Genomic DNA, 72,089 nt, shown 5'->3' on the forward strand with positions numbered 1-72,089 from the left:
CCACAGGTTTCCAATCTCCCTGTGATTCCCCTGCAGGAAGATTCCACCAGGGATGACTATCACAGAGCAAACAGGATCCAAAGAATCCTGTTCTCTATGTGACAAGCAGCATAAGAAGGGGAGGTGGTCCGGAACTGAGAGAGGCAAAAGCAAACACACACATGCAGGACACCTGGGGGGGGGCTTCACTGAGAACACTAAGACAGCATGAAGGGAAGTAATAAGACTGTACTTTTATTGAATGCTGTGTGTTTTGATACTGAAATATTAAATATCTATGCTTTTGTTCCTAAACAAATGATGCTCCAAGAGATAAGGAAGTACATGATAAGACAGGGGAAAATTTTGAAGATTTGGTGTTCCTCCTGAAATTACGAGATTTTGCTAGCAGAGCTGACATCAAAGGATTGTCCTTTCACTTCTGAAGTGTGAACACCAGGTTCCTCCATCCTAGGAGATATTACATAATTATTCCGAAAACAAATGAACACAAAGCATGGGAAAATAGCACAAAGAATCAGAATAATCATTATATACTGATTAGTTGAATCATTACTCTTCTTGACTTTCCCTACTTTTGGAGGTGGAGTGCCACTGTCAACACTACCTCCACTGCCCTTTGTAAGGCACTGTGGTGGACACCACCCAGGGTTGCAGTGGCAGTGGTGTAAATTGTTGCAGACCCCTTTCATGTTGCATGTCTCTGGTGAACAATCACTTACCCAAATTGACTTATTGACACACTTCCTATCAATGTACACATGCTCTGGACCACAGTCTGTGCCATCTTTCACGTGGCCAATGTCAAGTATTGTCATCCCCAAATGATAGTCAGTTCCTCAACAGGTGACAGCATTGAGGTGAGCCCAGTGAACAGTGGAATGTCCTTCCAAAGTAGGAATAGATTTTACATTCTCACACTGTACTCTCCCACAGAGGATGTCTGAGTCGTTACATCTTAGGTATGTACTGCTGAATATACCACAGTTGCCAAAACAGTCTCCTTGGGTGTTGATTTCCCTGTAGCATCTGTGAACTGCACTCCTGGCTTCTTTGCCAAAGATCTGCTGGCACTGTTCATCTCGCTTATTACATCTCTTTTCATAGCAATTGCCACCATCTTTACAGGAGCTCCCATGAAGCAAATAAACATCATTAGGGCACTCATGTGAATGTCCATCACACCATTCTGGAAGATCACATTCATTGTCAGGTTCTCTGCACACTGTGCCTGATGGCATGATCTGGCAACCTTTGCAGTAAAGCCCAGAAGCACAGGAAGCCCTACCTTGGAGCATGCAGCCCTCCACACAACACTGATCATCTCTACATGTCTCCTAGGGTCCACAATCGCACTGCTCTCCATCGTCAATCACACCATTCCCACAAAACTTTAATCTGTACTCGCCAACTGGCTTCTTTTCCTTGCACATGCACTTGGCAGTCACATAGGTTGTCCAAAATGCAGCATAAATGCAGTTACTGAATTTGTGGATGCCATACCCTGCAGACATTAAACATGGTTGATGTCCACATGTACATGGGCTCTCATCATGCTTCCTTCCAAAATTATGACCAATCTCATGTGCTGTAATATGTCCAAAACGAGGAATATCAGATCCTAGAAGATCTCCACAATTATAAGATGGTACACAAACAGTTCCAACATAGGCTAAACCAAGAAACATACCAAAATGATGTTTCACAAAAAGATGTGCAATATCTTTTTGAATGTGGTTATTAAGGCTGATCCTCCACTGAAAGAAACAATTAATAAATGGGACCTCTTCAAACTTAGATTCTTCTGTAAGGCAAAGGACACAGTCGACAAGACCAAACGGCAGCCCACAGACTGGGAAAAGATTTTCACCAACCCTATATCCGACAAAGGGCTGATCTCCAAAATACACAAAGAACTCAAGAAACTAGTCAACAAAACACCAAATAACCCTATTAAAAAATGGGGTACAGAACTGAAGAAAGAATTCTCAGTGGAGGAAATCAAAAAGGCTGAAAGACACTTAAGAAAATGCTCCACATCCTTAGCTATCAGGGAAATGCAAATCAAAACAACTTTGAGATACCATCTTACCCCTGCCAGAATGGCTAAAATTAGAAACACCAGTGATGACTTATGTTGGAGAGGATGTGAAGAAAGTGGAACACTCCTCCACTGCTGGTGGGAGTGCAAACTCATACAGCCATTTTGGAAATCAGTATGGCGGTTCCTCAGGAAAATGGGAATTAGTTTACCACAGGACCCAGCAATCCCACTCTTAGGCATATACCCAAAGGATTCACATCCATGCAACAAAGACATCTGTTCAACTATGTTCATAGCAGCACTATTTGTAATAGCAAGAACCTGGAAGCAACCTAGATGCCCCTCAATTGAAGAATGGTTAATGAAGATGTGGCACATCTACACAATGGAATACTACTCTGCAGAAAAAAATAATGGTATCTTGAAATTCGCAGGCAAGTGGATGGCACTTGAAGAAACCATCTTGAATGAGGTAACCCAGTCACAAAAAGAGGAACACAGTATGTACTCACTCATATATGGATTTTAGACCTAGATCAAATGATCACCAGCCTATAATTCACATCACCAGACGAACTAGGATACAAGGTGTATTCTAAGAGATTCATATAAAGTCCCTCACAGAACTGGGAAGGGACAAGTCCCCCAGAGCTCAGGTGAAGTGGGGGAGGACAGCGAATGGAGAGAGAAGTAGGAGAAAATGAGGGAGGAAAGGAAAACATGTGCGACCAGGAAGATTGAGCCTGGTTAGGAATAGAAGATAGGAAAGAGAGAGAGAGAGAGAGGAGAGAGAGAAACATAAAAGAGGGAGCCAATATTGGTTTGAAGATAAAATTGAACACAAAGAAAGGTCTATAGAACTACAAGACTGCTCCCAACTAACAGTCTCAGCTTCCGTGGAAAGGCTGTCATAAATGCCCTTCCCGGAGAGTGAGATCAACAACTAACTTCTCCATGGAGCCCTCAACTAATTCCTGTTGAAAATAGGAGCAAACACCCATACATAAACACTGAGTCAAACTAGAACCCAGAAGCAGATGGAGAGGACAAGACCACACGGCAGAAGCACATAGAGATAGCTTACCAGAACAAGGAGGAGCTAACGGCCACTATAGCTGGGAAGCCAGCATGGGACTGACTCAGGCCCCCCTGAATATGGGTCTCAGCCAGAAGGACTGAGCAGTCTAAGGGACCTCAGACAGAGGAGCCAGGATGTATCCCTGGTGCACAAAAGGTCTTTGCGAACATATCCCCCATGGAGGGATAACTGCCTTAATCTGGAGACAGGAGAGAAGCCCTAGTCCCTACTTTACATGACCTGTCAGATCTACATGACCCCAACTGGTTGGCATTCAGCTACACATGTAATTGTGGTGGGGGATGGGAGGGGAGGGTGTTTAGAGTGCATGTGAGAGGGCAGAGAGGGTAAAAGGGAGGGAAGGAGGGAGGGAGGGCTAGGAGGGAGGGAGGGAGGGAGGGAGGGAGGGAGAGGGAACTGGGATCAATGTAAAACAATAAATTAAATTAAAAAAATGCTTTCACTCCAAAATTTAAGTTGAAGGACAAGTTACTGGGGAAAATGATTTCTATTTTTATTTCCACAGAAAATGAAAAGATGTGGATTCCTTCCAGACTAATGTGGTTTGATCACGCCAGACTGCCTGAAACAGAGTACAAGCTAATCCTACATTCAAAACAGCTGGACAAAACAGCCCTACAGACTATAGCCAGGATATCTGAATCTTCTTCGAATCCCCCAAGACAGTGCCCCTTACCAGCAGGAAGTAGCTTGGAAAGAACGACACCCAAATTCCCAAATATTGTGTATAAATGTTTGTTTTCATTTAATTGGACTTTGTTATATAAAATTAAATTTAAAAAAAAGGCTGATCCTCTTCCAATGGCAAAAATCCCTCAGAAGATTTTTTTTTATAGTACTCACTTTCACTTGGTTTACTGTATTCCACATCTCAACTCCAAATAAAACTACCTCAGTATTCAGTGTAATAAAAATATCTCATTTATTACCCCAACAATGAGGAATACTTCCACTAACACATATGACAGATTGCTATTCAGATATCAAATTCACTCATGGTCTACAACCAATGACAGGTTAAGAAAATGCTTGTGGGTCCACCAGCCCTCATAACTACTTTGCATAAGTGTGGTGTTATCATTCCCTTAAAGCTTCATTTGCCAGGCTATTTCCTCTTCTGTTAATGCACATCTCATAGAGAGTAATTGTGTTTCTTAGTGTCTATCTTGTGAACCAAATATTCGAAAGTGGAAGAAAGGTTCTTGGAACTGATTTCATATACTGTGTCATTTATCTGTAATGTTCCTTGAACACTTCCAAAGCAGGTGGTAAAAGTAAATACGGAATCTGGGTCTCCATCCATATAGCCATGGTAGTAGCAATCCTTCTGGACAAAAGGCTGGTCCTTTTGTAGAGCACCTTGGTCAGTGTAGGTGAATACAGAGAGGTGTCTAGACATGAAAAATTTCTTGGCTTTCATGTAGAGAATATGTCTCTGGTCCCCAAAGTATAGGCTATAGGTCAGCCATCCCATAGCTCTCATTGTTCTATTGCTTGTGACCTGTAAGGGTATCACTACTTCTGGGAGGCTGGTGTGTTGAGCATGCCCAGTCAATGGCCATGTTGAAAGAATGATCAACATCTCCAGCCAGAGGTGCAGATAACTTATCCTGGTGTGTACCACAACCTTACCAATAAGCCAGACATCCAAGGAGGATGCCCTTTGTCTTGGTTTTATGTAGTACTGACTCTTAATGGTTTGTCTTCTGGCTGAGTTGATGCATTAGAGCAGAAAGACTAAAAGTAATAAGAAAAAGAATGCAGACATAGGAGTATAAGATTAGGTATTGTTTGAGGCATGATTCCACATAGTACCTTTGATTTGCTGTTCAATTTTATTGAAGTACAATCTATAGGTGAAAGAATTATAATTTACCAGTGTTGTTACTCTGAATCCAGATAAAGAACTCATGGATTTAACATGTTGTTTTTTTTTTAAGTATATGATTTCACATACCTATAGTAAACATTTAGTAAAACATATTACTACACAGTAGTGGTATATATCATATTTCAATGAGGCAATATTGATGTCTATATATCAACTTTGAATAGCGACAAAGGTATTTTTACATATCCAACAATGAATTTTTGAGTAAATTTACTTAGGAGAGATCTGTAAACACTGTTCACATTACTTTTTAATTATCACTTTATTACATACATTGAGATAGACTCATCTCTATACAGTAAATCCTTTACTTTATATGTCTTACTTCACTTTAATGAACTTGAAAAATGTCAAAGCCTCACTGTTCAAAAGCCACAATTTCAGAGTTCCTAAATCCTGGTTGGGAAGCTATTGGGATCTATTTACTAGATGGAACTGATATAACTTTCTACTAGTGTTCTATGCTTGTTTTCATAGGTTAGTGCTGCTGTCAGCCTTAGAGAAGCTCCTTTTAACATCTTGTTCTTGGAAACATGGTATTTAGACAAGATGGTCTGACCTTAGCTGAAGGCTGGATTCGTTGGGAAATGTACTTTAAACATGTCCCATGCTTCTTTAATAATTTGCACTTGTTTCTACATTGTTCCTTAATTTTCTCTATTTTTAAAATCAAAACATAGGATCACAGATAAAAGTTGACATTTTTACATGTTTTATTGTTGTATTTAAATAAATTATTAACTTGTAAAAATCAAGAAGTTTTTATTGAATTCTTTTCTATTCAACATTGGAGTTTTATCAATTATTTTACTGAATCTTTGTTTTGCCATTAAATATACATATATGGGATCTTGTTTTCTGTTTAGTGCCTACATGACTTGGATAAAGTAAAATTAGAGGCTTTGCAAACAAGAAGAGGTAGTTTAGTGTATCAGATGCTGATGGAGCAAGCATGAGGATTGAGTTTGGGTTACCAAAACTTGTGTTTACTCATCAGGTTTGGTGATATCTTTCTATAAACCCAACACTGGAAAATGAGGCAGAAGATGAGTGAACAGAAACGGAGAGATTTCTGGGGTTTTTTTGTTCACCTAGTCTAGCTATATTATTAAGCTCTATAAGCATTGAAAGATCCTGTCTTGACTTCAAACATCTACCTGTGTCTTCTTCACATGTGCTTCTATGTGCACTCACATACACATTCACAAGTGAACACAGGTGTACAACATGTACACCTCCCACCCCCTCACACACAACCCTCCCACACACACAATAAGCTTATTGCGGAAAATGCTTAGAGAACATAGCAGAAAAGAGAAATAGAGAAGAAATTTTGGAGAACAAAGTTGTTCTCACAAAATTGTGAGAAACATCCCAATACTAAGCATTTGTTTTTTTTATGTCTTTGTGGTTTGTTATTGTTGTTGTTGTTGTTTTTAATATAGGATTTCAGTATATGACTTTGAATTTGATTTCATGATCCTTTATCCCGAGGATTTCCACGAGTGGTAGGATTCCAGACATGAAGCATCACATTAGTTTCCATACTTTTCTAGAAAGACCTTTAGAATTTCAAATATTAGTTTTGGTTCTTATGATAAATATTGATTTCGTAGTGATGTAATACTCTTGATAATTAACATATATAAATTTATTCTTAAAATGTCATGTAATCTTTTCAAAGGAAAACACATTAATACAATCTGGATTTGTACTTTCTACAATATTTTATACAATGACTCAACATGCCTGAGTGACTGTAACATGTTCATTTATAAAAAATACATAGTGCCATATAGTACAGAAACCTTAAATTTGTCTTTCAAAATCTTTTGTCCATTGTCTCCTTTCCAGAACTTCACCAAATTCATCAATCTCTGTACTGTACTTACTACCTAACATTTTTTCTCTTGTAGTGTCTAGTTCATTGTTATTCAAGACAATAATAACCACACATTCAAAATGTTTAGAATGCCCAATCAAATAGGCAGAGCAGAACAGGGAAAGTTGGTTATAATCCTTCACATATGGACAAGATTTGAAATAATGAATAAGAATCATGTGTGTATATGTGTGTGGATTTGTAGTCTAATTATTTGTGCTTCTATCCTTTAAATTCTTGAATGACTTACTAGCAAGTGAAGTGACAATGTCCATGATCTTTTCTAATGATAGCTTTTCCAATGATAGCTTGCTTCACGTCTCAGTTACAATACAGATTATTTTTGAGACCTTACTTGACAAAGAGAATATTTGTCTCCACCTCCCTTTGTCTCTCATAGGGTTGAGTTCTAGATTGAACTGCCTAGCAACAAGAACATTTCAGCTTACAGAACAGTTAATGCACATGTCATGGGGATTGATTGTGTCTTCTCACGGTCTATCTTGTGAACCAAATGTTAAGAAAGATTCTTGGGCTTGACTTCATATGCTGCCCCGTTTATCTGTAATGTTCCTTGAAAGCCCCCCAAACAGGTGTTAAGAACAACCATGGATTCTGGGTACCAATCATATAACCGTGGCAGGAACAATTGTTCTGGACAAAAGTCTAGTCCTTGTGTAGAGCACCTTAGTCAGTGTGGCCAAATATAGAGAGGGGTCTTCATGTAGACAAAAAGTCTCTGGACCCCCAAAGTACAGGTTATAAGTCAGCCAGTCTGTAGCCCACATTCTTCCACTGTTGTCTGTGATGGTCAAGGGTATAATCACTACTGGGAGACTGACATGTTGAGTACCATCAGTCAAAAACCATGCCCAAAGGAAAAGGAACACCACGAAGCATGCCTGCAGAGGATGATTCTCACAGACACTTGGGCCTCACCCATAGCAACCACATGTTATAAAGAATCATGGGAAGATGGGAGGTGGCACCTCTGCCTGTGTATTCTCTTTGTCTTTGTTTCCTGCAGAGCCAGTCTCTCCTTTGGTAGAACTGATACTTAATAGCAACAGAAATAAAAACGCTCATCCTAGACACATGGGAGAGGGCCTGGGTCCTGTTCCAAATGATATGACAGACTTTGAAGATTCCCCCCATGGAAGGCCTCACTCTCCCTGGGGAGCAGAAAGGGGATAGGATGGGGGTTGGGAGGGGGACAGGGGAGGAAGGGAGGGTGAGGGAACTGGGATTGACATGTAAACCAAGACTGTTACAAATTAAAATAAAAAAATTAAAAAAAGAAATGTTAAAAAGGAACCCCCCCCCCAAAAAAAAAAAAAAAAAAAAAAAAAAAAAAAAAAAACTAGGGAAAGGCAGGCACAGGGAGAGTAGCTTAATTCCATGCCAGCCAAGGGTAAAGACAAAGAACAGTTTTCAGGCTAAAATGCTCTAGCATTTGGCTCAAGGTGTGACTCCAAACAGTCATTTGATTTCCTCTTTAACATTGGTAAGGTACAGTCACACTGTTGTGTGAAAGAATCACACTTTGCCGAAGTTGATGATGCCTGAAAGTAGAGTATGTTAAACACACACACACGGATTTGTCGTGTTTTTCTAAAAATACACACATGTGTACGTGTTTCTACAACACATATTTTTAAAGAGTGCTAATGTATGGCGACCATATATTTTATTTGGCAATGTTATATGGCAATGCTAATTTATACATTTCTAGTAATGCATTGTAGAGTCACCTTGTTTAAGAGAAATATGTGAACAACACATTATTTATTCATTCTGGCAGTACTGAGTGTCTATTTACATATAGTAAGTAATTACTTTTCCTGTCTTGTTAGATTCTGTGAACTTCCAAAATGTTAAAGCACTAGTGGCCAAATGTCTGTGGCTTTTATAGGAGATCATATGTCCTAATGGGAAGTAACAGCTGTTGTATTGCTAAGTGGTTCTGCCAGATTGGATCCCTACCAGACTGCCTTCTAAATACTTGTGGTTTTGCCTATAGACCAGTGAAGCTGCCAGCTCTGGACAGAGACTCATATGTGTTTAGTTGTTCGGCAGTTATTTCAGAGATTCAAAGTGCTAAGAATATTAAAATATTGAAAGCTAATTCCTAAATTGGACATCATTTCTGTCTTCTCCAGGGCTCATATGACATTTCTGGGAAAGAGGATAATTGCTAGAAGAAGAGGTGGAGTGTTGTTGCAAGTTTTCTTTTGGGCATAATATAGCTGTTTTCCCGGCAGCCCACAAACTGGGAAAAGATTTTCACCAATTCTATATTCGACAAAGGGCTGATCTCCAAAATATACAAAGAACTCAAGAAACTAGTCAACAAAACACCAAATAACCCTATTAAAAAATGGGGTACAGAACTGAAGAAAGAATTCTCAATAGAGGAAATCAAAAAGGCTGAATGACACTTAAGAAAGTGCTCCACATCCTTAGCTATCAGGGAAATGCAAATCAAAACAACTTTGAGATACCATCTTACCCCTGCCAGAATGGCTAAAATTAGAAACACCAGTGATGACTTATGTTGGAGAGGATGTGGAGAAAGTGGAACACTCCTCCACTGCTGGTGGGAGTGCAAACTCAGACAGCCATTTTGGAGATCAGTATGGCGGTTCCTCAGGAAAATGGGAATTAGTTTACCACAGGACCCAGCAATCCCACTCTTAGGCATATACCCAAAGGATTCACATCCATGCAACAAAGACATCTGTTCAACTATGTTCATAGCAGCACTATTTGTAATAACAAGAACCTGGAAGCAACCTAGATGCCCCTCAATTGAAGAATGGTTAATGAAGATGTGGCACATCTACACAATGGAATACTACTCTGCAGAAAAAATTAGTGGTATCTTGAAATTCGCAGGCAAGTGGATGGTACTTGAAGAAACCATCCTGAATGAGGTAACCCAGTCACAAAAAGAGGAACTCAGTATGTACTCACTCATATATGGATTTTAGACCTAGATCAAAGGATCACCAGCCTATAATTCATGCCACCAGAGGAACTAGGATACAAGGTGTATTCTAAGGGATTCATATAAAGCCCCTCACAGAACCGGGAAGGGACATGTCCCCCAGAGCACAGGGGAAGTGGGGGGGCAGTGAATGGAGAGAGAAGTAGAAGAAAACGAGGGGGAGGAAAGGAAAACATGTGCAACGAGGAAGATTGAGCCTGGTTAGGAATAGAAGACAGGAGAGAGAGAGAGAGAGAGAGAGAGAGAGAGAGAGAGAGAGAGAGAGAGAGAGAGAGAGAGAGAAACATAAAAGAGGGAGCCAATATTGGTTTGAAGATAAAACTGAACACAAAGAAAGGTCTAGAGAACTACAAGACTGCTGCCTACTAACAATTTGAGCTTCCGTTGAAAGGCTACCATAAATGCCCTTCCCGGATAGTGAGATCAACAACTAACTTATCCATGGAGCCCTCAACTAATGCCTGTTGGAAACAGGAGTAAACACCCATACATAAACACTGAGTCGAAGTAGAACCCAGATGCAGATGGAGAGGACATGATCAGGCAGCAGAAACACATAGAGACAGCTTACCTGAGGGGCCACCAGACTGATAGCTGGGAAGCCAGCATGGGACTGACTCAGGCCCCCATGAATATGGGTCTCAGCTAGAAGGACTGAGCAGTCTAAGGGACCTCAGACAGTGGAGCCAGGATGTATCCCTGGTGCACAAAAGGACCTTGCGAACACATTCCCCATGGAGGGATAACTGCCTTATCCTAGAGACAGGAGAGAAGCCCTAGTCCCTACTTCACATGACCTGTCAGAGCTACATGACCCCAACTGGATGGCATTCCCCTACATATGGAATTGGGGTGGTGGGATGGGAGTGGAGGGTGCATGTGAGAGGGCAGAGAGGGTAAGAGGGAGGGAGGTAGGGAAAGAGGGAGGGACAGGGAACTGGGATCGACATGTAAAATAATAAATAAAAAAAAATGTTTTGACTCCAAAATTTAAGTTGAAGGACAAGTTACTGGGGAAAATGATTTCTATTTTTGTTTCCACAGAAAATGAAAAGATGTGGATTCCTTCCAGACTAATGTGGTTTGATCAAGCCAGGCTGCCTGAAACAGAGTACCAGGTGATCATACATTCAAAACAGCTGGACAAAGCAGCCTTACAGTCTACAGCCAGGATTTCTGCATCTTCTTAGAACCCCACATGATAGTGCCCCTTACCAGCAGGAAGTAGTTTGGAAAGAATGATGCCCAAATTCCCAAATATTGTCTATAAATGTTTGTTTTCAGTTAAATGGACTTGGTTATATAAAATAAATAAATAAATAAAAATTTTATCTAATAAAAAACTGAATATATATATATATACATATATATATATACATATGCATATATATATATGTATATATATATATATATGTTTTCCAAGGCTGCTGCTCTCTGGAGGGTTCATGAGTGGAGTATGTATTAAACTCTGGCTCTTGCTGTTTTAAGGCTTCTGGGGTGTCCTCAATATAAAGAAAGTCTCCCTAGTCAAGTTGGTGAGATGGATTAGCAGGCAAGGGTGCTTGGGACCAAGGCTGATAATATGAGTTCAACCTCCAGGACTTACATAGTAGATGGAGAGAACAGACCCCTACAGGTGGTCCTTTAATCTCCATATTCCCGCCATAGTATTCATGTGCATGCTCACATGCAGACATGCCACACACACAAACACACACACAGACACACAGACACACAGACACACACACACACACACACACACACACTTTTAAAGAGTAAAATAAGAACATTGGTCAGTTGGCAGTAAAAAAGATACTTTATGGCTAACAGCTACCTGTGCCAAACTGACAGGTTAAAGGGAAGAGACTGCAGAACAGCTCCCATTCTTAGCAGCTCCAGTCACTCACAGTAGGCACTGAAAGGGAGAGCACAGTGTGGAACTAACCATTTTAATAGCATTTATAGTTCTTATCAGCGGCTTACTCCTATTCTAGCACCCTGGGCAATGGTGGGTGTATCTGACATTCACTAATGCAATAATTCTTTCCATGAGAATCAATTATGTTTCCTTTGTTTGTACTTCATGGAGAACCCCTTTTTGTTTCTGAATTTTGTAAATATTCATATGTCAACAGTGTACATTCCAGAAGAGCAACCTCTCACCGAGTTTTCAACATCTCCATCTGCCGCACAGACCTGTCATTTGGTCACACTTTGATCTTCTTGCCAATTCCAAATCACTAACATAACTGATTACTTTTCAGAATATTACACATATTTATCCTATTTCTCTCATTAATCTCCCAACTCATTCCCACACAAGGGTCAAAAATTGGATGTCTACTACATTCTTCTCCATCGATGACTTTATTCATGTATTTGTTGTGTGCAACAAACATGTCAGCAACCTGCACAGCACTTGCTGTTTGTTTTACCTATTACAATTCATCTCATTTTTAATGACCTGTAAACACCAACCCATACTTTGCACTGTATCATATCATTTGCAATCGCTGTCAGCTTTTTTAATATTAAATACTTAATCTTAACTTTTATTCTACATTAAACTTACTCATCAAATTTAAGGCAGATTCACATGACTTTTCTTTCTATATTTCCCTACCTCTCAAATTCCCAATGTTGTATTTGTTGTTCTATACATAGCTCTAAATCTTGTCAATTCAACCACTGTCGATTAACCAACATGATCAACTGAGTCTACATTAATGTTTTGATCTTCTTAGTGCTTCTTGTCAGCATTGCTTAGAAAATAGATCACAATATATTTAGGAGGATGAGTGTATTGGAAAACTCAATACCTACAGCCTAACACCTAAGGCAAATGCTAAAGTCATGGAGACATTTTTATTTCAGACATGATTAATGATTTTAATAATGCTCACTATGTTCCTCAAATCATTTCTTTCCGATTTCCAAAATATCCTCACCAAGACACAGGACCCTCAGGTGAGAATTGACATTGGGTATCCTTTTATGGATTGTTTTTGTTTTTGAACTTCAATAAATGTGTTTGACATTCCAGTTGCCACTGAGTTAGATTCATCCCATCCTTCCCACTGACCAAGTATTTGCAAAAGTGAGCTCTCAGCACTTTCTTCCTGATCTGAAAGCAGTCAAGGTTGCATAACAACAGAAACAGAATAAAAATCCCACCCAACACAGGTAGACTAGAGGTTTATTTCAAACATGCAATGACCAACCTAACTCTGGATGTCCAGGTCCCCATGCAAAAACACAACATAAAATTTACCCCTGTAACCAGATCATTATTCCTATAGTAATGCTGTCCTGCCAGAAAAATTTTCGTGAATTGTGAGAAATATAACTTTAAGGAACAATTATAAACATGCTCAAATAGCTCAAGGAGTTTCAAAAGGAAACATAAACACTTGAATATACAAAGACTAAACAAGCAGTAAAGTCTAAGGAAATAAAAAAAGAAAAGAAACCTTAAGAAACAAACAACAAAAAATAATTTAGAATATGAAAATTGAGTTCAACAAAGAGACTGGATTACTGAAGAAAACAATCTAAAATAAAGATGAAAAGGGGGAAAAATGATAACTCAGTAACAAAACTCAGGAGAAGCCTTATCAGTACAATCAATCATGTAGAAGACAATATTAGGGCTTGAAGACAACTGAACCAGTCAATCAATGAAAGTAGAAAGTTTAAATAATAACCTAGGTATGCAGGTGCTTTTGAACACCATGAAAAGAGCAAAGGAGAAGAATTTCACATCAAAGTTGAACAACAGCTGTTCAATAAGACCATAGAAGAAAATTTCCCAAAGCTAAGGAAGGAGATGCCCATTCAGGTATATAATACAGAACACCAAATAGACAGAACCAAGAAATAAACTCCCCAGGTTATATAGTTAAAACATTTTATGCACAGAACAAAGAGGCTGTGTTTCAAGCTTCAAGAGAGAGATCACCAGTGAGACATAAAGCAAACCCATTTAGACCAGTACCTGAGTTTTCCATGCATAATTTAAACACCAAGAGTATTTGGAGCAACTCTTGTGTCCTGAAAGACAACAGATGTCAACCCAGAATAATTTACCCAACAAAAATATCTGCTGTCATTGAAGAAGAAATAAAAGCTTTCGATGAAGCATTTAAAACAATAGCTTAGAAGCCGGGCGGTAGTGGTGCATACCTTTAGTTCCAGCACTCAGGAAGCAGAGATAGTCAGATCTCTGTGAGTTCGAGGCCAGCCTGGTTCCAGGACAGAATCCAAAACAATACAGAGAAACCCTGCCTTAAAAAAAAAACAAAACAAAACAAAACAAAAAGCAATAGCTTAGTTGGAATTGCCCTGACATGAGTTAATATTATGACTCCTGGAATACATAGAATATCAAACACAAAGCCAATCCCGATATGTGGGATACCTCCCTATGATTTCTTGGTCAGAGGCTTTAAGTGACCCTCAAATAATAAGGCAAATGTTGCAACTTGTTTTTCTAGTCTTTATTTGTCTGGGTTTTGTTTTCTTTCTTTCTTTCTTTTTAGTATTTATTTTATTTTTTTATTTTACATATTGATCCCAGTTCTCTCTCTATCTCTCTCTCTCTCTCTCTCTCCTTCCCTCCCTCTCCCCCTCACATGCACCCTGACCACCATCCCATCCCATTCCCCCTCCCCACTCACATGTAGGGTGATGTCATCGAGGAGGGGGTCATCTAAATCTGTCAAGTCATTTGAAGTAGGGACTAGGACTTCTCTCCTGTCTCTAGGTTAAGGGAGCATCACTCCATGGGTGGTGCAAGGTCCTTTTGTGCACCAGGAATACATCTTGGTTCCACTGTCTGAGGTCCCTTAGACTGCTCAGGCCTTCTATCTGAGACCCATGTTCAGGGGGTCCGAGTCAGTCCCATGCTGGATTCCCAGCTATCAGTCTGGGGGCCCATTAGCTCCTCCTTGTTCAAGTAAGCTGTCTCTATGTGTTTCTGCTGTGAAGATGTGGCACATTTATACAATGGAATACTACTCTGTGGTAAAAAAAAAAAAAAACAAAAACAAAAAAAACAAAAAACAATGGAATCTTGAAATTCGCAGGCAAGTGGATGGAACTTGAAGAAACCATCCTGAATGAGGTAACCCAGTCACAAAAAGAGGAACATGGTATGTACTCGCTCATATATGGATTTTAGATCTAGAGCAAAGGATCACCAGACTATAATTCACACCGCCAGAGGAACTAGGATACAACGTGGATTCTAAGAGATTCATATAAGGTCCTTCACAGAGGGGGAAGGGACAAGTTCTCCAGAGCACATGGGGAGTTGGGGGGGGGGTCAGTGAGTGGAGAGGGAACTGGGAGAAAGAGAAGGGGAGGAGAGGAAAGCACATGGAACTAGGGAAACTGAGTCAGAGGAAGAATAAAAGTCAGAAAAGATAGAGGGAGAGAGAAACAGAGAGAGAGAGAGAGAGAGAGAGAGAGAGAGAGAGAGAGAGAGAGAGAGAGAGAGAGAGAGAGGGAGAGAACATAAAAGAGGAAGCCATTATAGTATTGAAGAGAAAACTGAACCTAAAGAAATGTCCAGAGACCTACAAGACTGACTCCAACTAACAAGTTGAATAACAGTGGAAAGGCTACCATAAATGCCCTTCCCTGTTAATAATGACTAACTTATCCAACATCATGGAGCCCTCATCTAGTACCTATTGGAAACAGAAGCAAACACCCACAACTAAACACTGAGCCAAACTAAAACCCAGATGCAGGGAGTCTGGGTTTCCTTTTAAGTATGTTTTTTCATTGAAATATAATTATGTTTCTTTCCCCCTCCCTTTCCTTTCTCCTGCACCTACCCCCTCCAGATAATGATCTTTGAATTACTCATATGTTCCCCATTCTCTATGCTCCTTGTGAGAATGTTGTCAACAGCCTATCTTCCAGTTAAATATCTGTTAATCCTAAGCTACCCAATGATGTGGGATACTGTTCTTGTTCACTGTAAAGATTTGTCACTCATATTGGTTTATTAAAATGCTGATTGGCCAGTAGCCAGGCAGAAAATACAGGCGGGGTTACCAGACTAGGAGAATTCTGGGAAAAGGAAAGGCAGAGACATAGTCACAGCCAGACAGAGGAAGCCAGAGGAGAATGCCCTCACTGAGAAAACGTACTAAGTCACATGGCTAAACACAGATGAAAATTATGGGTTAATTTAAGTTGTAGGAGTTTGTTAGTAATAAGCCTGAAAAACAGGCCAAAGAATTTATAATTAATATAAGCCTCTGTGTGATTATTTGGGACTAAACAGCTACAGGACCAGGCAGACCAGAAGCTTCCATCTATAGCCCAATATTAATGAAACCTTGTTATAGTTTATAGTTATTACCTCTAAATGTCAGCTAATTTCTAATTGACTGATAATATTACTATTATCAGTTATATTTTGTATATTTTTTATATAAAGGGGTAAAAGGAATAATAAGGTGTTTTCACTGGTGAGAATAATGGGAGGGTAGGACAGAGTAGGGTAAGTGGGTATGCTTGAAAAGACCATATGAAAGTCTACATATATATATATATATATATATATATATATATATAATATAAACATAAAACTATTATATATAATAGTAGGTGTGTGTGTGTGTGTGTGTGTGTAAATGTAGAATTAACCTATGGAATAGATTATGCTCATCGAAGAAGCTATAGGCTGCCAAATAAAAATCTCAGTGTCAGGTATGGCATATTGCTCTCAGGTTGGTTAGAGGAGATCACCCAAACAATACAGGTTATTGCCATTGCTCCTGGTTGCTGTGATGATGCAGAGGAGGATGGTTAACACCCTTGTCCTGTGTTTGACCCCCCTTTTCCTTTGCTTAGATTAGGGGTGTTGTCTTATTACTAATCATTCTCTTTAAGTGTTTCCTACAGTGTATTTCCACTCTTCAGGCTCTCATGGCACTTCAACACTCAGAATGTGGCCCTCCTTGGTCTCTTGGGCTTGTCTCACAGAAATTCCTGAGGCATCAGTTAGACAGGCTCTCCTCCCACCCAGGTATGTTCCCCAGAGATGTCATCCTTCAAAGGGCAGTAGTCAAGGATGGATAAGGACCTGTGAGGCAGACCAACCTAAGACTGGAACAGTCCATCATGATGGATGCTCTCTGAGGCTGAAGCTAGAACTTTGACTTCTGAAAAGCTGTATTTCAAGAAGCCAGTAAGCAGCATTCCTCCAGGGCTATTTTACAATCTTTTGCATCAATAACCTTCACCAAAATCTCAGTGTGTCCAGCAAGCTTGTGGACAACCTATGAAACTTCTTGTGGTGTTTTTATTTTTACTGTTACACTGTTTGGTCAGAGACCTATAACTGTGTCCGGTATCACTTTTACATTAATGTCTTACATTAAATAACCAAGCACAGTGTTTACTCTCAGTTAAGACTTACGGAGGATGAGAACATAGCTCATTTGGTAAAGGCCCTTCTACCTTCTGCACCAGCATTGAGTATCTGAGTTTGAGTTTGAATTCCCAGAACCTTTTGAAAAAACTGGCATAGCATGTTCCTATAGAGACAGACATATCTCAGAAGCTTATTCATCCATCAGTTTAGCTGAGTGAATGAGTTTCAGGCTCTCACGGAACAAACAGCAAACAAATACATAAATGGAAAGGTGGAGACAGACTGATAAGGTGCCCAGCATTGACCTCGGGCCTCCACCTGAACACAGATCCATATGCATGTGTGCACATATGAAACAACCCACACTAATAAACATGTACACACAGACTTATGAAATCAATCATAGATTTCTATTAAATCCCCCTCAGATGTTTTAGCACTTTTAAAGCTCCTGTTTTGGAGACTCACACCTGTAAACACTGTCAGTTTAGCTAGTGATGATAAAAATCACACAACCAAATGTAATGACTTGCAAAATTCTGACACTGTGGTAACTCACTGATAACATCACTGGGAAAGCAAATCAAAATGAAAAGAGAAGACCAAAAAGAGGAATGGGTATAAGGTAAGCGTTTGACCTCAGTGGCAGAGTATCTGCCTAGCATTCACAAGGCCCTGGTTCTTGGTGTAGAAAATAATACCAAAGACATAAATTTTATAGTTTAATTAATTATCTGATACTTTAAAATGACACTCTGAAACCATGAGCCAAAATAAACCATTCTTTATTTTAAAAACTAAAAGATATTGGGCTGGTATGGTGGCATACACAGTTAATCCCAGCAATGAGGAGACAGAGGCAGGCAGATCTGTGAGAGTTCGAGGCCAGCCTGGTCTACAAAGTGAGTTCCAGAATAGCTAGGACTACAGAGAAATCTTGTCTGTAAGATGTGCTGGGGTAAAGATGGCACAGAACTTGTGGGAATGGTGGCAATGACTAATGCAACTTGAGACCCATACCATGAGAGAGATCCCATCCATGACACTGCCTGGAGGGTCAGGAACCAGAGGCCAGATGGCCCAGAGACCTAAGGTAGAACCAAACACAACTGGCAAAAGTTGAAAAAAAAAAGTCAACAAAATGATTCCTAATGATATTCTGCTATACTCATAAATTGGAACCTATCCCTAATGTCATCAGAGAGGCTTCATCCAGCAACTGATTGGACTAGATGCAGAGACCCAAAGCCAAACATTAGGCAGAGCTCAGGAAATCACCACAAACAAGGATTGTATGTACCAGAGGGATCAAGGATACCACAAGAACATGGCCCACAGAATCAACTAACCAGGGTCTGCCCTAGGTCCTCTCCACAGATGTTACCTTGGTGTTCTTGTGGGATTCCTAGTAGTGGGAGTGGGAATGTCTCTGACTATTTTGCCTCCTTTTGGGATCCTTTCCCTCCTTCTAGGTTGTCTTGTTCAGCTTTGATATGAGGGTTTGTGCCTAGTCTTATTGTAACTTGTTATGACACATTTGGTTGATATCCCTGGAAGACTGGCTCTTTTATGAAGAGAAATGAAAGAGAAGTGGATCTGGGGGAGAGGAGGAGTGAGGAGGAGGGGATTGGAGGAGAGGAAGGAGGAGAAATTGTGGTGGGGATGTAATATATGATAAAGAACAATTAAATACATATATTCTTTTATTTTTAATTAAGCTATAATTGCACAATTTACCTTTCCCTTTTCCTTCTTCCAACCTTTCTCATGTCCCCTTTTGCTCTATCTCAAACTGATGGCATATTTTCTTATAACTGCTATATATACAATATGTATATATATATATATAATCACATATATAAAACTTCCTATTATATATGCATATAATCCATATATATGTATATTGATAAATATATAAATACAACGTATTGAGTCTTTAGTGTTGCTTATCTGTATTTCAGGGCTGACCACTTGGAAATGAATAACCAATTAGGGGAAATCATCTCTTGGTAGAACAAATTCTCCCTCTCTCAGAAGTCTTTAGTTGCCTATAGTTTTTTGTCTAAGTGTGGGACCCTGTGAGATTTACCCTTCCATGATAATGTGTCTATTGATGTTATCATTGTTCAGGTCCTGTTTAGGGAGCCATATTTTTGAAGTAACATGGGTGTAGCTGCTTTGTCATTCCTAGGAGACAAATTCACAGCAAACTTTTTAGTCCTTAGGCTCTTGAAAATCCTTCCACCCTCCCTATCCATGATGTTCCCTGAATCTTAGATGAAGGGTTTTTGCATATGTATCCATTAGGGCTTAGCACCCCCTTGATCCATTGATCTCTGAATTATGACCAGCTGTGGATGTCTGTAATGGTCCCCATTTGCTGCAAAGAGAAACTTGTTGATGAGGGCAAGATCTATATTTATAATGTGGCTATAAGGATAAGTGTTTAGAAGGCAGTTAGGATTTGTGCTGCTTTAGTAATGTGCATAGAAGATTCTCCTCTCTCACTCATGACATCATAGATTTCCAGGACCAGGCATGATTTCCCTCATATTGACTTGGTATTAGATCCAATTAGACAACAATGGACTACTGCCAAGATATGATTGTATCTTTAGGGATATTTATTTATTTATTTATTTTTGCCATGCTGTTGTAGTTTATAGACATGAGGGTTATGTTAGGTTATTAGTTGCTTCTCTCCCATGAAAGTTTGTGGACACCTTCATTACTACTGAAGCTAGTCCTCATAGAGGAGATGTTCAAGTTAGAGTCAACTTGAGCCTCTGATTTCTGTGTCTGAAGTGTCTAGCATTGTTTATATTCCAACAACAAACATGAAGAAACAAGATCATGTGCACATACCCATTCACCAAATCTTCAAGAAATCGAAGAATATCCTAACCAAGGAGGGGAAAGGGCTCTCTAATGAAACCTTTAGATACCTGAAAAAAAAGATTAGAACACATTAGAAAATGGAGAAACCTCTAATGGATTGGTAGAATTAAAATTGTGAAAATGACCATTGTACCAGAAGCAATTTACAAACTCAGTGTAATTTCAAGCAAATTTCCAAAACATTCTACACAAAAATAGAGAAAAAAAATCCAAAAATTCATATGGACCTACAAAAGACTAAGGATAGTCAAATCAAACCTGAATAAAAAGAACAATACTGGAAGGATTACCATACCAACTCTCAAGGTATATTACAAAGCTATAGTAATAAAAAGGAGCATGGTATTGATACACACACACAAAATGATGTATAGACCAATGGAATAAAACTGAATATCCAAATGTAAATATGTATAATTGCTGTCATCTGATATTTAACAAACATGACCAAAACATATGCTGGAGAAAAGACATATTGTCTAAATAGTTCTGAAAAATTGACAACTGTATGTCCATATGCAGAAAAATAGGATCAGATTGGTATCTCTCACATAACACAAAATAACTCCAAATGGGTCAAAGACCACAAATGAAACCCAAAACATTGAAACCACTAGAAGAAAACATAGCCACTACCTTACAGATATTGGTGCAGACAAGGACTTTCTGAACACACCTCCATTTGCCCATGAATTAACTAAAGCCAACAAGAGGGATGCCATAAAACGGAAAAACTTACGCTCCCACACATCGAAAGAAACATTTAAGTGAGAACTCATGAAATGAGAGAATTTTTGCCAACTAAACATCTAACAGAGGATTCGTATATAAAGTACTCAAGAGGTGAAGGGTCAGGAAAACAAACAGCCTAATTAAAAAATTGGTTGTGTATCTGGACAGAGAATTCTCAAAAGAAGACAATATGGCTAAGAAATACCTCAAAAAATTGTTCATCATCCTTGGCAATTAGGTAGATTCAAACCAAAACAAATTTGAGATTTCATTTTACCATAGTCAAAGTGACACAGATCAACAAAACAACTGACAACAGATGCTGGAGAAGATGTGGGGGAAGGGGAGCCCTTATCACTTGGTGGAAATACAAATTAATATGTGTGTGTGTGTGTGTGTGTGTGTTTAAATATTGACAGTGTGCACATTAAGAGCTATAGACTGTCTAATAAAAACCACAGTGCTAGGCACAAGAAACTTTCTTTCTAGGTGTTGGTCAAGAGTTTTCACAGGACTCCCCCAAAATAATAGGCAATTGCTGTTGCTCTTCCTTGCTTTGCAGAGGTTGGAGATAAGTCCTTACTGCTGAAACATTCTTTCTTTACATTTATTTCTGTGGTGCTGGGACTGGAACCCAGGGCCTTGTGAATATTTTAAAAAGGTGCTCTATATATGTCAATTATTTAAGTTTATTTTTTCAAGTATTTTGTCACAGATATGAAAAGCACTATACAAACTCTATCATCCAAAGGTTCCCTATACATTCCTTAAGCTTCTGGCCAAATTCAAATTCAAAATCAAGTAGGTTTTCCAATAGGGAAACAATACATACTTGAGACAAATATACTTTTTAGTATGTGATGTATTTAGGATATAACAAAATTTATGAAAATATCCATTTAGAAATATATTATCTCAGCTGTACCCCTGAAATACACCAAAATCTGCAAATGTAACTTGCCAAAAACTAACAAATTATTGAGGGCCCCAAATATTATTAATTTAGTGCAGTGTAAGTACTTAAAGGAATGGTTTTATTTTGTAACTAGACAAATCCTATTCTCTACTCACATGTAGTGAGTACACCAAAGAAAGGACTGGAAGTTTGATTAAGATTTTGTGATTTTCCTTGCAGAGAAAATATGATTTAATAAAATTTATACCATCAAACATAGACTTTATTAAGTACACCCACAGTCCTATTTTATAAGCAAAAATGACAGTAATTGAATGGCATGCTTTTAAAGGAATTCTACCTAAGTCTAAATCATGTCCCCAACATCTAATGGGTAATCACCACATTCTGTGATGACTTTTACTAAGGTATTTCCTGTATCTCACAGAGTTCAATGCTCTAATGAAGAACATTCCTGAGATAAGTAGAAGTTAGTAATTAAAGTGTATTTTTCTCACCAGTGTGGCTTCAGACCAAAAGGAAGAGACTGGAGATACTCAATCACAGACTTTTGAAGTTTATCCCACCATTCTCAGACCCAAATATTTAAGGAGAAGACACAGTGATCTTGGATATAGAACCTCCAGAATTTTATGAAGAATTCAAACATTCTTGACTCAGGACTGTGGGGTAAGTAGTTGGATAGTGTTCTGAATCTCTAAAGTTGAGAACCCTGTTAATGTGAGTAGACAAACGAACATACAGTCATGTTCAGATCCTAAATCCTGCTGGTGCTGCCTAGGTGAGAGTTGAGACTGGGGTAACACTGAGAGAAACTCCAAACAGTTCTCCCAGGTTTCTAGTCCCTCTTTAACTTCCCCATGGGAACATTCTACTAGGAAGGACTAGTAATAAAGAAACACAATTTGTAGACGCCCTTTGTTCATGTGACAAAGCAGAGTGAAGAGGGGTAGGTGTTTTGTAATTCAGAGATACCAATGAAAACATGCAGACACAGGATTCCATGAGTTGGATTTTTACTCAGTAAAGACAAAGGGACTAGTTCCAATAAAAATAAATCACTGTTGGCCTGAAGAGATGGATGGCTCAGCAGAACCTGTTGACCCTCCAGTGGATGGGAGTTTGATTCCCAGCACCCAACTTGGGCACCTCACAACTGTCTGTAACTCCACTTCTAGGGGATTCAACACTCTCTTATGGCTCCCAAAGGAACAACATACATTGTATACATATATACACACAAATTAGGTTTTGAAATCTTTTTTTATATTTGGAAACAATCTTGTTTTACATATCAATCCCCCGTTCCCTGTCCCTCCTATCCTCCCATGCTTCCCACTGACCCCCCCCCCAACCCACCCTTTAACCACTCCCCAAGGATAGTGAGACCTTCCATGGGGGATCATCAAAGTCTGTCACATCATTTGGAGGAGGGCCTAAGCCCTCCTCCATGTATCTGGGTTGAAATAGTATCCCTCCATAGGGAATGGGCTCCCAAAGTCCATTTGTGCAGTAGGGATAACTATTGGATCCACTGTTAGAGTTTTCATAGATTGCCCAGGTTTCCCAACTGGCACCCACATTCAGAGGGCTTGGTTCTGTCCAATGCTGTTTCCTCAGCTTTACAACTGGGGTCCATGTGCTCTCATTAGGTAGGTCCGCTGTTTCTGTGGGTTTCTCCAGCAAGGTCTTGACTGTTTTGCTCATCCCCCACCCCTCCCTCAAAACAACTGGATTCCAGGAGTATGGCTCAGTGCTTAGCTGTGGGTGTCTGCTTCTGTTTCCATCAGCTACTGGATGAAGGCTCTAGGATGGCAATTAAAGTTGTCATCAATCTCATTATAGGGGAAGGGCATCAAAGTCAACCTCTCCACTACTGCCTAGATTCTTAGTTGGGATCTTCTTTGTGGATCTCTAAACAGTTCCCTAGTGCAATATTTCTCTTTAAACCTATACTGGCTCCCTCTATTAAGGAAAATGTGGTGTATTTGCACAATGGAGTATTGCTCAGTGGAAAAGAAAAAAAATTGAATCTTGAAATTCTCAAGCAAAGGATGGAACTGGAAGAAACCATCCTGAGTGAGGTAACCCAGTCACAGAAAGACAAGCATGGTATGTACTCACTTATATATGGATTTTAGACATAGAGCAAAGGATCACCAGCCTACAATCCACACCTACAGAGAAACTAGGAAACAAGGAGAACCCTAAGAGAGACATACATGGTCTCCCATACGAGGGAAAAGGGACAAGAGCTCCTAAGCAAATTGGGAGCATGGGAGTACAGGGGAGGGAGGAGAAAAAAGGGAGGAGGAGGAGAGCAAGTGAGATCAGGAAGACTGAATCAGGGAAGGAATAGCGAAGAGCAGGTTTTGAAATCTTAAAAGAATAAACCACCAGCATATAGATTAGTGGTAGATAGTTGGCAGACATATTCAAGGCCAAGTGCTCAAACATAAATAAAAACAAAATAACAAAAAAGAAAAAGAACAAAAGAAATAACCTTAGATGTGCATTGTGGGACATGCCTATAAGAGGTTTTGAGACACTCAGGCAGGAGGAACACAAGTTAAAAAAATATCCTAGGTACATAGTCAGAACCTGTCTTAAAAACAAAACAACACAAACAAAATGAAACAAAACTTACTTCAGTCTATCTAGACTTACCATTAGCTTTGCCAAGTCTTGCCTGTAAGAGCCTCTCTTCTTAGCCCATCCCCATCCCCTAGGGGCTTGGCCTTTTTACGTGGACCCATGTTTTCCCCAGTAATCCCCTGCTCATTTTCTTCTAGCCCACCTACCTGCAACCCCACATCAACCACACTTAGATAGGACTCAGAGTGGGCAACAGCAACCAAATGATGAGCTGCCTTCCCAACAAAGACAAGACCAGCTATCTATACTAAAAAACAGTTCAAATGTCAGAACTCCAGAAGCCTAAATCCACTACAAAATCGCAAACTTTAGCAACCAAGACATATGAATCCAGTAACCTTATTGTGTTAGGCCATGAGAAAGGCAATTTAGCTAAAACACAAGAAAAAGGATTTTAAAGTAGAAACTCTGGATATGTTTGAAGACATAAAAGAAGATATAAATAAAAACCTTAATGAAGATTTTGAAAACACAAACATAGGACAATTTAAAAAAATTCAAGAGATGAAAGAAAACAATGTAACGAATAGAATCCATAAGGAATACCCAAACTGAAATGAAAATAGAAAAAGAAAATAGGTTGTCAAATAAAAACTTTAGATTAAGAAACGTGGAAGTGTTTCAGATGTTGGTGACATGATAGAAAAATGGATAGCTCATCAAAGAAAATGTTAAATCTGAAAACAACCCAGACACAAAGCAACCAGGAAATCTGGGACACCATGAAAAGACTGAATCTATGAATGAAAGGTATAAAGGAGGAAGAAGGAGAAACCTAAATCAAAAGCACAGAAAAATATTTTTAACAAAATTATAGAAGAAAACTCTCCCAATCAAAAGAAGAATGACCTATCAATGTACAAGAAGTATACATAATACCAATAGACAACATCAAAAAAACAAAAACTACTATGTTACACTTAATAATCAAAACACTAACAAACAGAACAAAGGATATTAAAATCTGCAAGGGAAAAAGAAAAGGTTACATATAAAAACAGATCAATTACAATAACACCTGACTACTCAGTGGAGACCCTGAAAGCCAAAAAGACCTGGAAAGATGTTCCACCATACCCAAGAAACCACAGATGTTAGTCCAGACCACTCTACCCAGAAAACAGTCAATTGCAATTGATGGAGAAAGAAAAATATTTCATGGTTAAAACAATTAGGCAATTTCTGTCCGTTCATGCAACGCTATAGAAGAAGGCACTAAAAGGAAATCTTTACTCTGAAGATAAATCTAACTATACACAGCAGGACACAAGGAATATATAATACTAGAATGGTTAAGAAAAAAAAGGGGGGGTTGAAAAAACTATACAACTACAATAAAATAATGGAAATTAATAAGCATTGTTCATGAGTATCACCCAATGTTAATGGTCTCAGTACCCAAGGGAAAACACATAAACTCAAATATTGGATGAGAAAACAGAATCCATTTTCTGCTACATCCAAGAAACATACCTCATCAACACAAACATATCACTTTAGGGGAAAACAATGGAAAGGGATATTCCAAGCACATAGACTCAGGAAGTAAGGTGTACTCATTTTAATATCTGTTAAAATCAATTTCAATTAAAATCTAATCAGAAGAAATTGGGAAAGACAGTACATACTCATCAAAGGGAAAAGCCATGAAGAGGAATATAGCAATTCTAAACAATTATGCACCGAATACAAGGGCACCCAAGTTATAAAGGAAACACTACTATAGTAAAAATCAGATATTGATCCCCACACAGTGATAGTGGGTGACCAGTACTCCACACTTTGCCAAAAGACAAATAATTCAGACAAAAACAAGGGAAATATTAGAGTTAATTATTATCTTAAATCAAGAGACCATAACACATCTATAGAACATTCTACCCAAACATTAAAGAATATACTTTTTTTCTTAGAAGCCCATGGATCTTTCTCCAAGATTGCCTGCATATTATGGCACAGAGAAACTCTTAACAGTTATTAAAAAATTGAAATAACACTTCATATTTTGTCTAACCATCATTGATTAAAGCTAGCTATTAAGAACAATAGAAACAGCAGAAAATTTACAACGCATAGAAGCTGAACTGAATAGAACCCACTGAATGAAAATTGGGTCAAGACAGAAATCAATAAAAAATTAAAGATGTTTTAGAATTAAATTAAAGTAAATATAGAAGAAACCAACAAACTCAAACAAATGTGACACATGAGAGCAGTTCTAAGAAGCAAATTTATAGTACTAAGTGCCAACACACACACACACTCACACACAACTGAGGAAAAATACATCATAACAAATTCATCATAATAACTTAGTGACATACTTGAAAGCTCTAGAAAAACAGGAAGAAATAATACCCAAAAAGAATAGAAGTGAAAAAATAATCAAACTCAGGATTAAAATCAATGAAATTGAAACAAACAGCAACAACAAAATACAAAGATTCAATGAAATGAAGGCTTGATTCTTTGAGAAAGTCAACAGGATTCAGAAATCTTTAGCCAAATTAACCAAAAGATAGAGTAGATCAACATTAATAAAATTAATGATGAAAAAGGAACCATTACAATAAACACCAAAGAAATACAAGGAATCAGAAAGATATAATTTCAAAATATACACTCCACCACACTGGAAATAGACTAATTTATTGATGTATAAGACCTAAATACGTTAAACAAACAATTAGTAGACTCATAACTCCTTATTGAAACAGAAGCACTAAAAATCTCCCACTCTCCCCCACCCACCCCACAAAAAAAAAAAAAAAAAAAAAAAAAAATCCCAGGACTGGATGGATTCAGCACTACTCAACAAGACCATTAAAGAACTGCTAATGTCAATACTCATGGACTTATTTCATATGATAAGTGAATGATATCCTCAGCAATAGGGCCTGCCTTACCAGCAGGATGTGGAGAGTAATGTCTAGATTTGGCAGTAGTAATCTGTGATATTTTGAAGGTTCAATGCACCTCCTTTGGCCAATGACACAAGATATAACCCATAAACGTTTTTCTTAATTAGAAAACAAAATAGTAAACTAAGAATTGAAATAAGTTATCTAAATTCCTTCAGATTATGAAGGATAGCAATAGGATGGTTCTTATTTTTATTGAATGATAAAAAGTGTATTATTCTGACCAATTAGAGATTGCTGGAATCTTTTATCAATAGTTTATAATACACACAATAGCATGTCTTCTGCCAAACTCTAATAAAAATTTCTGTGTGGGAAGTTTCATTAAATATTAAAGGATGATTTTCACAAATGCTCTACTCTGTGGTGGTTGATGTTGAAGCTGTTGAAATGGAAGTACTAGTCTCTTTTTTCTCAGATGATGTTTTGGCCTCTTCTTCCTCAAGTGATGGAGTCTCAGGTGATGGTGCAGGGCCCTCAAAAAGCCAAAGAAATAAAAGTAAAAGTAACACCGCAAAAGAAATAGGAAATATCCAATCCCTAGGATTATTTCTCTGTGAATTTTCCTCCTCCTCCTTTCCCCACTCCTCCTCCTCCCACTCCTCCTTGTCCTGGTCCTTGTCCTTGTCCTGGTCCTGGTCCTGGTCCTGGTCCTTGTCCTGGTCCTGGTTTATGTCTGGGTCCTTGTCCTTCTCCTTCTCTCTCTCACTCTCATTATTTTTGCTTCCAGAAGATGGGCCACTGTCAATGCTCCCACCAGTGCCACTTACTAGGCAGTGTGGTGGACTCCAGCCATCATCACAATGGCAGTGATGTTTATTATTGCAGACTCCATTCTTGTTGCAGGTCTCTGCTGAACAATCACTTGCCCAAATTGCGTTATGGACACACTTTCTGTTAATGCATACATGCTCTGGACCACATTTTGTGCCATCTTTTATGTCACCAAGGTCAGGGATAGTCATCCCAAAATGGTAGTCAGTACTCCAGCAGGAGGTGCCATTGAAATGAGTCCAATGCACAGTATAGTGACTCCTCCAAAATGGAAGTTCATTCACTTCTTTACACTGAATTCTTCCACAGAGGATGTCTGAGCTATTACATTTCACATATGTATTGTCCATGATTCCACAGTTACCAAAACGATCACCATAAGTATTGAGTGTCTGGTAGCAACTATCAGATGCTTTTCTGGCATCCTTGCCAAAAACTCTCCGGCACTGTTCATCATGGCTGTTACATCTTTTTTCATAGCAGTACCCACCATCACTGCAAGAGCTCCCATCCTGTAAAAACACATCTTCAGGGCACTCGTGTGAAGTTCCATTGCACCATTCTGGAAGGTCACATTCACTCTCCTGTGTTCTACATATAGTGCCAGATGGCAGGATTTGGCATAAGTTGCTGCAACATAGCCCAGTATCACAGCTAGCATCAGACTTGAGAGTACAGCCAGGCAGACAGCAGGGATTATATTTACATTCCATAGGGGATCCACAGTCACACTCCTCGCCTTCTTCAACCACACTGTTCCCACAGAACTTCATCGGGTAGAAATCTGAAGGGCTGGGCTTATTGTGCATGCAGCTTGTTTTGGCTCTGATTTCCCACAACACAGCATAACTACAGTTGCTGAATTTTCTGGAACCATCTGTAACAGCAGACATCACACATGGTCCCCCTCCACATGTACAAAATATCCCATCATGGGGCATGCCCAAATTATGACCTATCTCATGTGCCACAGTATTTCCAAGGGTAAAGAAATTTTCTCCCAAGAAACTCTCAACTCCACAACTAAATGTCTTATTACATATAGTTCCAACATAGGCTATGCCAAAATAGTTACTAAAATTATAATTTACAAAGAGATGTGCAATATCATGTTGTAGGTAAGAATCAAGGTTTTCTCTCTTCCACTTACAAAATGCTGGCAAGAGAGTATATACATCTTTTACTGGTATGGGGTTTTCCTTATTCCATATTACAAGTCCAAGTAAATCCACATTAATATCTGCTGGAAATAAGTAGAAATTTAGTGCACTCATAATCATGAATACATCTTGCACCACAAGGGAAGTATTACTTCCTCGATGAAGGAATTGGTGATGGTCTATAACCAATGACAGTTCAATATACAGTCTGTGAGTCCACCATGCCTCACTGGCAATTTCCTTTACAGTGGAGTCAGCACTCTCATGAAGTCTCACATGCCCTGAGATTTCTTCATCTTTTAATCCACATCTCATGGAAGGTAAGTGAGTTTTTTCACTGTCTATCTTATAAATCAAATGTTCAAATGTGGAAGAAGGGCTCTTTGGTTTAATTTCATAAGCCGTGTCATTTATCTGTAATGTTCCTTGAAAGCCCCCAAAACAGGTGGTAAGAGCAACCATGGATTCTGGGTTTCCTTCCACAAAACCAAGGTAGTGACAGTCATTCTGGACAAAAGGTCGGTCTTCAAAGAGGTCTCCTTTGTCACTGTAGGTGAACACAGAGAGATGTCTAGATACCAAAAAGTTCTTGGGCTTCATGGATATAATGTGTCGCTGGCCTCCAAAGTGCAGGCTATAGGACTTCCAGCCTGCATGACTCCTATCTCTGCTAGAGACAGTTACCCTCAAGGGTATCACTACTTCTGGAAGACTTTTGAATTCAGCACACCAGGCCAGGGGCCATATAGAAGGAAAGAGCAACACCCCCAACCATACCTGCAGGAGAGATTTCCTCAAATGAATTAGAGCCTCACTCATAGCCACCTTGTCCTATGGAGAGAGCACAGGAGAATGGCACACGGCTCTACTGCCTGGGTACTTCCTTTGTCTTGATCTCATGAGGCACTGACCTTTAATTCTCTTCTGGAACACTGGATCCATCAGTGCAGGAGGACCTTATGAAACAGGAAAAAGATGGCAGACATTAAGAGTGGCTTCATTATGAGTTGGCTAAAGTAGAAGGCTTTATATAACTAGGGCTTAGCATTGGGACCAAAGCATGACTACATATTGTGCATTTGATTTGCTGTTTAATTTTAATGAGGTACTGTTATGAGTAGGTTTTCCCACCAGCCTGGGCCCACATCTGCACCAGCCACAAATAACACACAGAGACACTGTATAAGATACAAAGCTATTTGGCCTGTTACTAGTGTTTCTTATTGGATAGCTGTGTCTTAAATATTAACCCATTTCTATTAATCTAAATATTTCAACGCAGTCATATCTTACGAGAGAGAGGGTTTGGAATTCTGCCCCTTTTCTGTCCTACATGATCTCCTCCTACCTCTGCACGAAACCTCCTTGTCTCCTAGTCCCGCCTATCTTGCTTTCCTATTGGCCAACAGTGCTTTTATTCATTAACCAATAAGAGAAACATATTTACAGAATGACATCTCCCATCATCTTCTCTTTTCTGTCTAAAATAAAAAAAAATGGTTTTAACTTTAACATAGTGAAATATATAACAACACAGTTATCAAATAAGAACCACAGTTAATAATGTTCAGTCCATTAACATTTAGCAAGATTTAAAAAAAAGATTCTATCATCTATCCTATCTTTGTGAGTTTAAAGTCTTAAATGTAACTTATCTTTAATCCTAACTAAGGAAAACTATAACCAAACTGTCTTCAACTCTCTCAAAGACCACAGAACGATAATATATAAACTCTAGAAATGACAAAGACAACTGGCCTGGTCAGTCACTTGAAGTTCTTCTGTAATGTTTCATCTTCAGCCTTTAGGCCATAGTGTGTCTGGCAGACTCCTTAGCAAAGTAGGAAACTTTAAACTGTCTACCTGTATTAGCAGTTTGTCAGTCACTTTTTTCTGTGTCCTGCAGAATGTCTGACAGATTCTTCCGTGAAGCAGGAACTCTGTAGCAATATCCATCTTGTATCAGCAGTCACTTTCCTATGGTTCCTGCATGTCCAGTTTACACAGCATAAAGTCAAATAGTCCAGACAAGAGTAGTATCTTGCCCAAATGTCTAGTTTGGCCATATTGGAAGTAAATTCCATAACAAGTTTCTTCGATGTTCATTTTCCTTTCTGACTCTGGTGCTGTTGCCAGGAGCAGTTGTGCCTCATTGTCAAGAAAAACCCTAAGCCATTTTAGATGCCATATTCTGTACATCTTTGAAAGGTTTGAAGAATGCCTATTCATCTCAAATACACCTCTTTATATCTAGAAATCCTTAACTCTAAGTTTTGACTATTATAGGTAAAACCTAACTAAAGTTTTAACTATTATTGGTAACTATCTAAAATCTGTACTAAATTATACATTTTTAAATGAGCTATATAAACACAATACCTAAACAAGAGGAAAAATATCTATCACAAAATTGACCTTAAATTTGTATTAATAAATGAAAACCCATTCCAAAACAAAGTATATCTATATCATAATCCCCTTTTTACCTTTACAAAGAGATTGGTTGTGGTCATTAGCCATTCATAACCAACCACACATAAATGAAAACAAACATTTATAAACAATATTTGAGAATTTGGGCATCATTCTTTCCAAACTATTTCCTGCTGGTAGGGAGCACTGGCATGGGGGTCCTAAGAACACAGAAATCCTAGCTGTAGTCTGCAAGGCTGCCTTGTCCCAGCTGTTCTGAATGTTGGATCACCTGGGAAGTTGTTTCAGGGGTCTGGCTTGATCAAACCATGTTAGTCTGGAAGGAATCCATAGTATTTTATTTTCTGTGGAAACAAAAATAGAAATCCTTTTCCCCAGTAACCTGTCCATAGACTAAAATTTTGGAGTTAAAGCATTTTTAAAATATATAAATTGGATTAATTCAGCAGCATTTCTTTTAACAGTTGTTGCAATTTCCTCAGCAGTGAAACAATTTAAAGACAATGCAATACCATACAGTATCCAGACTCTCTCTATGCTTTTCATCTTTACGTGGCTTTTTTATTATTATTATTTTATTTTTTATTTATTGAGACAGAGTTTCTCTGTGTAACGTTTGCCTGTCCTGGAATTAAGTCTGTTTACCAGGTTCACTTTGAAATCACAGAGATATGTTTGCCTCTGCCTCCCAAGTGCTGGCATTAAAGGTGTATGCCACCACACCCAGCTACTCTCTCCAGTTGCTCATACACACCATTGAACTCTTAGTCATGCTTTTTAAAAGCCATGTGGTTTTTGCCACTATGCTGAGTCAGGAAACCTCCCTTAAAGGAGTCACGCAAGTCTCTGTTTGTCTCTAGCAAAACAAAGTCCAATGGAGAAAAAAATGTTGCTACCAAAAAGCCTTGCTTGTCTCTGTTCTTTTGTTTCTAAAGCCTGTTTTTAAGCTTTTATCAAGTTTTAAGTGAAAGTTCTAAGGTCTACATTGTGGTGCCATTATGTTATGAGTAGGTTTTCTGGCCGGCCTGGGCCCATATCTGCGCCAGCCCCAAATACCATACAGAAATGCTGTATTAGATATAAAGCTGTTGGCCAGTTATTTTTGTTTCTTATTGGCTAGCTCTGTCTTAAATATTAATCCATTTCTATTAATCAAGTATTTCCACATGGTCTTAGCTTACAGAGAGAAGGTCCGGAATTCTGATCTCTTTCCATCCTACATGTTGAATCTCCTCCTACCTCTCCCCAAAACCTCCTTGTCTCGTAGTCTTGCCTATCTTACTTTTCTATTGGCCAACAGTGCTTTATTCATTAACCAATACGAGAAACATATTTACAGAATGACATCTCCCATTAAGGTACAGTCATACTCTGGGTGTTCAAAAGGATCACAGCTGGTCACAGGTGGATAATCTCAGCCATTAATATATTGTTCACTAAATATATGCACATTTGAGACAATATTTACATTAATATTTAAAACAAACTTATATTGGTACAAATGTGAGATAACCACTTGCTTTGATGAGATAATTTTGATTTATACATAGTCAATCAAAAAATATCAGTGGTTTCAATTTATATGATAAGTTGTACATAGTTCTTAGCAGACTTGTAAAGGAATACCTTACCATGTTAAGTGTATGGTTCTAAAAATGCACCCCCATGTAACAAATCATTGATTGTTCTGTCTTATACCAGTTCTAATTGTGGAGTCAAAGATTAGAATCTTCTACAATGGATATATATGTTCTGGTGATGAATCAATAAACAATAGTATAATCAAATTAGGCATGCTGACTTGATGAATGTTTTTCAAACGCATTTATATTTGACTATATTTATAAAAGGAGTACATTTTTATTGAAAATAGTTTCTTTTCTCATATAACATATCCTGATGATAGTTTCCCCATCCCTCTATTCCTCTCAGTTCCTCTCCTCTGGATCCATTCCCTTTCTGTCTTTCATTAGAAAAGAAGAGGCTTCTAAGATACAACAACCAAACATAACAAAGTAAAATGTAATAAGAGGAAGGGAATACTTTCACATTGAAGTTGGATACAGTAACCCAAAAAAGAGGAAAAGAGTTCTAAGAGCAGAGGAAAGAGTCAGAGACCCACTCATTCTCACAGTCAGAAGTCCTGTAAAAGTACTAAGCTAATGGCTATAATATTTACTCAAAGGACCTGGTGCAGACCTGTGTAGGCCCTCTGCTTGCTGATTCAGTCTCTGAACTCATTTTTGCCTTGCTTAGTTGATTAGAGGGGCATGTTCCCCTGGTGTCCTCCATCTCCTCTGGCTCTTACAATCTTACTGTGTCCTCTTCTGCAGGATACCCTGATCTCTGAGCAAAGGGATTTGATGGAGACCTCCAATTAAGACACTTTCTTACAATAATGTCTGGCTCTTAGTTTGTATATCTTTGTTCCCATCTGCTAAAACAGGAAGCTTCTCTGATGATGACTGGACAAGGCACTGATCTACGAGCATAGCAGAATATCATTAGGAGTCAGGTTTTTGTTTTATTTTCAATGGATCAGTCAAATTGGGTTTATTCTGGGTCTCTGAGCTATCTGGTCTATACTTTCTGGTTACCCAAGCAGTTGTGGGTATGGGATCTTCGTTGTGGAGTAGGCCTTAAGTGAAATCAGACATTTGGTGGCTGTTTCCTCAAGTTCTGTGCCACCATTGCCCTAGCATATTTTGCATGCAGGACAGAGGTTTGGGTCTGTGTTGGTGTTCACATTTCTCTTTAGGTAGCCTGCAGAGTAGCTTCTTGAACCAAAGAAACTAGAAGATAGGGGTGAAGTCTCCATGTAGGCAATAGCTTGACTTCTCCATGTTCAATGAGTTGTGTGGATGCTGTTCTCAGCAATGTGACCCCACTGTGAGTTTACAGAGAAAACCCTTGTCTTAGTATCAGCCTGTGTCATTTAGGGATTTCCGTGGGACCACTTTGGCCAATAACTCAATTGAATGTCACCCAGTTCCTCCAACAGAAGTCTTGTCTGGCTATAAGAGATGGCAAACTGAGACTCCATTTCCGCCATTACTAGGAGTCCTCATTAGGCTCACCTTCATAGATTCCAGGAAATTTTCACTGCACTAGGATTCCACACCACCCCAAAGGACCCTCCCCCAATTGCAAGAATCTCTCTTCCTTCACCTCTCCCACACACACATGTTTCCATATTCTATTTCCCCTTCCTAGGGAGATCCATTCATCTCCCCACCCCCTTGAGTCATCCTGATTACCTAACCTGGGTCTGTGGATTGTAGTTTGATTATCATGTACTTAAAAGATAATATCCATATATAAGTTAGTACAGACCATAGCTTTCTTTCTATGTCTGGGTTACTTGACTCAGAATAATTTTTTTCTAGTTGCATCAAATTGCCTGCACATTTTATGATGTTATTATTTTTAATAGCTGAGTAATACCCCAATGCATAAATGTACCACATCTAGTGTATCCACTCTTCTGTTTTGGGACATCTAGGTTTCTGGCCATTATGAATAAAGCTACAATGAACATGGTAGAATAAGTGTCCTTGTGATAAGATGAAGTGTCCTTTGGGTATATTCCCATGAGTTATATAGCTGGGTATTGAGGTAGAACAATTCCCAGTTTTCTGAGAAATCATCATATTGATTTTCATAGTGGCTATACAAGTTCACACTCTCAATAGAAATGGAGAAGGTTTCCCCTTGCTCCACATCCTCACCTGCATGAGCTGTCATTTGTGTTTTTGGTTGACAAGTATGAGATAGAATCTCAAAGTAGTTTTGATTTGCATTTTCCTGATGGCTAAGGATGTTGAACATTTCTTTATATGTTTCTGAGCCATTTGAGTTACCTCTATTCAATTCTCTGTTTGGATATGTACTCCATTTATTAATTGGACTTTTGGGGCATTTTATATCTGGTTTCTAGAATTATTTATATGTTTTTGATGTTAGTCCTTTATATGAATTTGGTAAAAATCTTTTCCCATTCTGTAGGCTGCTGTTTGTTCAAAAGGATGGTGTCCTTTGCCTTATAAAACATTTCTATTTTCCTGAGGTCCCATTTATTGTTTATCTTAGTGCCTGCACTGTCAATGAGCTTCTCAGAAAGTTGTGGTCTGTGCCAATGCATTCAAGGTTATTCCCTGACTTTCTTTCCTATCAGGTTCAGTGTATCTCATTTTATACTGAGGTCTTTGATCTACTTAAACTTGAATTTTGTGCAGGGTAATAAATATGGATCTCTTAGTGTTCTTCTAACATACAGACATCCAGTTTGACCACCACCAGTTGTTGCAGATACTGCCTTTTTTCTAGTCTCTATTTCTGTGTTCTTTAACAAAAATAAGGTGTCCACAGGTGTTTGGATTTATGTCTGGATCTTCCATTCAATTCCATTTTCAACCTGTCTGCTTTTATGTCGATACCTTGCAGTTTTTATTACTCTACCTCTGCCATATAGCTTGAAACTGGGAATGGGAAGGCCTTCAGCAGTTTATTGTTCAGGATTGTTTTAGCTATTTTGGGTTTTTGTTATTGTTGTTTTTCCATATAAAATTGAGAATTCTCCTGTCAACATCTGTAAAGAGTTATGTTGGCAGCTCCCCCCATCCCAGGTCCCTAGACCTAGGGCAGGAAGAATTTCACCCATGAGCCTCTGGCACTGGATCATCAAGTACCATTATGGTTAATGAATACAGAATGGCCAAATGTGAGAGAGGGGGAAAGGCAGCACAATTCGGAGAATGGGCAGATATGAAGAGGCAAAAGTGGTGAGGAACAGGGCCATGGCAATGTCTGGGCCTTGGCTGCTGCCAAGAGCCATGACTTGGTTCATGGCCCTGATGCAGGTGTGGGATTTTGTGTTGGTGTGGGTGGCTCCTGCTACCATCAAGAGCCCTGTGAACTACCAGAATCTGGGCCACTACCTGTGATCAGGTTGATGTCCAAGAGATGCAGCCCCACAGGGGCCATGCTGATCCAGAACTTCTATGCTGTCAACTAAGACTAAGGTGACATATAGTCAAGACAATTAGAGGGGGGCATGTCTGGGTTCATGGCCCTACTGCATCTAGGCTCTGAGTTGACATCCTTGGCTCCTGTTGCCATTGAGGGCCATGAAGAAGTCCATGGTCTGGGTCAACACCGGATGACATGTTGGTCTTAGCAGGTCAAGCTGACTCTGGGGTAATATATATCTAGGTGGTTCCTGCTGCCCTGGTTTCATTGGGTCCCTAACTTCGTCCATGAGCCATGTCTGCAACTGGAGATGGTCTGGGTCAATGTCTGTGGCTCCTGTTACTATCAAAATTAAGTGGATATCTAGGGTCAGGGATGCCACCTGGAGAAATGTTGGTGTTTGGAGGCAGAATTCTGTGCTGAAACCATCTGACCCAGGGCTTTTTGTTTGTTTGTTTGATTTAGAGACTTAATGACTGCTTCTATTTCACTAGGTTTTTAAATTTATTTAAATTGTTTATCTGATCTTGATGTAACTTTGGCAAGTGGTACCCATACATAAAATTATCCATTTCTTTTAGATTCTCCAATTTGGTGGAGTACAGAGGTTTTCAGTATGTCTTTTTTTTTTTTTTTTTTTTTTTTGGTGTCCATTTTATGTCCTTTCCATTTTTGATTTTGGGTACTCTCCATATTTTACTTTATTTGGATAAGGGTTTAGTCTATCTTGTTGATTTTCTTAAAGAATCAACTCTTTGTTTCATTGACTCTTTATACAACTCTCTTAGTTTCTATTTTATTGATTTCAGCCCGAAGTCTGATTATTTCATGCTATCTACTACTTTTGGTGTGCTTGCTTTTTTTGTCCTAGAGATTTAATTGCTAGTATGAGAACTCTCAGATTTCTTTTTTTGGCTATGAACATCCCTCTTACCTCCTCTTTCATTGTGTCCCATAAGTGTGGGTATGGTATGTATTCATTGGCATTGAATTGTGGAAAGTCTTTAATTTCTTTATTTTGCCTTGACACAATTTTCATTTGGTGGAGAGTTGTTAAATTTCCCTGAATTTGTAAACTTTCTGTTGTTTCTGATGTTGTTCATATTCTGTTTGAAAATTATCATTGTTTTTAAAATTGTTATTATTGAAGTTTCATCATAGTTTTAAACAGAAAAACTAAAATTTCATTTAATACTTCTTAAGCTCAAGGTAGGATATTTTTAAGGTCTTTGGTATGTCATTGCATCAGTGACAGATTTCTTTTAGGAAGAACTTACTAAAGTAATGGGTGTCTTCTATGCCTGGGGAAAGTAGCCAAATAGAATAAAAGGAGGCTTCCTTTATAAAAATAACCAGAACCCCACATAAGAAAGCAAAGTCAGTAAAAGGAATCTTTGAGGATACTGTGTAAAAACTATAAGGAAAACTCTGACATGTTGATTCTCTATTTACACACACACACACACACACACACACACACACGCACGCACACACACATACATTTATATATATTTATATATATAAAACACACATATATATATACACACACATATAAGTATGTGTGTGTGTTTGTGTATTTTTGGTTATGATCATAGAGTTTATATACTTTGTGATAGAAAGGAAGATGATTTGCCAATAATATTGTTGATAAACTTAACCCATACAAAACTGTCAGAATTCATTACTAAGACCTCATTTTGCAAATAGGTCACTGGCAAACAAACTTGAAAGTTGAGCCAGTTTTCTCACATCTTAAATTATTTTAAATGGTAACTAAAGAGGCCACAGGTCCTGAAGGACTGTCACATTTCCAACCAAAAGAATATGGAGACATAGCTCAGTGGATACAAGGGTTTGAGGTCAAGCCTGACAACCTGCTTTGGTAGAGAGAACCAATTCTTCCAAGTTGCACTCTGACTTCACATACACCCACATCCACCTTAACTAAGCACCCACATGATCATAAACACATATGCACAATGATGATGATGTCCATACATTTGAAAGAGCCTGCAGTGCCACATTAGTATAGAACCTTAAACACTGTCTCCAGCATCTCCTATTCCCAATTTCATCAAGCTCATCAGTCCATGTATCTCAGTCGTCATCTAGCCCTCACCATCATTTATGGTCTAATTCAACATTTCAACATTAAAAACAATACATCATCCAAATAAAGAGAGGGGAATAAGTAATGATAGGAGTCACTAGTCCTTGCCAAGATCTGAACAACTGAAAAAGAATCAAGGTGTGTGTTTGTTTGCAGGTATGTTTATAAACTTCTGTCCTTCAGACCTAATCTCTTGAGTGACTTACCAGGAGATGTAGTGATGATTTCTTGGTGTGGTCCTATTCATTACTCATCTGTAAGGACTGTTTTATAAGCAAAAGTTCTACTTGAGAACTCATATGACAAAGACAACAGAAATTATTCCTTCCTTTGTCTCTTATTGCTTAGCAACAAGAGCCTTTTATATTATAGGACTTGGAAGTTGGCCTTCCCACTTTCTCCACCATCTCAACCAAACTGTATGACTACTTCCCCCTCAGTGTGGGTAAATCTGGCTTCCTTCCCCACATTTATTGTGCTCTAGTAGCTTTCCAGTATGACAAGATCTTTCTGTTCTCCCAATATACACACAACATAAACATCTTACCTTCTGAAACTCTTCTTATACCGCTATCCCTGTCCCAGGTTACTTCCTCAATATTTAGCCATATTATAGAGTACTAGAAGCACTTTAGGTTCCAGAGAAAAATTCAAACCCATTTTCAAATTTTTCTAAGTAATTCAGTCATAAATAATCATTTGTACCTTTCTTCGGGTCATTGAATGATTAAGAGACATTTTCCATCTGCATGTAAATATGCCTTATCCATTATGCTAAGTTTTAGCCTATCAAAATAGGCCAAAATGTATAGAAATTAAACAATATGCTCTTGAATAACTAATGGAGTCAATAAGATCAAATAGAAACAAATAAATCAGGACCCAACCAAAAATAAAAACAAGATATTCCAAAACTTATGGGATTCAAGGAAAATCACACTAAAGATGTTGTGAACAGCAACAGTCAACACAGGTGTAAAGATAAGGATCAGTTTTACCTAGGCTAGAGGGATGATGGTGTGGTGCATTAAAGTGCCTCCTGCAGCCTCACTGGGGATTGGTGAAACCATCAGGAAGTTCATCCCTGGAGATGTTATCAAGTACTTCTTTAGCAGTATTCTTGGTAGATTCCCAAGAGTGCTGCCTTTTTTTTTTCTTTTTTGAGGAACATCCTCCATCCAAAATGATTTTCATAATGGATATATCAGTTTACACTTCCATCACCAAAGAACAAAATTTTTCCTTTGTTTTATCCTTACCTGCCTTTTCTGTCATTGATTTTCTTGATGCTTGATGGCAGCCTGGATGATTCATCCCTCTTGCCTTCTGTCTTTCTACTGTCCTGAGTGTGTTGTAGTGTGGTAGTAGTGGTAGTCATTGAGGTGTGTGTGTGTGTGTGTGTGTGTGTGTGTGTGTGTGTGTGTGTGTGTGTATGTGTGTGTGTGTGTGTGTGTGATAGTGGTATATACCTGTAATCTCAGAACTGGGAGTAGATGTAGAGGTAGGTGAACTCCTTAAGCTCACTGGTTAGCCAGGCTAATTGAACTGATGAGCTCCAGATCCACTGAGAAAGCCTGTCACAAAAAAAACAAAAAAAAAAAAAAAAAAAAAAAACATCATGAGTAGATGAGTGATCAAGGAATGTATCAAACATGAAGTTATGGCTTCCCCACATTCATGGATGAACACAATGCACACCCACATACACATGTTCACACACTCACAGATACAAATAGATATACTAGATAAATGCACACACACACATTCAAGTATTAAAAAATTAATAAAACAATAAGGAAACAACTAATCCAGTTTTTAAAAATGAACTAAGTAGAGTTATCAAAGGAAAAAAATACAAGCAGCCAATAACTACTCTAGGCTGCTTTTTAGTCCTATTAAGGTGTCTTTTGCCTTACAGAAGCTTTTAATTTTCAAAAGGTCCCATTTGTTAATTGCTGGTATTAATGCCTGCATTATCAATGTTCTGTTCAGATTTGTTTCCTGTGCTATTCACCACTTTCTCTGCTATCATGATCAGTATATCTATATTTGTGTTGGAGTCTTTGATCCACTTGGACATGAGTTTTGTGCAAGGTGTTAGATATGGACCAATTTGCATTCTTCTATTGGCAGACATCCACTTAGAACAGCATCAATTGTTGAAGATGTTTTTTATTTTCATTGTGTATTTTTGGCTTCTTTGTCAAAAAATAATTGTCCATAGGTGTGTTGATTTATGGCTAGATCTTTGATTTAATTCCATTGACCAATGGTTTGTTTTTATAACAATACCATGTAGTTTTTATTACTATAGCTCTGTAGTACAGATTGAAATCAGGGGTGTTGATACTTCTAGAAATTCTTATTGTACAGGGTTATATAAGCTATCCTGAATTTTTTTTTACATATGAAGTTGAGTATTGTCCTTGCAAGTTCTGTAAATAATTATGTTGAATTTTTTATGGAGACTGCATTGAATCTGTAGATTTCTTTTGGTACGGCAACCAGTTTTAATATGCTAATCCTACTGATCCATGAGTATGGGAGATCTTTACTTCTTTTGATATTGTCTTCAAGTTCTTTTTTAAGAAACTGGAAGTTTTTGTTTTATAAGTCTTTCACTTGCTTGGTTAAAGTTACCCCCAAGATATTTTATATTAGTTGTGGCTATTATGACAGGTGTTCTTTCCCTGATTTCTTTCTTAGTCTATTTGCCTATTGTATATAGGAGGGCTACTGATTCTTTTGAGTTAAATTTGTATTCAACCACTTCACTAAAGGTGTTTATCAGCTGTAGAAGTTCCCTGGTAGAACTTTTGGGGTCACATATGTATACTATCATGTCATCTGCAAAAAAAAAAAAAAAAAAAAACTTTGATTTCTTCCTTTGCAAAAAATCCATTCCCTTCAGTTGTCTTATTGATCTAGCTAAAACTTCAAGTACTATATTTAATAGTTATGTGGAGAGTAGACAACCTTGTCTTGTTCTTGATTTTAGTGGAATTACTTTGAGTTTCTCTCTATTAATTTGTTGATTTCCTTTATTATATTTGGATATGTTGCTTGTATCCCTTATGAAGGGGTGTTGGATTTTTTAAAGGCTTTTTCAGCATCTAATGAGATGACCATGTGGGTTTTCTTTTTCCTTTCAGTTGATATAGTGAATGACATTTACTGATTTTTATATGTTGAAGCATCACTGCATCTTTGGGATGAAGGCTACTTGATTTGGGTGAATGCCCTTTTTGACGCGTTCTCAGATTCAGTTTGCAGGTATTTTATTGAGTATTTTTTGCATCTATGTTCATAAAGGATGTTGGTCTGTAATTATCATTCTTTCTTGACTCTGTATGTGGTTTGGGTATATCATGGTGACTGGCCTCATAAAATGAATTTGGCAATGTCCCTTCTGTAGTTCCTGTTTGCTTACCTAGATTTTCCATTTCTGGAATTCCCTTGGTTTGTGCTTTATTTATTGCTTCTATTTCCATTTTCAGAGTTGAATAATTGTATTTATTTCCTTCAATTATTTGTTTTTTCTTGGCTTTCTTTAGGGGTTTATTTATTCACTTCATCTTTAAAGGCCTCTATTACCTTCATCGAGTTGATTTTAAGCTCCTTTTCTTGTGCTTCAGCTATATCAGGATATTCAGGGCTTACTGTAGTAGGATAGCTGGGCTCTGGTTGATAACACGCTGTCCTGGTTGTTGTTGATTGTGTTCTTACATTGGCATCTATGTATCTGGATTTGAAATGACTTATAGGTCTAGGTGCTGATTCCTGAATTTGCCTTTGTTGGATGGATGTTTTGTTCCTTGGTTTCTGTTTCCTCCCTGGCCTTCTGGTCTGTGAAGCCTTTTGTTGATTCTGTGGTCCAGCAGGAAGTCTCTACATAAGTTGAGATACCCACCTGAGTTGGGGCTCAGGGACTAGGATATAGCAAAGTGAGTGGTGGCAGAAAATTTGGTCTGTGGGGATGTAAATGAGCAAATGGGAAACTTCAATGAATGAGTGGCTGTTGTAGAATAATAGATAAGGAAGTGTTACATTTGTTTAATGATGCAATGATGTGTTACATTTGTTTAATTCTGGGAAGCTGTGTTACTTTGCTTGTCTAAAACACCTGATTGGTCTAATGAGGAGCTGAATGATCAATAGCAAGCCTGGAATAAGTACAGGCTGGGCTGGTAGGCAAAGAGAATAAAAAGAAGGTGAAACCTGGGAGGAAAAGAACAAAGAGCAAAAAGCTAAGACGCCAGCCACACAGCCAGTCATAGAATAAGAAGGAAAGAAAAGATTCACAGAAATAGAGAAAGTCAAAAGTCCAGAAGCAAAAAGTAGATGGGATAATTTAAGTTAAAAGCTGGTTAGAAACAAACCAAGCAAAGTCTGGGCATCGATAAGTAGTAACTCTCTTTGTGTTTTTATTTGGGAGTTGGGTGGCAGGCTCCCCAAAGAGTAAGAGTGAAAAACAAACAATAGGTATCCTACCTTTTCTTCTGGCTGGAGTGGCCTACATTTTACATTTGAGTAAGAGATGTCAGTCTGAGTTGGGGCCTGGAACGTGGAAATGGAAGTAGGGGGAAGGAAGTAATGGTGATAGATTTGGTCTAAGGGAAAGGAAGTGGAAGAGTTCCATTCACAGGCAGCATACATGTTCTTCTGACTGGGTTGGCCTATTCATCTGGCTGGTACAGCCTGCACTTGAGCAGGCAATGTCCACTGGAGTTGTGTGCTGGGACACCTGGTGGGAGGTGGGCTGGGAAGGGATGACAGTGGATTGGTCTATCCGAACCAAACCTAGAGAGTAGGAGATTTCCAAGGGCAGGTGGCCTACCACTTCTTCTGGCTGGCAATATCTAAATTTGAGCAAAGGATCTGACCCTGCCATTTATTTTCTTGACACCAGCCTAGATGATTCCTTGTTCTTGGCTTCCCTGTTTCCCTTTTGATCTGAGTAGGGTGTGTGTGTGTATGTGTGTGTGTGTGTGTGTGTGTATGTGTAGGGGTTCACTGCTTTTTTCCATGCTGGTGTTTTCCTCCAAACTATTTTGTACCAGAGTACACTGTCCACAGAGATTATTGAATAATAAAAGAAGCAACAAATGAGTTAAAAGTGTTCATGGGATATTACAAAATTCTTCAACAGCTACAATGTGTACCATGTGGTAGAAGGCCAATATCAAAAATACAGAGGACTTTGTGGCTCTGCATAAATTTTAAGATTTTTTTTCTTGTTATATGAAAAGTAGCAATAGGATTTTGGTGGGAATTGTGTTGAATCTGTAGTCTGCTTTTGTTAGGATAGCCATTTTCACAGTACTGGTTTACCACCACCACCCCACCCCATTATTAGCATGGGAGCTTTTCTAGTGTCTTCACCTTCTCTCCTCCTTGGTGTTTTAAAGTTTCCACGGTGGAGGTCATTCACGTCATTGGGTCAGTTTATTCCAATGTCGTTGGTTTCATTTTTATTTTAAGGAGGTTGTGAGTGGAACTGCATCTCTGGTTTCTTCTTTAACATATTTCTTGTTTGTATATAGAAATGTGACAGATTGTGTATGTTAATTTTGTATCCTTCCACTTTGTTCAAAGGGTTTAGCAGTTTATGAATTTTCTGGATTCTTTGGGGTTTCTTATATATAGAACCATGGCAGCTGCAAACAAGGATACTTTGACTTCTTCCTTTCCCATTGGTATTCCTCTTATTTGATTCTGTTGTCTCAGTTTTCTAGCTAAGCCTTCCAGAACAATATTGAATAAAATGCAGAAAGTGGACACTTGCCTTGTCCTGATAGTAATAAAACTGCTTTGAGCTTTTCCCTAATTAATATAATGTTCACTATAGATTATACATACAAACATATATTTATATACATATGTGTTATGTTTATCAATATAGATAGAAATATAGATAAAATATAGATCCCTTTATTATATTCAGTTATTTCCCATCTAACTCAGTTTCTTCAAGATGTTTACTATTAAGGAATGTCACAATCTTTCTGAATCTTTTGGGATACTCATGAAATTTCTGTTCTTCGGTCAATTTGGGTGAAATATTGTAATTATTGATATTTGGATATTGAAACATACCAACTAGATCACATTGAATACTCTTTTTGATGCATTCTTTTTAAATTATTTCTTGAATTTTTTCTTTTTACTATGAAATATTGCATACAATATATTTAATCATGATTTCCCTTTTCCAGTCCCTCTCAGGATTTCCATATATATTCTCCCCATCTCCATATAAACCCACCAACTTTAAGTTATCCCTTTCAAGAACAAAAGAACCCACAAACACTAAATACAAAACAACAATAAACAATCAGGAGAAAGTATGCCAAAACAAAAACAAAAACAAAGCAAAACCTCCACACACAAAGCCAAACAACTTGAAGTTCATTTTGTGTTGGCTGCTACTCCTCCTGGGCTTGGGGATGGTACTGGGGTGTGGTTGATATGCTCGCTGACACTTCATTTCAGAAAATTGTTTTCCCTTTCCCAGAAGGTATTAATTGCAAATAACTTCTTGGTTAGGGATGGGAGCTTATGTTCAGTTCTCCCACTCAGTGCGAGGACCCCATCAGTATTGAACCTATGCAGGCCTTGTGCATGCTGCCACAGTTTCTGTGGGTTTATTGGCACTTCTGTCCTGTTTTGGGGGAGTCATCCATCACTCCTAGCTCTTAGAACTTTTCTGAATCATTTTCCACACAGATCCCCAATCCCTGAGGGAAGGGGTTTGAGAGAGATTACTGATTTTGGACTGAGTCCTCCAAAGTCTCTTACTTTCTCCACACTTGTGAGTCGCTGTTAATTTTCATCTACTGCAAGAAGAAACTTCTCTGATGAGGATTAAGTAAGACATGAGCTTATGGATACAGCAGTATGCCACAAGGACTCATTGTATTGCTACGTTCCTTTATCAGAATAACAGAAGTAGATTTTCTTTTAGGCTCATGATCTAGCTAAGGTCAGGTTCTTGAACACTTTATCAGTGTCTGTGTGGGTTCCACCTCATGAAGTGAGCTTTAAATCTAACTTTGAAAAGCATTTGGAATGGACCCACTGCCATGGGCCCATAAACAGACTTAGCTACACAACTGTTGACCTCATGGAGAGGGCCTAGTTCAGTCCTATGCAGGCTCCCCAGCTGTCTGTCTAGAATCAATGAGCTCCCATGAGCTCCAGTCAGTGTCTCTGTGGGTTTCCCCATCATGCTATTGACCCCATCCCTTGCTCATATAATCCCTCCTCCTTCTCTTTGACCAGACCCTGGAGCTCAGCCTGGTGTTTGGCAGTGGATCTCTGCATCTGAGTCTATATGATGGGATGGATGCCTTGCTCAGCCTCCATGAAAGGGGAAAGGGGGATGGTCTTGGTCCTGCCTCAACTGAAAGTGCCAGGCTTTATTCATTTTCCATGGGAGGCCTTATCCTTTTTGAGGAGTGGAAGGGGAATGGGTTGGGTGGAGGTAAAGAGAGGAGTTAAGGAGGGGAAGGAAGGGGAATTGTGGTTGGCATATAAAATGAATAAAAAATTTTAAAGTGTTTGGTTACTTCCATGACATTACTATCATGATTACACAAGTATATCTTGCAGGTAAATTACTGAGGTATGTTCCAGGGTTTGTAGCTAGGTGTTATTGATAATTATTTTTCTCCTTTAGTGTACAGAGTAACTTCCAGTGCAAGGAACATTAGTCAATAGGAGCGAAGCGTCTACCTGGACACCAGTTCAACTTCTCCTTGTTCGATGACTTAAGTATTGCTTTCAGATATTGGGTCTTCCCATCATGTTATGGAAAGCAATCAATAGTCTTGGCAATAGCATTTGAGCTTGTTTGGCAAATGACTCAGGATGATGTAATCTACTACAGATTATACTTGGTGGCCTAAGATATCTACTTGGGGCATTGTCACCTTAGCTTATTTTGATAGATCTTTCCAAAAAAAACAAAATTTTTGCTTCACTAAATTTTTGTACTTTTATTTCTATTCTTTTATTTCTCCCCTGAATATTTATTTTCAACTTGTAATTTAGGGTTTGGTTTGTTCTTGGGCATACAAAACCCTTAGTGATACGTTATTTGATATCCCTCTGATATGTTAACATAGGTACTTGAACCTATATACAATCCTCTTATGTCTGGTTTTATTGTATCCTATAGGTTTTTACATGCTATGTTTTATTTTCATTAATTTCTAGGAATTCCTTGATTTCTACAATGACTCTTTTATTATTCAATGTTTTATTTTTTACTCTCCCAGAGGTTGTGCATTTTTGATAGTTTCATGGGCTATTGATTTTTTATTTTACTTCATTATGATCAGATAAAATGCAAAGAAATATTTGTTTACATATATTTTTAAGACTTCCATTTTGTACTAACATTTATTTTAGAGAAAGCACCATGTATACTTAGAAGTTGCTTATCCTGTGCTCTTTAACTGGATTATTATGTGGCTATCTGTTAAGTCCATTTGGTCTATGATGTAATTTAATAGACACTTATTTGCTTGCCTTTCACCTGATTGATGAAAATAAGTGAGGCCTTATTGGCAGCATGAGCAAAAGTATAAAAGGGTATAAAAATTATGTGACTCATTGTGAAAATGCAGATGTGGTAAAGAAAGGAGATTAATTCATTTGGAAAAGTTATTGAAGCGTTAACAGAAAATCGGATTACTCATGCTGAGGAGTCAGTAGATAACAAACCGGTTGAAATAGTGGAGGGGTGAGGTAGAATCTTAGCCAGTTGCCAGGTTCTGTAGATTGAAATGCTCTTGTTACTAGGCAGTTCAATCTAGAACTCAATAATATGAGAAACAAAGGAAGGTGGGGACTAATATTCTCCTTGTCATTTAAAGTCTCAAGAAAAAAAAAAAAATCTATGCTGCAAATGGGACATGAAGGGAGCCATCAGTAGAAAAGATAATGGACATTGTCACTTCACATAGTAAGTCTTTCAAGAATTTAGCACTAGAGAATAGAAGCACAAATAATTAGACTGTGAGTCCACAGATACAAACACACACCATGATTCTTACTATTCTGCTCTACTCATTTAATTGGGCATTGTAAACATTTTGAATGTATGTTTTTACTTTTGCTTTGAATAACACTAAATGAGACACAATATCAAAAAATGCTAGATAATAATTATGGTACAAATGTTGATAAATTTGATGAATCTGTGGAAAGAAAATAATGAACAAAAGATTTGAAAGTCAAATTTAAGGTGTCTGTACTATATGGCACCAAGTATCTTTATGAATGAAGATGTTACAGTCACTCAGGAGCTATGGCATGTTGAGAAAGTGTAAAAAAATTGTAGACAGTACAAACACAATCCAGATTATATTCTTTTGAATTTGTTTTCCTTTAAGAAGATTGCCTGACAACATATTGAAAACAAATGATGATGAATTTATATGGGTTGTTTCCCAAGAATACAACATCAATAATAAATAAGTCTTTACCATCAATACCAAAACTAATATTCAGAATTCCCAAATGTATTTCAAGGAACATATGGAAAGTAATACAGTGCTGTATGTCTGTAATCCTAGCACATATTTGAGAGCCATTGGCTAAAGGATCATGGTATCAAAGTCAGACAAAATTATATATATATATATGTATATATATATATATATACATATATATATATATGTATATTGAAAAGATGTCTTTAAAAAATGATGACAAACTCCAAATACATGAAAAACAAATGAGGGTATCAGAATATTACTCATATTTTTAAAATTTTGTCCCCAATAGATTATCTCTTCTTTTCTGCTATAGTGTCTAAACATTTTGTGCAATACCCTTGTGTGTGTGTGTGTGTGTGTGTGTTCACTTATGATTGTGTATGTGAAAGCATATAGAAGCACATGCATGTGTAGGCCAAAGAAGATAAAGGCTGTTTTGTCTTCTTCATCTCTCTGTACCCTATTTTGTAGACAGTATTTCACACTTTCAAAAGAGCTTTGTTAGACTGGGTGGCCTGAGAGACAGGGTGGCCTGTTTCTGTTTAATTCTCTTTAGCACCATATAATGGTATTGTGTTTATGGAGTCACACCATCAGCCCTGTGCTGTAGCATGATTTTTGATGATCTACACAGACCTCATGCTAACCAATAACTTACCAATAACTTCTCCACCAAGACTGAGGAACTCTGGTCATGGGCTATTAAATAGTCATACATTGACAATTTTCAAGTCCACAAACTTGATACATTTTTACTGTGTGGAGATATTGTGTGTGTGTGTGTGTGTGTGTGTGTAGTGAACCAATAATAAAGGAATATGAGGAACATTTACAAATCCATCCTAAATAATGTTACACAACAATTTATTGTTGGAAATTGAAAGAATACCTTTGTGTTTATTCCAAGTTGAAATATAGACATCAATACTGCCTTGTTTATTAAATATGATATATAGTCACTGTCTATTGACACCATCTGCTTTAAATATTTATTGTATGTATGTGAGCTCCTATATTTAAGAAACAACATGTTAAACCCATTAGTTCTTTATATAGATTCAGAGTAACAACATTGGTAAATTACAATTCGTATACCTATAAATTGTACTTCAACGAAATTAAACAGCAAATCAAATGCACTACGTGGAGTTGTGCCTTAGACCAATACCTAAGCCATTTAATCTCATACCTACCTCTTTCTCTTCTACCTTGCCCTGTCCATAGCTAAGCTACTCCTATGTCTGTCTTCTTTTTCCTATTACATTTAGTCTTGCTACTCTAATGCATCAACTCAGCCAGAAGATACTCCATTAAGGGTCAGCACTGCATGCAAATAAGACAAAGGGCATCCTCCTTGGATGTCTGGCTATGGGTGAGGCTGAGGTACACACCAGGATAAGTCATCTGCACCTGTGGCTGGAGATGGTGATCATTCTTTCAACATGGCCCTTGACTGGGCATGCTCAAAACACCAGCCTCCCAGAAGTAGTGATACCCTTACAGGTCACAAGCAACAGAACAATGAGGGCTATGGGATGGCTGACCTATAGCTTATACTTCGGGGGCCAGAGACATGTTCTCTACATGAAAGCCAAGAAGTTTTTCATGTCTAGACACCTCTCTGTATTCACCTACACTGACCAAGGTGCTCTACAGAAGGACCAGCCTTTTGTCCAGAAGGATTGCTACTACCATGGCTATATGGATGGAGACCCAGATTCCGTGGTTGCTCTTACCACTTGCTTTGGAGGCATTCAAGGAACATTACAGATAAATGGCACAGTATATGAAATCAAGCCCAAGAATCTTTCTTCCACTTTCGAACATTTGGTTCACAAGATAGACAGTGAGGAAACACAATTACTCCCTATGAGATGTGCATTAACAGAAGAGGAGATAGCCCGCCAAAGGAAGCTTCAAAGGAATGATAACACCACACTTATGCAAAGCAGCTATGAGGGCTGGTGGACCCACAAGCGTTTTCTTAACCTGGCATTGGTTGTAGACCATGAGCGAATTCGTTATCTGAACAGCAATTTGTCACATGTGTTACTGGAAACATTGATCATTGTGCATGTAATAAATGAGATTTTTCTTACTCTGGATGTTGAGGTGGTTCTGTTTGGAGTTGAGATGTGGAATACAGGAAACCAAGTGAAAGTGACTACCATAGATCACCTCCTGAGGGATTTTTGCTATTGGAAATGGACCAGTCTTAATTATCGTATTCAAAATGATATTGCACATCTTTTTGTGAGACATGATTTTGGCACAAAAAATAGCTTAGCTTATGTTGGATCTGTTTGTGTGCCATTTCTTAATTGCGGAGTTGATCGTCTTGAAGGCTCTGAACTTCATCATTTTGGACAACTTACGGCACATGGGATTGGTCATAATTTGGGTATGAAGCATGATGAGCACACATGTAAGTGTGGACATTATACATGTATAATGGCTCAAGGACCCATTGGTGTCAACAAATTCAGTAACTGCAGTTATGCTGCATTTTGGACAATCTATGTGACTGCCAGCTGTCTGCACAAGGAAAAGAAGCCAGTTGGCAAATACAGATTAATGTTCTGTGGGAATGGTGTGATTGACGATAGAGAGCAGTGCGATTGTGGATCTTCAAAAATGTGTGCAAAAGATCCATGTTGTAGGAGAGATTGCACCCTTAAAGATGGAGCTGCCTGTGCTTTTGGGCTTTGCTGCAAAGATTGCCAGATCATGCCATCAGGCACAGTGTGCAGAGAACCTGACAATGAATGTGACCTTCCAGAATGGTGTGATGGACATTCACATGAGTGCCCTAATGATGTTTATTTGCTTCATGGGAGCTCCTGTAAAGATGGTGGTTATTGCTATGAAAAGAGATGTAATAAGCGAGATGAACAGTGCCAACAGATCTTTGGCAAAGAAGCCAGGAGTGCAGTTCACAGATGCTACAGGGAAATCAACACCCAAGGAGACCGTTTTGGCAACTGTGGTATATTCAGCAGTACATACCTAAGATGTAACGACTCAGACATCCTCTGTGGGAGAGTTCAGTGTGAGAATGTAAAATCTATTCCTACTTTGGAAGGACATTCCACTGTTCACTGGACTCACTTCAATGGTGTCACCTGTTGGGGAACTGACTACCATTTGGGGATGACAATACCTGACATTGGCCGTGTGAAAGATGGCACAGACTGTGGTCCAGAGCATGTGTGCATTGATAGGAAGTGTGTCAATAAGTCAATTTGGGTAAGTGATTGTTCACCAGAGACATGCAACATGAAAGGGGTCTGCAACAATTTACACCACTGCCACTGCAACCCTGGGTGGCGTCCACCACAGTGCCTTACAAAGGGCAGTGGAGGTAGTGTTGACAGTGGCACTCCACCTCCAAAAGAAGGGAAAGTCAAGAAGAGTAATGATTCAACTAATCATTATGTAATGATTATTCTGATTCTTTGTGCTATTTTCCCATGCTTTGTGTTCATTTGTTTTCGGAATAATTATGTAATATCTCCTAGGATAGAGGAACCTGGTGTTCACACTTCAGAAGTGAAAGGGCAGTCCTTTGATGTCAGCTCTGCTAGAAAAATCTCATAATTTCAGGAAGAACACCAAATCTTCAAAACTTTCTCCTGTCTTATCATGTATTACCTTGACCCTTGGAGCATCATTTGTTTAGGAACTCTCTGGAACAAAAGCATAGAGATATTTATTATTTCCGTACCAAAACACACAGCATTCAATAAAAGTACAGTCTTATTACTTAACTGGTGTTTCTTCCCTTCATGCTGTCTTTGTGTTCTCAGTGAAGCCCCCCCCAGGGGGGGTCCTGCATGTGTGTGTTTGCTTTTGCCTCTCTCAGTTCCGGACCACTTCCCCTTTTTATGCTGCTTGTCACATAGAGAACAGGATTCTTTGGATCCTGTTTGCTCTGTGGTAGTCCTTCTGGGTGGAATCTTCCCACGGGGGAGTCACGGGAGATTGGAAACCCGTGGGAACTGTAAGTGAAGTTCCTGTCCATGTTTCCTCAGTGGTAGTGTTTTCACATGTGTGTGGCATCAGAATCTTTCCTTTGGTCCTTGAATCCAGGATGTGGCCTACATCATGTGTGTATCCATAGAAAGTGTTGTCCTTTGTCACACTGGAGAAGCAGTTATTCATTTAAAAAATGTTCTGCAATAGTAGATATCACTGCCTTTGTAACTACTGGCTGAGCCCATTCAATTTTCTCAGGAGTGTCTGTAATGTGGTGTTGATAGTGGCTCATAGAATGGACAGTGGTTGGTACTAGCTGTCTGAAACAACAGCATTTTCGTTCCCAGAGATAAAAACCAACTGCTGAGCAACCTGCCTCCAGCAAGCTGAGTTCTGTGTCTTTGAACCTTTCTGAATCACAAAGTGTCCAAAGCTGTAGGAGATAAAGGGTAGGAGGCTGAGAGATGAGCCAACCTGGAGTCTGCCTGAGGACCTAGCAACAGGTGATGTCAGAGGTCCTGATCATGTCTAGCCAATAAGGAACAACCATGAAATGTCAATGGCTCTGGATGTAGCCTGAGTACTGGGAGGAGGGTAAATATGACTCTTCCCATTACTGAATAAATGAGTCTGTTTTTTGCCTTTTACCTACTCCTCCTGTTTGTTCCATTGATATTGAACCTTCTCACCCTCTCTTCTGAGGAAGCTGTTAGGACCCTGGAACACAAAATCGAATTGCCAAAACCCTCTTCAGAGACTAAGGTCCCACAACCAGGGAACTCACTCCCAACCTCTGGGCTGAATATCGTAGGCTTTTCACGATCATCTCCAGTCCAGAAGTGGTGACTACAACATTTAGTTTACAGTTGGGGGTATCTCAGGAGCATAGTATTTTATGTCTGAATACTGAGTGACATAGAACATTCCATGGTACAAAAGAGGGCACAGTAAGTAGTCACACACAACAAGATTTTTTAATCTTCACATGTTCATATTACTACGTCTGCATTTTCCCTTGTAAGTAGAATTTCTTAAGGTCACTAAACAGAAGACACTATGAACAGCAACTGGACTTCTTACACTTTTGTTTGTAGTATAGGATGAAGGACTATAAAGTCACTCCATCAGAAGAGCACCTGCCTCACAATAATGAGAACCTGAATTCTCTAAAATTCATGGTAAAAGGCCAGATGTGGTTATACTGGTGGCTGTAATCATGGTTCTGGGCAGGAAGAGACAGGCAGAAACCTGGGGTCACTCTATAGCCATTCAATCCTAATGGGTGAACTCTGGGTTAAGAGTCCTTGTCTTGTAGGAGGTGCACTGAATTTCTGATGATGCCACTAAAGGTTGTTTTCCTCTCCACATGAACATGATCACATATGTTCATATGTACTACCACCCAATTTCATAGGGTCACACACAAACATGCATATGAACATATATACATACAGATACATGCATTTAAAAATAGGTTCCAGAAGATTCTAACACTTAAAATTCTGTATAGAACACACACACACACACACACACACACACACACACACATATATATATATATATATATATATATATATATATATAGAGAGAGAGAGAGAGAGAGAGAGAGAGAGATTGAGAGAGTCTGTCATCTTTCCTGTGGAAATAATACCAGTAATCCTAATTAAGTTTTTAAAAATCATATACAAAAAATCCAGATCTCCATTGTGTACATGTGCCACATCTTCATTATCCATTCTTCAATTGAGGGGCATCTAGGTTGCTTCCAGGTTCTTGCTATTACAGATAGTGCTGCTATGAACATAGTTGAACAGATGTCTTTGTTGCATGGATGTGGATCATTTGGATATATGCCTAAGAGGGGGATTGCCAGGTCCTGTGGTAAACTAATTCCCATTTTCCTGAGGAACCGCCAGACTCATCTCCAAAATGGCTGTATGAGTTTGCACTCACCAGCAATGGAGGAGTGTTCCACTTTCTCCACATCCTCTCCAACATGAGTGTCATTGGTGTTTCTAATTTTAGCCATTCTGGCAGGAGTAAGATGGTATCTCAAAGTTGTTTTGATTTGCATTTCCCTGATAGTTAAGGATGTGGAGCACTTTCTTAAGTGTCTTTCAGCCTTTTTGATTTCCTCCATTGAGAATTCTTTCTTCAGTTCTGTACCCCATTTTTTAATAGGGTTATTTGGTGTTTTGTTGACTAGTTTCTTGAGTTCTTTGTATATTTTGGAGATCAGCCCTTTGTCGGATATAGGATTGGTGAAAATCTTTCCCAGTCTGTGGGCTGCCATTTGGTCTTGTCCACTGTGTCCTTCACTTTACAGAAGCTTCTAAGTTTGAAGAGGTCCCATCTATTAATTGTTTCTCTCAGTGTCTGTGCCCCTGCAGTTATGTTCAGGAAGCAGTCTCCTATACAAACTTGTTCAAGGGTATCTCCTACTTTCTCTTCTAAGAGGTTCAATGTGGCTGGATTGATGTTGAGGTCTTTGATCCATTTGGACTTGAGTTTTGTGCATGGCGACAGACATGGGTCTATCTGCAGTCTCCTACACACCCTCATCCAATTGTGTCAGCACCATTTGTTGAAGATACTGTCCTCGCCCCACTGTATTTTTTTTTTAGCTGTTTTGTCGAAAATCAGGTGTGTGGCTTAATATCAGGATTATCAGGATTTTCAGTTCGATTCTATTGGTCTACCTGTCTACTCTACAGAAAAAAAAATAATGGTATCTTGAAATTCGCAGGCAAGTGGATGGCACTTGGAGAAACCATCCTGAATGAGGTAACCCAGTCACAAAAAGAGGAACATGGTATGTACTCACACATATATGGGTTTTAGACCTAGAGCAAAGGATCACCAGCCTATACCTGTTGGAAACAGAAACAAACACCCATACATAAACACTGAGTCGAACTAGAACCCAGATGCAGATGGAGAGGACAAGACCAGGCGGCAGAAACACATACAGACAGCTTACCTGAACAAGGAGGAGCTAATGGCCCCCAGACTAATAGCTGGGAAGCCAGCATGGGATTGACTCAGGCCCCCCTGAACATGGGTCTCAGCCAGAAGGACTGAACAGTCTAACGGACCTCAGACAGTGGAGCCCTGGTGCACAAAAGGACTTTGCGAACACATCCCCCATGGAGGGATAACTGCCTTAATCTAGAGACAGGAGAGAAGCCCTAGTCCCTACTTCACATGACCTGTCAGATCTGTATGACCCCAACTGGATGGCATTGCCCTACATATGGAATTGGGGGTGGGTGGGAGGGGAGGGTGCATGTGAGAGGGCAGAGAGGGTAAAAGTGAGGGAAGGGAGGGAGGGAAAGTGGGAGGGAGGGAGGGAAAGTGGGAGGGAGGGAGAGGGAACTGGGATCAACATGTAAAATAATAAATTAAATTAAAAAAAAATAAAATCCAGATCTCTGTGGGGGTGAGAACCACTAGGAATGTCAAACAATGAGAAGAGTGTGAAATGAGCAGAGCAAACACAGCCTGCCTCTGCTGGGCACTGCCTGCTTGGTGACCCCATGTGAGTTGAGGGTGGCATTTAGCATTGTCCATGTAAGGATCTCATCTGAGAGAAAGGGAAAGCCCAGGTCTCTTGCTATGGTACAGCAACAAACTCATGAACAGGGTATTATTAGTTGTCATGGTCACTATCTTTAGCATCATGTACCACCATCCCCAAGTAATATTTGATGAATTGAAACACTTTATGGGCCTTCTGTGTAAAGCAGAGACTTCTAAATATTTTTAAATTTCTAAATGCTCTAGTTTTATGATTACATTGCAGATGAACACAGGACATGTAGAGGCTTCTCTCAAGAACTCACAGTGTCTCCTTTAGGACACTTCATTGATTTTGAATTTGACAAGAAAGTATGGAGTAGAACAATCCTCTGTAGACTGTAGTAGACTGTAGACATTAGTCCTCACAACCCTTCAAAGGTGATGGAATGTAGTCATCTACAAACCCAATGACACTCTGCAGGCCCAAATATGAACAGTATATCAGAAGAATGAAGGAAAGCTGGCCCAAGATGGACTGAAGATCACCTGTGACCTTGGACATCCTTGACTGAATTGGGGACTCAGCTCTTTGGTTTATTTTTCTAACCGAGGAAATAGAGTAATATTCTGGAGTATCTATGTGGATACTAATTCACTATATCCAATTACCTTGACACAATTAATTTTTCTATCCCTATTATGGCTTGGGTATCCCCAGAAAATTCATTTAGTTTTCTTTTTCAGTGTACTAATAATGGATGGAAACTAGAAAGGAATTAAGGAACATGTTGCCTTTTATAGACTAAGGTTCCTATCCAAGTACTAACCAAGCCAAATGTTTCTCATTGTGAGATCAAGAGACATCTACACTATTCAAAATTCTTCTAATAAACTAAATCAAGTTGATTAGCACATGGTTTGAGGGTACTATTACTGGGGAGACTTGAACAGAATTATACCTAATCAAGAGAAGGGTCTGGCCACCAACCTACATAAGGAAAACATCAAAGTGCCTATATGGACAAGTATTATAAATAGGAGGAGAAGCCATTCCTGTGATACAATAGCAAAGATATTTGCTGCACTGTATTCATGTATTAATAATTTGATTACTACAAAAGTTCAGAGTGAGAAACTTCAATGCCTGCAGAAAAACAAATGTTTGAGCAGCAAGACATTCATACCTTGTAGATACTGTTGGCTAATTTATTTTAAGGATCAATCATTAAAGGAAAAATTATTAAAGACAGAATTTTTCAGTAAAAGTCAATCAGGAAGCTGCAGAGATATTCAGTCAGTGGAGTCTGTGTCACAAACAGGTTACCCTAAGTTTTGGGCCCCAGAACACATATGAAATCCTTCCCCCAAACCATGGAGTAGCCATTTAGGTGGTTTCATGACTATAGCTTTTTTTTTTTTTTTTTTTTTTTTTTTTTGAGACAGGGTTTCTCTGTATAGCTTTGGCACTCACTCTGTAGCTCAGGCTGGCTTTGTACTCACAAAGATCCGCATACCTCTGCCTCCCGAGTGTTGGGATTAAAGGTGTGCGCCACCACCGCCAGGCCTGACTATGGCATTCTTTACGCTAGGAAGAGGATCCATGGGTATTGATGTGTCTAGAGGAAACTACCAGTGTGAAAAGAAGCAGTGAATCCTCCCTGACATCCCCAGAATGAAAGGGAGACAAGAGTGAGGACAAGGGAACACCCAGTTGAGGTAGCAAGAGGTCTTGCACAACACTATCGTCACTGCTACAGTCTCCTCTGCTTCTGCTAGTGCTGCTTGCATGCTCTGTGGCACTAAGTCACAAGCCCTGCTGTCAAGAGCGCTTGTGTACACTGACTCCACTGGATTTCTGTTGTGAGATTTTATTTTAACTAGGCAAAGGTGTTTTGCATTTGTTTTTGCTGCAGAGTATTACTTTACCTGTATAAAGCCTTCACTTTTGTTTATGCCTCATTTACTTAAAGATGTAAGGATGCGCGTTTAACTATGTAAAGATGTGCTGCAACTGTTTCACCCTGGCTGCCTAAGGCACCTGATTGGTCTAATAAAGAGCTGGATGCAGAACAGCTAGGCAGAGATAGGATAGGCAGGGCTGGAAGGTGGAGAGGAGAAATAGGAGATATGGAGGCTCAGAAAGAAGAATGAAGAAGGAGAGAAGGAGAAGAGAATAAGGAGAAAACAAGGGACACGCCTGAGGCAAGAAGCCAGACAGAAGCAGAGAAAGTGAGATATACAGAAGAAACTAAAAGGCCCTGAGGCAAATGGTAGATGAAGAAAAATAGCTTAATTTAAATTAAAAGAGCTAGCCAGAAAGGTGCCTCAGCTAGGCTGAGCATTCAAACCAGTAAGTCTCTGTGTCATGACTTGGGAGCTGTTGGTAGCCCAAAAGCTAAAGTCTGGTGTTGTTTGTCTAGAAGACCTAGAAGACTGTCCCCAGCCACTGCTCTAGCCTGGCTTGGGTCTGTTCTTCAATCTCAGCCTTCTGAAGGGTTATCTCCTCAGAAGGGAGATTATTCTGTTTTTGTTTTTTGTTTTTTTAATTTCTTTACAACATAGCAGGTTGGCTCTTGGCACTCTCATGTTTATTTAGATTTTGTTAGCTGTTACCCTATATCAAGTCTAATCTTTCCTATTTCTGTCCCTTCCACTCCCATTTATAAAGAGTAAGAGCCCTGTTATCCACCAACCCTCACTTGCAAAGCATGTGTTCTATTATTCTCCCCACTTTCACGGAACTTTTCTTAGTTTCCCGATGTCTTCCCAGTCACTCCCACTTAAATACAGATGAGAATTAGAACCAACGATCTGCATACGAGGTAGAGAGAATAAGTGGTTTTTCTTCTTGAGCCTTGATTTCCTCACCACTTATGTTTTTCATTTCCATCCATCTTCTTGACAATTTCATAATCTCATTTTTCTTTGTATCTGAATAAAATTCCACTGTGTGTATGCACCAAATTATGATTATCTATCTGTTGGTTGGCATCTAGACTCATTCATTTTCTTTGCTAGTAAGAATGCAGCAGTAGTCAGGCTTAGGGGAACACACCTTTAGTTCCAGCCCTCAGGGAGCAGGTGGGTCTCTGTGAGTCTGAGACCAGCCTTGTCTACAGAGTGAGTTCCGAGACAGCCAGGGATACACAGTGATACCTGTCTCAAAAAAAAAAAAAAAAATACAGCAGCAATAAACATGGATGACAAGTACCTCTGAGTGGGATACATAGTCCTTTTGGTTGAAAACCAAGAGTAATAGAGCTGGATTATGTTTCAGTCACATTTTTTAGATTTTTGAGAAACATCCACAATGACTTGCATAATTGATATACCAGTTTGAGCTTCCATCACCAAAAAACAAAGTTTTTCCTTAGTTTTATCCTTTCCTGCCTTTCTTCTCATTTATCTTCCTGATGCCACCCTAGATGATTCCTTGCTCTACTGTCCTGAGAAAGGAATGGTATGGTGGTGGTGGTTGATTGTGTTTGTGTGGATGTGTGTATGTTTGAGCATGGAATCACTGCCTCTTTCCATACTGGTGGTTTCCTTTAAACCATTCAGCACCAATATGCTCTGTTCCCAGATGCTTTTCAGCAGTAGAGGAAGCATGCCAACCATAGGAGAAAGCCTGTAGAATAATATGAATAGCTTTACCAGCTAGAACATGATAGAAGCCTGATATCAAAAGTACACAGGGACTTAGATGATGGCTCTATCTGTAAAATGCCTGCCACATAAGCATATAGACATGAACTAATCCCAGACCTGGGAAAAGATGTGAAGGCAGGTAAACCTCTTAAGCTCACTGGTCAGCTAGCCTAACTGAACTAAAGAGCTCAAGGTCCGCTGAGAGCCTGTCTCCATAAACATGAAGGGTAGATGAGTGATTGATCAAGGAAGATTCCCAAACATCAACTCTTTGCTCTCCCCTGCATAAATGTATACACATGTGTGCAGGTGCACTCTCTCTCTCTCACACACACACACACACACACATAAACACACACACACACCTAGATGAACACATAAGCATGTACACCCACATGAACATGTGCACATAGTCTCAGGTAACAGTACATATACCACATAAATACTCATATATACACAGGCACACACACACACATACAGGATTATAGAAACCAATTTAAATAAGGAAATAGGCAATCCATTTTAAAAATGAGCTAGGTAGAGTTCTTAAAGGGAAAAATAATACAAGTGGCCATAGCTACTTTTAAAATGTTTAAGATCCTCAGCCATCTATTGCTTGCTCTCCACAAAGAAATGGTGAGGTCCTTTCACCAAAGACAACACTTACATAACTCATTTAATACAGAGAAGTAGAGCTCATGCCTAACTAGATCCTTCACCTCTACTGACTAGTGTCCATAGTACTAGAAGGTACTCTGCATGCTACCAAAGTAAAAAGATAACCAGCAAGCCAAGTACAAACCTTTTGATTTATAATGGTTACTGTCTGTATGATACAAGTAGTGTACAAATATTAAAGGAGTAACCAACCACTTTCTGCTTGGATTTAAGGCCTTCTCCATGAGGTAGAAACCATGGCTAACATTACTCTTTTGGCCAAGAAGCTGAGACTCAATAGGCCATGGAGTGGAGAAAAACCAAAATTTTTGTTCTGTTAAAGGAATGTAACCATAAACTGTCTCCTGACACATTCTAGTATAGTCATATGTCAGTGTCTCACTCAGCCATCATCAAAGAAGGTTCATCCTGCAGTAGATGCAAACTAACATAGAGACTCAAAACTGAGTAGTACTCTATTGTGTAAATGTACCACAATTTCTCCATCCATTCTTTAGTTGAGGAGTATTTAGGTTGCTCCAGGTTCTGGCTATTACAAATAATGCTGCTATAAACATAGTTGAACAGATGTCTTTGTTGTATGAATGTGCATCTTTTGGGTATATGCCTAAGAGTGGAATTACTGGATCTTGAGGTATACTGATTCCCTTTTTCCTGAGGAACTGCCATACTGATTTCCAAAGTGGCTGTACAAGTTTGCACTCCCAACAACAGTGGAGGAATGTGCCCCTTTCTCCACATCCTCTCCAGCATAAACTGTCTATTTTTGTGCCAATATCAAGCTGTTTTCAGGTCTATAGCTCTATAATAGAGCTTGAAGTCAGGGATGGTGATGCCCCCAGAAGTTCCTTTATTATATAGGGTTGTTTTGGCTATCCTGGGCCTTTTGTTTTTCCATATAAAGTATTGTTCTTTCAAGGTCTGTAAAGAATTATGTTGGGATTTTGATGAGGTTGCATTGAATTTGTAGATTGCTTTTGGCAAGATTGTCATTTTTACTATGTTGGTCCTACTCATCCAAGAGCATGGGAGATCTTTCCATTTTTTGGTATCTTCTTTAATTTCTTTCTTTAAAGATTCAAAGTTCTTATTATGTATGCCTTTCCCTTGTTTGGTTAGCATTACCCCCAACATATTTTGTAAAGCATGATTTCTTTCTCAACCCCTTTATCATCTATATATAGTAGGGCTACTGATTTTTTTTTTTGAGTTAATCTTGTATTCTGTCACTTTGCTGAAGGTGTTTATCAGCTGTAGGAGTTTCCTGGTAGAGTTTTTTCTAGTCACTTATGTAAAGTATCCTATCATTTGTAAATAGTGAGAGTTTGACTTCTTCCTCTCCAATTTGTATCCCCTTGATCTCTCTTTGTTTTCTTAATGCTCTAGCTAGAACTTCAAGTAAAATATTGAAGAGATCTATAGAGAATGGGCAGCCTTGTCTTGTTCCTGATTTCAGAGTAATCACATTGAGTTCCTTCACTATTTAGTTTGATGTTGGCTATTGGATTGCTGTATCTTGCTTATATTATGTTTAGGTATGTTCCTGTTGTCCTTGATCTCTCCAATACCTTAATCATGAAATTGTGTTTGATATTGTCAAAGGCTTTTTCAGTATCTAGTGAAATGATCATGTGATTTTTCTTTTTCAGTTTGTTTATATGGTGGATTACATTGATGGATTTTCATATGTTGAACCATCTCTGCATCCCAGGGATGAAGCATACTTGGCCATGGTGGATGATTTCTCTGATGTGTTCCTGGATTCCATTTGCTAGTATTTTTTTTAAATGAAAACAAAGATTTATAGACAATATTTGGGAATTTGGGCGTTGTTCTTTCCAAACTACTTCCTGCTGATAGGGGGCGCTGTCATGGGGATCCTAAGAAGATGTAGATATCCTGGCTGTAGTCTGCAAGGCTGCCTTGTTTAAGCTGTTTTGAATGTTGGATCACCTCATACTCTGTTTCAGGTGATCTGGCTTGATCAAACTATATTAGTCTGGAAGGAATCCACATCTTTTCATTTTCTGTGGAAACAAAAATAGAAATCCTTTCCCCCAGTAACTTGTCCTTGAACTTAAATTTTGGAGTCAAAGCATTTTTTTAATTTAATTTATTATTTTACATGTCGATCCCAGTTCCCTCTACCCCCTCCCTCCCTCCCTCCTTTCCTCCATTTTACCCTCTCTGCCCTCTCACATGCACTCTAACAACCCTCCCCTCCCATCCCCCCACCCCAATTCCATATGTAGGGCAATGCCATCCAGTTGGGGTCATGTAGATCTGACAGGTCATGTGAAGTAGGGACTAGGGCTTCTCTCCTGTCTCTAGATTAAGGCAGTTATCCCTCCATGGGGGATATGTTCTCAAAGTCCTTTTGTGCACCAGGGATACATCCTGGCTCCACTGTCTGAGGTCCGTTAGACTGTTCAGTCCTTCTGGCTGAGACCCATATTCAGGGGGGCCTGAGTCAGTCCCATGCTGGCTTCCCAGCTATTAGTTTGGGGGCCATTAGCTCCTCCTTGTTCAGGTAAGCTGTCTGTATGTGTTTCTGCCACCTGGTCTTGTCCTCTCCATCTGCATCTGGGTTCAATTCTACTCAGTGTTTATGTATGGGTGTTTGATCCTGTTTCCAATAGGCATTAGTTGAGGTCTCCATGGATCAGTTAGTTGTTGATCTCACTGTCCGGGAAGGGCATTTATGATAGCCTTTCCACGGAAGCTCAAATTGTTAATTGGGAGCAGCAGTCTTGTAGTTCTCTAGACCTTTCTTTGTGTTCAATTTTATCTTCAAACCAATATTGGCTCCCTCTTTTATGTTCTTTCTCTCTCTCTCTCTCTCTCTCTCTCTCTCTCTCTCTCTCTCTTTCCTGTCTTCTATTCCTAACCAGGCTCAATCTTCCTGGTCGCACATGTTTTCCTTTCCTCCCCCTCGTTTTCTCCTACCTCTCTCTCCATTCGCTGCCCCCCCCCCACTTCCCCTGAGCTCTGGGGGACTTGTCCCTTCCCAGTTCTGTGAGGGACTTTATATGAATCTCTTAGAATACACCTTGTATCCTAGTTCCTCTGGTGGTATGAATTATAGGTTGGTGATCCTTTACTCTAGGTCTAAAATCCATATATGAGTGAGTACATACTGTGTTCCTCTTTTTGTGACTGGGTTACCTCATTCATGATGGTTTCTTCAAGTGCCATCCACTTGCCTGCGAATTTCAAGATACCACTAATTTTTTCTGCAGAGTAGTATTCCATTGTGTAGATGTGCCACATCTTCATTAACCATTCTTCAATTGAGGGGCATCTAGGTTGCTTCCAGGTTCTTGCTATTACAAATAGTGCTGCTATGAACATAGTTGAACAGATGTCTTTGTTGCATGGATGTGAATCCTTTGGGTATATGCCTAAGAGGGGGATTGCTGGGTCCTGTGGTAAACTAATTCCCATTTTCCTGAGGAACCGCCAGACTGATCTCCAAAATGGCTGTATGAGTTTGCACTCCCACCAGCAGTGGAGGAGTGTTCCCCTTTCTCCACATCCTCTCCAATATAAGTCATCATTGGTGTTTCTAATTTTAGCCATTCTGGCAGGAGTAAGATGGTATCTCAAAGTTGTTTTGATTTGCATTTCCCTGACAGCTAAGGATGTTGGGCATTTTCTTAAGTGTCTTTCAGCCTTTTTGATTTCCTCTATTGATAATTCTTTCTTCAGTTATGTACACCATTATTTAAAGGGTTATTTGGTGTTTTGTTGACTAGTTTCTTGAGTTCTTTGTATATTTTGGAGATCAGCCCTTTGTCGGATATAGGATTGGTGAAAATCTTTTCCCAGTCTGTGGGTTGCCATTTGGTCTTGTCCACTGTGTCCTTTGCCTTACAGAAGCTTCTAAGTTTGAAGTGGTCCCATTTATTAATTGTTTCTCTCAGTGTCTGTGCCCCTGCAGTTATGTTCAGGAAGCGGTCTCCTATACCAATTTGTTCAAGGGCACCTCCTACTTTCTCTTCTAAGAGGTTCAGTGAGGCTGGATTGATGTTGAGGTCTTTGATCCATTTGGACTTGAGTTTTGTGCAAGACAACAGACATGGGTCTATCTGCAGTCTTCTACACACCCTCATCCAATTGTGCCAGCACCATTTGTTGAAGATGCTGTCCTCACCCCATTGTATAATTTTAGCTGTTTTGTCGAAAATCAGGTGTGGGTTAATGTCAGGATTTTCAATTCGATTCCATTGGTCTACCTGTCTATTTTTATGCCAATACCAGGCTGTTTTCAGAACTATAGCTCTGTAGTAGAGCTTAAAGTCAGGAATGGTGATGCCTCCTGAAGTTCTTTTATTGTATTGGGTTGTTTTGGCTATCCTGGATCTTTTGTTTTTCCATATAAAGTTGATTATTATCCTTTCAAGGTTGGTGAAGAATTGTGGTGGGATTTTAATGGGGATTGCATTGAATCTGTAGATTGCTTTTGGCAAGATTGACGTTTTTACTCTGTTTATCCTACCTATCCAAGAGCACGGGAGATCTTTCCATTTTCTGGTATCTTCTTTAATTTCTTTCTTTAGAGCCACAAAGTTCTTCTTATATAGGTCTTTTACTTGTTTGGTAAGTGTTACACCAAGATACTTTATGTTGCTTGTGGCTATTGTAAAGGGTGATGTTTCTCTGATTTCTTTCTCTGTCTCTTTGTTGTCTGAAAAAAGTAGGGCTACTGATTTTTTTTAGTTTATCTTGTATCCTGCTAGTTTGCTGAAGGTGTTTATCAGCTGTAGGAGTTCCCTGGTAGAGTTTATTGGGTCACTTATGTAAACTATCATATTCATCTGCAAATAGAGACAGTTTGACTTCTCCCTTTCCAATTTGGATCCCTTTTGTTGTCTTATAGCATTAGCTAGAACTTCTAGTACGATATTGAAGAGCTATGGAGAGAGAGGGCAGCCTTGTCTTGTTCCTGATTTTATAGGAATTGTCTTAAGTTTCTCTGCATTCAGTTTGATGTTACAGTTGGTTTGCTGTATATTGCTCTTATTATGTTTAGGTATATTCCTGTTATCCCTGACCTCTCTATGACCTTTATCATAAAGGGTGTTGAATTTTGTCAAAGGCCTTTTCAGCATCTAGAGAGATAATCATATGGTTTTTCTTTTTCTGTTTGTTTATATGGTGGATCACGTTGATAGATTTTCGTATGTTAAACCATCCCTGCATTCCAGGTATGAAGCCTACTTGGTCATGGTGGATGATTTCTCTGATGTATTCTTGAATTCGGTTTGCCAGTATTTTATTGAGTATTTTTGCATCGATGTTCATCAGGGATATTGGTCTGTAGTTTTCTTTCTTAGTTGTGTCTTTGTGAGGTTTAGGTACCAAGGTTATTGTGGCCTCATAAAAAGAGTTTGGCAATGAACCTTCTGTTTCTATCTTGTGGAACAGTTTGAGGAGTAGTGGTATTAGTTCTTCCTTGAATGTCTGGTAGAATTCTGCGCTGACTCCAACTGGCCCTGGACTTTTTTTGGTTGGAAGGCTTTCAATGACTTCTGTTTCATTGCGGGTTATAGGTCTATTTAAGTTGTTTGTGTGTTCTTGATTTAATTTTGGTAAGTGATAGTTATCCAGAAATTTGTCCATTTCCTTTGAATTTTCAATTTTTGTGGAATACAAATTTTCAAAATATGACCTGAAAATTGTCTGGATTTCCTCTGTGTCTGTTGTTATGTTCCCCTTTTTGTTTCTGATTTTGTTACTTTGCATGTTCTCTCTCTGCTTTTTTGTTAATTTGGATAAAGGTTTGTCTATCTTGTTGATTTTCTCAAAAAACCAACTCTTCATTGCATTGATTTTTTGTATTGTTTTCCTGGATTCTATTTTGTTGATTTCATCCCTCAAGTTGATTATTTCCTGGCGTCTACTCCTACAGGATGAATTCGCTTCTCTCTGTTCTATGGCTTTCAGTTGAGATGTTAATTCTCTTATGTTGCTATCCTCTATTTTCTTCATATGGGCACTTAGTGCAATGAACATATTTTTATTTAAATTCAATAAAAAACATACTATAAAGGAAACACAATGTCTGTTTTTGCTGGGTTTCTTTATCTCATTAAAAAAAATTCAGAGAATTAAGGAACAGTGTGGAAACATGCATATACTATTAAGGAAGGACGGGACATGTTTGAAATATACCCTTCCAATGACTTCAGACTTCAACCAAGGTGTCAGGCTATCTGACCTACATACCATGTTTCTGTGAACACACTGAAAACAGGAGTTTATCTGACTAAAGCTGGCAGGATCACCGACCTATTAACACAAGCATATTTTAAAAACTACTTAGACAAGAATGTCTTGTCTACTTAGAAAAAAGATAACAATAGCTTTCCCACCAGGACTGTGGAACTTTAGTCATGGACTTTTGAATAGTTATATACTAACATTTTTCAAGTATACAAATTTGAACTAAGATAGAAAAAGTAATTATTTACTGTGTGGATAGGTATGTGTGTGTGTGTGTGTGTGTGTGTGTGTGTGTGTGTGTGTGTGTGTGCACTGACCTGATTTAAAAGCAATATGAGCAGTGATTACAGATGTCTCCCAAATAAAGTAACACAATAATTCATTTTTGGAAATTGAAAGGAACCTTTGTATGTACTCCAACTTGATATGTAGGCATCAATTTTGGCTTATTGAAATATGATATATGACCAGTGTCTATTGATACCATTTGCTTTAAATATTTATTGTAGATATGTGCACTTATATATTTAAGGAACATATTAAATTGAAGAGTTCTTTATCTATGCTCAGAAAGCATAAACATGGGCAAATTACACTTCTACATAGACTCATAGTTTGACTGTACTTCAACAAAATTAAACAACAAATCAAATGCACTATGAGGAGTCAAGCCTTAGACCAATACCTAAGCCATTCAATCTCATACCTGTCTCTCTTCTGCAAAACACTAAGATACTCCTTTTGTCTGCCTTCTTTTTCCTTTACATGCAGGCTTACTGCTCTAATGTATCAACTAGACAAGAAGACAGATCATTAAGTAAGTACTGCATACAACCAAGACAAGAGGCACCCTCCTTCATTGTCTTGTGGGACATGGTGGTTATGGGTGAGGCTGGGGTGCACACCAGGATAAGTCATCTGCACCTGTGGCTGGAGATGGTGATCATTCTTTCAACATGGCCCTTGACTGGGCATGCTCAAAACACCAGCCTCCCAGAAGTAGTGATACCCTTACAGGTCACAAGCAACAGAACAATGAGGGCTATGGGATGGCTGACCTATAGCTTATACTTCGGGGGCCAGAGACATGTTCTCTACATGAAAGCCAAGAAGTTTTTCATGTCTAGACACCTCTCTGTATTCACCTACACTGACCAAGGTGCTCTACAGAAGGACCAGCCTTTTGTCCAGAAGGATTGCTACTACCATGGCTATATGGATGGAGACCCAGATTCCGTGGTTGCTCTTACCACTTGCTTTGGAGGCATTCAAGGAACATTACAGATAAATGGCACAGTATATGAAATCAAGCCCAAGAATCTTTCTTCCACTTTCGAACATTTGGTTCACAAGATAGACAGTGAGGAAACACAATTACTCCCTATGAGATGTGCATTAACAGAAGAGGAGATAGCCCGCCAAAGGAAGCTTCAAAGGAATGATAACACCACACTTATGCAAAGCAGCTATGAGGGCTGGTGGACCCACAAGCGTTTTCTTAACCTGGCATTGGTTGTAGACCATGAGCGAATTCGCTATCTGAATAGCAATTTGTCACATGTGTTACTGGAAACATTGATCATTGTGCATGTAATAAATGAGATTTATCGTCCACTAGATGTTGATGTAGTTTTATTCGGAGTTGAGATGTGGAATACAGGAAACCAAGTGAAAGTGACTGACATAGAAGATCTCTTGGATAATTTTTGTTTTTGGAAAAGTATCAGCCTTAATAATCGTATTCAAAATGATATTACGCATCTTTTTGTGAAACATAATTTTGGTGTATATCTTGGTTTAGCCTACCTTGGAACTGTTTGTATGCCATTTCTTAATTGTGGAGTTGATAGTCTGGTAGGACGAAATCTTGTCTATTTTGGACATATTACAGCACACGAAATGGGTCATAATTTGGGTATGAAACATGATGAGCCCACATGTACATGTGGAAAGAAAGACTGCTTAATGGCTGAAACAGACAGAGGTGACCGGAAATTCAGTAACTGCAGTTATGCTGCATTTTGGACAACCTATGTGACTGCCAGCTGTCTGCAAAAGGTAAAAAAGCCAGTTGGCAAATACAGATTAAAGTTCTGTGGGAATGGTGTGGTTGACGATAGAGAGCAGTGTGATTGTGGATCTTCAAAAATGTGTACAAATGATCCATGTTGTAGGAAGGATTGTACTCTCAAAGATGGAGCTGCCTGTGCTTTTGGGCTTTGCTGCAAAGATTGCCAGATCATGCCATCAGGCACAGTGTGCAGAGAACCTGACAATGAATGTGATCTTCCAGAATGGTGTGATGGACATTCACATGAGTGCCCTAATGATGTTTATTTGCTTCATGGGAGCTCCTGTAAAGATGGTGGTTATTGCTATGAAAAGAGATGTAATAAGCGAGATGAACAGTGCCAGCAGATCTTTGGCAAAGAAGCCAGGAGTGCAGTTCACAGATGCTACAGGGAAATCAACACCCAAGGAGACCGTTTTGGCAACTGTGGTATATTCAGCAGAACATACCTAAGATGTAACGACTCAGACATCCTCTGTGGGAGAGTTCAGTGTGAGAATGTAAAATCTGTTCCTACTTTGGAAGGACATTCCACTGTTCACTGGACTCACTTCAATGGTGTCACCTGTTGGGGAACTGACTACCATTTGGGGATGACAATACCTGACATTGGCCGTGTGAAAGATGGCACAGACTGTGGTCCAGAGCATGTGTGCATTGATAGGAAGTGTGTCAATAAGTCAATTTGGGTAAGTGATTGTTCACCAGAGACATGCAACATGAAAGGGGTCTGCAACAATTTACACCACTGCCACTGCAACCCTGGGTGGGACCCACCATTTTGTTTGACACATGGCTTTGGAGGGAGTATTGACAGTGGCCCTTGGCCTAAGAAAGAAAATAGTCACTTGAAAAGTATTATGGGAATAAGTACCTCAGTGTTCTTTATTATTTGTTTAACCTTTTTGTTAAAATTATTTTGGGATAGTTTTGTAACATTTCTTAAGAGGGATGATAAATCCAATGATTCTCCTTCAGAAGATGAAGAACTGCCCAGTGATGTCAGCACTTGATGTAGAGTAGCAACAGTTGGTAATTTCAAAAGTTATGCCAAATCTTCCTAAATTTCTCCTGTCTGGTCATGTATTACCTTATCCCTTGGAGCATCATTTATTTAGGAACTCTCTGGAACAAAAGCATAGAGATATTTAATATTTCAGTACCAAAACACACAGAATTCAATAAAAGTACAGTCCTATTACTCAACTGATGTCTCTTTCCTGCATGCTGTCTTGGTGTTCTCAGTGAAGACCCCCTGAGCAGTCCTGCATGTGTGTGTTTGCTTTTGCCTCTCTCAGTTCCGGACCACCTCACCTTCTTATGCTGCTTGTCACATAGAGAACAGGATTCTTTGGATACTATTTGTTCTGTGGTAGTCCTCCCGGGTGGAATCTTCCCACAGGGGAGTCACGGGAGATTTGAACCCCGTGGGAACCGTAAGTGGTTTCCTCAGTGGTAGTTTTCACCTGTATATAGCATCAGAAGCTTTCCTTTAGTCCTTCAATACAGGATGTGGCCTACATCGTGTGTGTATCCATAGAAAGTGTTGTCCTTTGTCACATTGGACAAGCATTTAGTCATTAAAACCTGTACCATGGAGGGAGTCTATAACAGTATATATTACTGCCTTTGCAACTTCTGGATGAGCCTACTCAATTGTCTCCAGAGTGACAATAAAGTGGTGTTGATAGTGGCTCATAGGAGGACAGTAGTTAATACTAGATCTCTGAAACAACAACATTGACATCCCCATAGATAAAAACCAACTCCTGAGCAACCTGCCACCAATGTGCTGAGTCCTGGCTGATCTTTGAACTTTTCCTGAATCACAAGGACCCAGCACCAAAACTTTCAGACACTGTGGTCCCACAACCAGGGAACTCACTTCCAGCCTCTGGCTGAATGTCCCCAGTCCCTTCATGGTGATCGCTAGTCCAGAGGTAGTCCCTACACCATGTAGTTTGCAATGTGTGGGTGTCTCAGGACCATAGTATTTTATGTCTTAATGCTGAGTGACAAAACATTCCTTGGTACAACAGAAAACGTAGTAAGAAATCAGATATCATAAAATAGTTAAATTATTAGTATTAAATATTGCAACTTTGAGATTTTTCTTTGCCCTTTGCATTTAGAGTATCTTTTTAAAAAAGGATAACATAAAGCTTGTAAATAGAAGATACTATCACTAGCAACTCAAATATATTGCAATGTTTTTTTCACTTCTGAGAGTCATATTTTGATGATATTTTTCTTTCCTCCAACTCCTCCCAGGTCTTTTCTACTTCCCTACCCACCGAAATTTATGATCTTTTTCTTTTTTCTCTTTCTTTAAACAAACAACAAACAAACAAAAAATCCCTATACAATTGAAATCCAGCAAATGATCAATAAGACCAAAAGTGCCCAAACACACCAAAATGAGTAAAATATCTACAAATATATCACATATATATTGAGTTTGTTTTGTATTGGTCAGCTATTCATGAGCATTGGGTCTGCCTGAAATTAACATAGCTGTGACACTCTATTGGAAAATCACCTGATTTTTCATCTTCTAGTGGGTATCAATTGCATTATGGCTACTTGGTTGTGGATGTGAGCCCTTGTTAGTTCCCCTTCTTAATGCTGGAAACCTGTCTAGCTGGAACTTCTTGCAGGCCTTGTGCATCCTGCCAATTTCTGTGAGCTCATTTGTATCAGTCTTGTTACTGAAGACACTATTTCCTTGAAGTCATATATCTCCTCTGGCTCTTAAAATTGTTCTACTACCTCTTCTACATAGATCTCTAGTCTTGAGGGGAAGGCTTTGATGAAGCTATCCCATTTAGGAAAGGAGTGTGTTATAGAATATTAATTTAAAGTGTGTTACTATTGTTTATACTCAATTTGTTTAATAGTGCAAAGATGTGTTCGATTAAATAAAATTCACCTGTGGTCAGGAAGCTGGGTCAGCAATCAGCTGAGAGGAAGTTGTAGAGTGGAATTAGGTGGAAAAGGGTCATAAGGAGAGGCAGGAAGGAGCATGGGGACTTCTTACGAGACCCAGGGAGGTGAGCTAAGTGAGCTGCTTGCTATTCAGCCTCTCTGGGAAGCAGGATTCTGCCTCAACCTCTGAGTCTTGAGTTCTTTAGCAGGACAGAGCTTTGAATAACTTTTCTTAGTAGCTTTGAAAAAGTGGGTGCCTGAGGGAACAGAATTCTGTTCGTAAGTCTCTCAGTTTCTGTATTTTCCAATTCCTAGCTATTATGAGTAAAGCAGCAATATTATCATCTTCTATAAGAAAAGGATACTCTGATAGGCCTTAGTGAGGCATTAATCTTTGGTTATAGCAGTATATTATTAGCAGTCTTGCTATTGCTATGTTCCTTTTGCAGAATAATAGTGTTAGGTTTCCCCCTAGGTCCATGACCTATCATGATTCAGATTCTTGGCCATTTTTTCATTGTCAGGTATAGGTTCCATCTTATAGAGTGGGCCTTAAATCAACTCAGAAAGTGTCTGATTATACCCCCATTACAGTTGCACCACTAATGCACTAGTATATCTTGCAGGTAGGTTTCTGTTGTAGGTTACAGATTGCTAGGAGGTTT

General features: G+C 38.9%; 3 protein-coding genes and 1 pseudogene across 3 annotated transcripts; 2 read left to right on the forward strand and 2 right to left on the reverse strand.

The window, feature by feature from the left end:
- Positions 1-371: 371 nt before the first annotated feature.
- LOC127220385 (disintegrin and metalloproteinase domain-containing protein 25-like) lies at positions 372-23,566 on the reverse strand (annotated as a pseudogene).
- A 1,905-nt stretch (positions 23,567-25,471) lies between these two features.
- Positions 25,472-36,702, reverse strand: LOC127220388 (disintegrin and metalloproteinase domain-containing protein 24). Its single transcript, XM_051182222.1, has 3 exons — positions 36,547-36,702; positions 28,021-30,200; positions 25,472-25,478 (listed from the first exon to the last, which is right to left on the reverse strand). The coding sequence occupies exons 1-3, from the start codon at positions 36,700-36,702 to the stop codon at positions 25,472-25,474; spliced, it is 2,343 nt and encodes a 780-aa protein (XP_051038179.1).
- A 13,008-nt stretch (positions 36,703-49,710) lies between these two features.
- On the forward strand, positions 49,711-51,980 carry LOC127220389 (disintegrin and metalloproteinase domain-containing protein 25-like). Its single transcript, XM_051182223.1, is given in 2 exon segments — positions 49,711-49,741; positions 49,744-51,980. Coding segments are annotated over 2 exon segments (2,268 nt in total).
- A 15,286-nt stretch (positions 51,981-67,266) lies between these two features.
- LOC127220390 (disintegrin and metalloproteinase domain-containing protein 25) lies at positions 67,267-69,512 on the forward strand. Its single transcript, XM_051182224.1, has one exon. The coding sequence runs from the start codon at positions 67,302-67,304 to the stop codon at positions 69,510-69,512; it is 2,211 nt and encodes a 736-aa protein (XP_051038181.1). The 5' UTR covers positions 67,267-67,301.
- The last annotated feature ends 2,577 nt before the right edge of the window (positions 69,513-72,089 follow it).

This window comes from Phodopus roborovskii, unplaced genomic scaffold (assembly GCF_943737965.1).
Source record: "Phodopus roborovskii unplaced genomic scaffold, PHOROB, whole genome shotgun sequence".
NCBI classification, from domain to species: Eukaryota; Metazoa; Chordata; class Mammalia; order Rodentia; family Cricetidae; genus Phodopus; species Phodopus roborovskii.

Coding starts and splice junctions, on each gene's coding strand:
- LOC127220388 (XM_051182222.1), bottom strand. CDS start 36,702: ATGGTAGCAGGAGCCACCCACACCAACACAAAATCCCACACCTGCATC. Junction 30,201..36,546: donor ATCTGCCCATTCTCCGAATT/GTGCTGCCTTTC, acceptor CTCTCTCCATAG/GACAAGGTGGCTATGAGTGA.
- LOC127220390 (XM_051182224.1), top strand. CDS start 67,302: ATGGTGGTTATGGGTGAGGCTGGGGTGCACACCAGGATAAGTCATCTG.